The 71,809-nt window shown below is 37.4% G+C and overlaps 4 protein-coding genes across 4 annotated transcripts; 2 read left to right on the forward strand and 2 right to left on the reverse strand.

Annotated features, from left to right (window-relative positions):
- Positions 1-15,180: 15,180 nt before the first annotated feature.
- Positions 15,181-16,089, forward strand: LOC147524630 (uncharacterized). The gene is made up of 2 exons (XM_086563605.1): positions 15,181-15,333; positions 15,667-16,089. Exons 1-2 carry the CDS (start codon positions 15,256-15,258, stop codon positions 15,934-15,936), a joined length of 348 nt encoding a protein of 115 aa, XP_086419731.1. The 5' UTR covers positions 15,181-15,255; the 3' UTR covers positions 15,937-16,089.
- A 6,141-nt stretch (positions 16,090-22,230) lies between these two features.
- Positions 22,231-24,215, reverse strand: LOC147524631 (Nucleoside transporter family protein). Its single transcript, XM_086603942.1, has 2 exons — positions 23,612-24,215; positions 22,231-23,191 (listed from the first exon to the last, which is right to left on the reverse strand). The coding sequence occupies exons 1-2, from the start codon at positions 24,114-24,116 to the stop codon at positions 22,416-22,418; spliced, it is 1,281 nt and encodes a 426-aa protein (XP_086460068.1). The 5' UTR covers positions 24,117-24,215; the 3' UTR covers positions 22,231-22,415.
- Positions 24,216-28,204: 3,989 nt separating this feature from the next.
- On the forward strand, positions 28,205-29,937 carry LOC147524632 (uncharacterized). Its single transcript, XM_086575636.1, has 5 exons — positions 28,205-28,229; positions 28,473-28,771; positions 28,844-29,284; positions 29,368-29,569; positions 29,750-29,937. Exons 1-5 carry the CDS (start codon positions 28,205-28,207, stop codon positions 29,935-29,937), a joined length of 1,155 nt encoding a protein of 384 aa, XP_086431762.1.
- Positions 29,938-30,055: 118 nt separating this feature from the next.
- Positions 30,056-47,198, reverse strand: LOC147524633 (uncharacterized). Its single transcript, XM_086575638.1, has 5 exons — positions 47,129-47,198; positions 46,701-47,012; positions 45,866-46,314; positions 30,361-30,443; positions 30,056-30,113 (listed from the first exon to the last, which is right to left on the reverse strand). The coding sequence occupies exons 1-5, from the start codon at positions 47,196-47,198 to the stop codon at positions 30,056-30,058; spliced, it is 972 nt and encodes a 323-aa protein (XP_086431764.1).
- Between the last annotated feature and the right edge of the window lie 24,611 nt (positions 47,199-71,809).

Consider the following 71,809-nt stretch of genomic DNA (forward strand, 5'->3'; position numbering starts at 1 on the left):
TCTTTGTTTCACTTTCATATTGTCTTCGTAGTGTTAGTCTTGTTCTTAAAGTCCCATTTCACCCACCCACCCATGTTTGATTCAATGCGTGGTTGTCCATTTCAGAATTGAAAAATTCGAGCCAGAAATTTACCGAGGCTGGCATGCTTTCTTTCCTTGGCGACCGCCCCATGTGGAGCAACCCACCCTTAAACTACGGAATTCTAAGATACACCGGCGTGACGGCTTACTATCGAGAACGACCAGCGCCCTTAACAAAATTTTTCGGATTTATTGGCGGTTTTGATTGAACTTTGATCTTTCATATTTTTCGGTGTTCTAACCGCTATATACACGAACAAGCGGAAACAAGATGTTATTCATAAGCGAAGCAAGGACGCCAATCAGGTATTCCTTTCTTCCACACCTCGCTCTCTCCTGTTAGAGGTTTATACTAGTATATCGAATTGTTTGGAGTGTTGATGTGTTTAGCTAAGTTTTTAGCCTTGTATGAGATTAAGGTGCGGCGAACAAAAACACGAGCGTAATTACACAACAAACGTCAACAAACAAGTCTATCTAGTATACCACCCACTACACCTCTAGCTACTATTTTCACACACATCGACGACCACAATGCCCGACGAAGAAGAGAGGCCTCTCTCGACTTCTACAAAGGCTTGAGCGATAGCCCTAAATCTTGCATCGTTCTAGCAGACCCAGCGGGGGATTTCCGAATCCCTCCAAATATTTTTAATTTGTTACCCATTTTTCATGGATTAGACCATGAAAAACCTTATCAGGACATGCATAGGATTGAACAAGTCCTAACAACATTCCACCATCCTACGGTTGGTATGGAACAAATTAAATTAAGGGTATTCCCTTTCACCTTAGCCGATAAAGGCGCGTCTTGGTTAAGCGCCCAAGTGCCCAATTCTGTGGACTCGTGGGCTAAACTTGTTGTTTGTGTTTATGGAACATTTTACCCACCCCTAAAGATGGATGAGATGCTTTCCAAGATTCATTTCTTTTCGACAAAATCCTCATGAAACATTTTCAGAGGCTTGGAATCGTTTCACCCGATCTCCTTATAGAGTGTCCACATCATAACTTAGCGAAAGACACGTTAGTCCGTGCCTTTTTCAAAGGACTTCTACACCACCATAAAGAAGTCCTTGACATAATGAATGGGGGTAGTTTCTTAAGCAAAGGAGCCTCGGAGGCTTATAAATTTTAGAGGACCAAACTAAGCAAAATAACAACTGGGGGTGACGATATCCATCCCTCCGCTAGGTCTTCTAATACAGTTAAGGCTGCCGGTATGTTTGAAATTAAACACGATCCTGAGCTAAAAACTCTAATCGAATCACTCACTAAAAAGGTAGAGGCCATTTCGGTTCAACAAAATTCTATTCCCGTCATGAATGTAAATTCAAATCCATGTAGTTTCATTTGGAGCCCCGAAGCATCCGGACTCCCCGTCTATAGCCTATGAACATGCTTGTTCCATTAATAGTGAACCTAGCCCGCGGAGACAAAATCCCAACTTCGGTTGGAGAAATAACCAAAATCTCACACCTCGGGTACAATAACCAATATGTTAGGCCCCACGACGCGGCTTTAACCAAGCCCCACTACGACAAGGGCGAAGGTGGTCGGGAATTTTAATAATTTTAACAACCAAGTGCAACCTCGACAAGGTCAAGCACAAGGTCAAAGTAGTTATAATAATTATAATGCTAGTAGAGGTATCGTTCGGTAAATAATAACTACCAAAATCCACCCATAAATAATTCCGTGAAATTGTTCGGTCCACACCACCCGTGACTACTACACCCACACAACCGGATCCTCTTGACACCTTCATACAAGTGAGCCAAAACTTTTCCAAACCATGGCTCAATCTAAGCAGCGGCTTCACAATCCGTTAATAATTTAACCAAGCGGTGGCTCAAGATAAAGCCCAACCCAAAGCGTGTTTCAGGTGTCACGAAATACCTAATCCTAAAACAACAAATACAGCCTTTGAGGTAACCAATAATACTAGTAACGCGAGTATGGAAATATAGGTGAGCTAAAGGCCATCACCACTCTCCATCTTTGGCGGCAGAGTGGTTGATAACAAAGTAACTATGCCTATAGTTACCCCACCGAGAGAGTCCCTACACCGCTATATTACTAGATACCGAAATAGAAACTGAAGAGCCTACCCACATAGAGGTACCCGGTTCAACACAACCTAAGAAACAGGAAGCCACGATTAAACACCCGGGTAATACCATTGCTAAATATAGACGAAACCACCGTTTCCACAAAAATTAGCCATGTTAACTAGGGATACAAATTACGAGGAGATTAGGGATGTTTTAAGAATCTAACTATAAACCTTCCCTTCCTCGAAGCTATAAAAAGCTACCACACCATGCTAAGTTTCTTAAGAAATTGTGTACTACTAGGTAAGACCAATATACCAAAAGGCGCCTTTTTTAAGAACAATTCCCAACTCTATCGAACATAATGGAATTGTTAAGTACAAGGACCACGGTAGCCCCTCTTGTACAATGCACCTTAGGAGATTCCTATCTGACGACCCGGCGTTATTAGACTTGGGGCTAGTGTAAACTTACTCCCGTTTTATTTGTATAGACAAATAGGTCTAGGCGAGATGCAACCCACTAAAATGGCGTTGCAATTAGTTGATCGGTCTATTAAGTATCCTAAGGGTGTCGCCGAAAATGTTATGGTAAAAATTCAGGATTTTTACTATCCGGCCGATTTTGTCATCCTCGACCGCGAAGTCATTAACGACTCTGTCGATCATCTTAGAGGCGCCCTTTCACGGCAACCGCCAATGTGCTCATTAATTGCGCGATGGTTCAATGTCCATGTCTTTTGGCCATCTTTCTTTGTTGAAGTCAATGTTTTTAAAACAAAGACACGGTTACCCGATTCGATCTATGGATGGAGAGGTTAGCATGATCGAGGCGTTGCTTTCGAGATTATTTCAACAACACATTCTCGATAATCATATGCCCAAATTTCTTTCCTTTGGAAGTTCGGACTCAACATTTCCATCCCTACACTGAGTCGATACACATATTACGGATGAGAATGAGATAGATGACTTTCTCAAAGATGTAGAGGACTATCATAGTAAGCGAGGATATGACCAATCTAGATGAGCAATTCGATGTTTTTTCGAAAGCGGTGATGAATCACCCTATCAAGAACTACTTTTGCACAACATCCACCTCGATTCCCCTCCTTCCACCCTTTCAAAGGAATCTCGAGTTTGCACTCAATCCCGTTGTTTGTTTCTTATGCTTCATATTTTTTAAATCCACCTAGTAAACAAATACTACGAGGAAGGACAAACCACTTGACACCTTCATTTTCAGAATTGAGGCAGGTCCCTACCCACACAATGAATGAGTTTTGTGCTAAAACCACATCCTCATTTTTCCAGTGCTTCTTTCTACAACTTATCCATATCTACCATATTCTTCACAACCATTCACTTTTCCACACTTATTTACTAGAACACCCACTCATTCAAAAAATGAAAAATAAGGTGCATGATAGGTTACATAATAGGGTTATCCGACTTAAGCTTTCATTTCACTAGGTTGAGTCATAGGAAATCTTGGTGCTTGATTGTGTTTGGATATGTTTTCTGTGATATTTATTTATGGAATGATCCACAATTATTTTGGTTGTTGATATATGATAAAGCTGCATGTTCATACATACGTCTAGATAAAGTCTCGAAAGTATCGACTATAAACGACTCAACTTTTGTGGTTGGTGCATTTCCTTTCATTTCCATATATTGGTGAGTGCACCATTAAGGTAACCGGGCCCTCCCTATGGAGTGTGTGGCTATAAGTCTTGGATCCTAAGTCCACGTTTAAACATAATTCACGTTTTCCACTCTTGCATGTTTTCTCGGATTTTTTTTTTGAGTCATGTTTCTCTATGGGGTGAATTATGTCTTTATTGTTTATTGTTTTTACTTTTAAAATTAAAATATATATATATATATATATATATATATATATATATATATATATATATATATATATATATATATATATATTAAAGAATAAGCATAGTAACCTAGGAAGTCTCGGGAATTTGACTTTAAAAGACCCACTGCTAAAAACAAATTTTCTAAGCTTCATTGTAAAAATTTGTTTGGGGGTGGGGTGTTCGTGTTTCCGTACTAAATATTTATGTCCCATTAGAGTTGCTTAGGCCGTTTTATTGTATTACGATACGGGTTGACATAATCCATGAATTTAGAGTTCAATTGTTCGTATAACTTACGTCATGCACGCACTTTGAGGCGTTTCCACTATCTTATATGTCATCCACAGTCGGAATAGAGTGTTTTATGGATCATTGGATTGGAAATTCTCTCCTGATAATTTCCATATCTCATTCGCAAAAATCGGACCGGTAACGAAGCGGCAATTTTGATTTGAAGTTTCGCGCAAAATCGAAAAAAAATCACAAATTTCGATTTTGGGCTTGGGCCCAACCCGCGCCCACCGACCGCGCGACCGCGCCCTTACCTTAGCCAACAGTCGTGATCTTCTTCCTCTATTCCGCCATTAACGCCCAAAAGCTTGAAACAAATAAAAAAAAAATTAAAAAGAAAAACAATTAACCCACGCCCACAATCCAACTCTAACTCCAAATCTTCTCTTAAACCATACCCACACCACCACCACCAATTCAAACCACCAAAAACCACCGAAAAATTAAAAATTCAAAGCTGTCGCGCCACCACACCACCACCACCATCGTTTTTGATCAGTGAGTCGTTCCTCATTACTCCTACACCTTCTACAAACACCAAATCATATTCAAACTTCCAATGGCTCAACAACGCCGAATTTTGCCGAGAAAGCTTTTACCCGCCGACCACTTGGCGCCGCTTTTTACGGTGTGAGATGATCGGTCGAGGCTGGAGTAGCTTGTGGTACTTTCGACTGAAGCCTATTACCACGAGGACTTAGTCCGACGGTTCTACGATACGAGGGAGTTGGAAGGGACGAGGATTTTTGTAGTTGTGGCGAAGAGGCGGAAGGAAGTGATGACTGGGTTGTTGGCTGAGATTCTAGGCATTCCGCCTATAATCCATCTAGATGTCACCCTGCAGGAGTCCCAACATAATGTGGTAGAGCCATTGATGCACGAGACAGTTATTGGAGGTGACTACAATGCGAGATCGCATTGTGTTCGACAGACTTCCCTTAGGACCAACCGGTGGCTCTGACCCGGTGGATTGGTCCGGAACATCTAGGGAAGGGAAGGTCGACAACATCGCCCTGAACGCCTCCACATCTTATGGATACTCCGGGAGCGGAAGAATGACTTCTGCATCTTAGAGTTTTTCCGAGCATGATTAGGGGGGAGGGAGGAGGTCTGTTACCCTCTCCCCTGTGTTGATGACAAAGATCATCTTTGAAGTTGAGAGCGGCTCAGCGCATCGATCGGACATACATCACCCTCCACCGTAACTCTCGCATCTATAAGGAGTGTGTCCAACGGGTTTGGAGATTGGCTGAGGATAGAAGAAAAAGAAGAGGATGGTGGAGCTGAGAATGAAGAGGAGGTCGGGGAAATCGGGATGCCTCGGAGGATGAGGAGGCTTGGCGTGTTTTGACGAGGATGCCTTGGAGAGGTCCGGTCGGATCTGACGCATGGCTGTGATCCATCGTGGCATCGTTAAGCTCAACACTATCGGTGAAGACCTCCGGACTTCGGCAGGCAAAGATGCATCATAACATCGAGCTCCGTACCCGAGAGAGAGGGCGAGAGGTGGGAACGGATGAGGGCGAGCTAGAAGCTTCGGCGCCCGGTTCGAGGCGAGATCGACACGATTCCCACCTCACGGGGACTCTCCTTACGAGGATACACCCTCGAGACACGGCGCCCGTCGCCCGAAAAGGCGAATGGTCTTTGGTCCATCAGATTTCGGGGCAGATCTCCGGACCATGTGCCCTCCATTTACCGGTTCGGAGTAGCTAGGGATAGTATAGTTTTATGTTTTATGTTTTATTTGTAGTTTCATTCTTTGTCATTTATTTTTATGTAAGTTTCTTTCCGTAAGTTGAATTTTGTAGTGAAATGTACTCCGCATGAATTATTTTTAATATAATGGGTTATTTTCATTATGCGTGGTTGTTTAATAGTGACCCCACCTTCCCAACTTGTTTGGGGGTGGTTTTATCTATTCCAGCATGATTTTTATATAACCCTCGTGTTAGAATTTATTACGGAGTCAAGGTGAAAATATGGCTGTTTAGGCATATATATGAATAAGTATCATGGTAGGATGAAATCTAGATTAAATAGGTACATTCTATCATAAAATCAACCTAAAAGATACTGGGTTTGAATTAGAATCAAGGAAATGAGTTGTTTCCGTTTTCGGGTTTGGAAATTTTAGGATTTCCGGAAACTACCGTAATTAGTTTTGGGTAACTTCCCGATCCATTTTAGCAACTTTAAACCTATATAAACTTGATACAATCTATCTTCACAACTCACACTACACCTAAACTCCATCACACACCTTTCACCTCCCCCGCGATTCCCTCGTTTCGCTCATTTTCGAGTTTACGCAACTCCGAGCGCTTTTCGGCTTCCTGAGGCGCTTTTCGCGACTCTGTATATTTTTTGGATTTTTTGTCGAGGCCTTCGCTTCAAGCGAAAGCGATTCGCTCAAACACTGGAAATTTCAATTTTTCTTGAGCGACGGCGCCACGACTTCCGTGGACCGGAAATTTCAGTTTTCGGCGTAGCGTGTAGTATCCGGATCATTCGCAGCTATTCCAAAGCGTAATTTTGAGATGACATCTCCAACATTGATATCGAACAGTCTTTCAAAGATTTGTTCCAAAGCACTACTTATGGTGCTTGGTTTTCACGGGTTTATCACATTCATTGGTTTGGTCGGGAGCCGCTTATGGTAAGATCGATGCACGTTATTCTCCGACTCTAGCATCTTATTTTCACGATAACTGCATTTTCTTTGAAAGACCGGATGGAGAACAAGTGTTCTCCATCAACATTGATAATGAACCAATGGAAATTACGAGGTTCTTGCTAGCATTTGTTCTTGGACTTTGTTATGCCCGGCTGAAATACAAGACCCATGGTGCTATTAGGTAGACAATATGTATGTCTACACTTACGAAGTTTTGCATGAGTCGTATGGCGGGCATTTTTCGATATCGAGGACCAAGGGGAATATAACGTTGCCTTTGGCACTTTGTCCATGAACAGAGGAACTGTTATGTTTTGGATCATGCTAAACATTTTGGGGAATGGCGCTTTTTCTTACGTGAATGATGCCACTTGCAGCGTCTTCCTTGCTCTAGCCACGGGGACGTATGTGTCATGACCTTCCCGAACCTTGATGTCTAGTTTAGCTCGATCCCATAGCATGAGGCATAAGTACCTTCTTATGCTCATTCTAGTTTCTCGTATTATGCTATGTTTCTTTCCTGTTTTTGTACGTTTCCGCGGATTGGATTACGGTCGATTAATCGCATGACGACCCACCAATAATATTATTCGATCTTTCCGTGCAATGACTTGGCAAAGGGTGGAGCATACAACCTCATCCGGTTGCACCCTACACCCCATCCCGACCAAGTGGCTCTTAATAAGTTAGCAATAATAGATGATAAATGGCGGGAAGCCGGCAAATTATCATGGCATGGCAGACGCTTGAAGGAACCTCACTTCTTTATGGAAGAAGAGAATGAGGAAGATGACGAGTAATCGCGGGGGATAAGGTAAGTTTCATTCTAGTTAGTGTCCGCTTATGTCCCAAGCAATTTCATTCTTGTTAACCCCATAATGGGTAGAACTTCGTATAGAGTTGTGTGTCAGTTTTATTTCCTATATTAGCACGTTCTAACCTTGTTTTTCTGAGGATGTTCCCGAATTTCACGCTTCAATGGTATTTTTCCTACCCTTTTTATTTAATTGCTTTGAGGACAAATCATGCTTTTGTTTGGGGGCATAGAAACACGTGTAATTAAGGCATCTGTTAGGATATAGATAGAGTTAATATGCATTTGTTTTCTAGTTAAAATTTTAAAAATTCAAAAATATAAATAAATAAGTTCATGCTATACACTTAGGAATAGTGGTATTGTTTTCCTTCTCTATGCTCTTAACAATCTAGAAGTCTCTCATGAGCTTTTGCATTAGAATAATTGTTAGAAACTTAGGTTAATATGTAGGTAATAATATTTGCATCTATCTATAAATATATTACATGAGTATCTATGATTGTTAGCGATGAAGTTTCTGAAATCTAGGCTAGAGTACTTATTCTACAAATCTGTGAGAATATAGCCTAAAGCCTTATATGAAGCGAAACATTTGAGAAATGACACAAGAGAGAAGTAAAATCGGATAGAGAAATCACACGTCCACTTGCTTGATCACTATGCCATATCCTAAGTGAGAATTTAGGCCCTTTTTGGATCGATATAGCCAAAAATTCAAACCTATGAATTATTTCCCGCTAGTCGCCCCTCTGAGCCTTTCTTTAGCCTTTCATAAACCACAATTCCTTTACCCTGTTACAAAAACAAAAACAAAATAAAAAAAATAAATCAACCTACCCAATTTAGAATAAGTCTGATAATAGAATGAGGAAGAAAGAAGAAGAGAAAAACCTGTGTAAACAAAAGTTAGTTAATTGCTTCAAAAAATAAAGAAAAGAAGTTTCCATCCAAGGAAAAGAAAAATAAAAATAGAAATAAAATAAAAACTCCAAAAATAGAATAAAAGGGAGTCAAAAGCCAAAGAAAAAGAAAAAAAAGAGAAAAGAAAAAGAAAAATATAGCTAAGGATGGAAACAAAGTGTAGAAGCAAAAGTAAATAACAAGGTTTTCTCTAGTTACATAATATGAAGACTCTATTATCTCAGATTTGTCCTTTTTGAATATCCATTTCCTTCCTTCTTAAACCATCTCCTAATCCCCGTAACACCTAATAAAGACCTCTAGCTCAATTAGGAATAAGTTAGTGTGATAGTAAGTGGCAGATGTGTTTGATCGACTCCGGCTTCCTTGTTGTCATTGAGATTGTAAGGTAAAAGTGTGCCCATAGCACTAGAGTGTGAAAACTTGAGTGGAAAAATCAGAGTGTTGTATCTTGACTATTATTGTGAGAACCTACTTAAGGGCGCTATTCCAAGTTTCATAAACGGACCTGCTATTGCATTTCATAGTATTACTCATTGTATATATATTTATTATAGATGATTGATTATTATGCATATATTAGCTTAGGTTTTTGACTTGGTTATTCTTGTTCATAGCTAGTGAGATGTATAGATAGTTTGGAGCATGAATAAGGAAACAATAGTTTTATTTCTTAGTCGTTGTAGTTTAGATGAAGTTTGTGAGTACCTTCACTGGAAAACTCTCACGAGGCTATAACTCATCCACTAGGGAATTCCTAGTGGTTTAAGGCCTTGTTGCATATGGTCAATGCAATCGCTTTTCGCTAAACGAGAAGTAGATAGAACTCCATTTTTGGTCACTTATGTTAATTTCTCATCTTTTCTTGAGGACAAGCAAAATGCTGTTTGGGGGTGGTTTGATAAGAGCCCAAAACTGTAGTTTTAACCCTTTAACATCATACTTTTAGACCAATTATGTGAGTAATAATTAAGAGTTAACGATTCACGTGTTTTATGCATTTCAGGGCTTCAAAGTCCATTATGTGCAGAAATGTGCCACTTTAGCGAGATAAAGGAGCAAAGGTCGGTTACTAAGGAGTCCGTGATTAAAGGCCAAGTTTCGAGGAGACAAATCCTTTCTAAAAGCCCGGTCAAAAGCTGAAAAGTCGACGCGGGCAGAAACAGCACACAAAGTCAGCAGAACTTCCGAAGGACATATCTTCGGACTCAGACCTTGGAATGGGGCCTACCTTATGTCAAAACGACCGACTCGGAAAGAGCTTTCCAATGGTCTAAGCCTTGACCCAATCAGAGGAGCAGAAGTAGACGGAAAATCTGTTGAAGCAAACTGTAGCTGAAGAGGCCTTTCTGGACTGAAAGATTTGGGTTTTGGGCCTGATTCTCTGGCCCAAAACATGGCTCCAAGTCCATGCACGATTTTTGGATCTGAAAGTATAAAAACAAAAGCTTAATTCTTTGTTGATGGTAGATTTTTAGGTTAGAAAATAAAAGTTGCTTAGAATAGAAAGTAGCCATGAAAATAGCTTCTAGATCTAGTTTTTCATGTAGATTAATTAAGTTTAGTTCCATTTCAATTATTGTATTAGATTAAACCTTTGAATCTTGTTCTTCATTTTGATTAGATCAATAAAGTAGTATTTTTATCAATTTCGATTTTGTCATTTCCATTTCTAGATCTAATTTCAATTCCTGTCCTTATTTCATTTGAGTCATTAAATTAGATTTCATTATTGTTTAATTAAGTAAATTTCAATTCTTTTTATCATGTTTAGTTTAAATGTAATCGGAAATGATTGCGTAATGATTCTCGGCTAAACCTCCATTAGAGGGGGTTGAGAAGCCTTGATGAAAGCTTGATTCCGATTAACGTAGATTCGTCGTAATTTCCTTTCCACTCTAGAAACGTTTAGTTCACCATGAGAATGGGTTTAATCGTTCACATGCTAGTTATTAATTGGTAGAAATTCCATGTGTAATTAGGGATTAGGAAGAACCAATTGTTCTGCGAAGCAGTTCAATTCGGATTACGACGATTTGTAGTTAATAGGATTAAGTCGAGTTAAGGTGGAATCAATTCCCCTCTAACTCCTTATCATCGAATCAACATAGCATTCCCTTAGTTATTCCCATCGTCGACTAGTTGCATTTCGTGAGTAGTTGCATCGTAGTCTAGTTGCCTTTTTCGTAAATCTCTCATTAGACTTTAAGTAGAGAGTACAAACACGTGAGAACACAGCATGCGGAAGGACTAGGAGTGGAACGAATCACTCTACTCCACTATATCTCATAGGATTGAGAGTAGAATCTTTGATAAACATAGGCATCATAAATTAGTTTAGTTTTACTTGCGTTTGTAAGTTTCATCACTTTATTTCGTAGGTAAAACTATTCATTTTATCTTTTATCATACCACACTAGCTAGGAGTCGCACTTGAAGTCGCCAACATCGATGGAGAAAAGTCAACAAATTCTAGGTAAGGAAATGTCTAATACAAGTGATCCAAGAGAAACTCCAGCGGTTGACTCCACACCCTAGCATTGTAGTCTTGCAATATGTGGAGTTTGATTTCTCTAGCACGAATTGGACAATTCCAGAATGTGTACATGATAGAAATAGTGCCCTGGAAGTGAAAAAGCTTGTAACCATTTAGGGTCGAGGTCGTGAGGGGAAGCGCCACCTTTGTCCACTCTTCAGCACCAATATGGAATGCCAAAATTCTAGTGTCCCAAAGAGACCAGTGTAGATGTCCTTTTGCTAAAACTCCAGGCTCCATCTAAATGTGTTCAGTGTTGAAGGACAAATATAGGTTTTCCAATCTTCTCCACTTCAAAAATGTTGGAGTTGAAAATTTCAACGAAATGGACAATGACACTTTTGTTTTTATTGTCTCGGCTTCGAACTACAGTATGGTGGTTTGGTTTAGACAATCGGACTATGCTGAATTGTAAATGTTCAATTGAATGGACCGACATGCCTATACACTCTGTCCAGAATTTAATCTTAGGCCTACGCAACATACGCAATTGATGAGTAGTGGGTTTGCATACATAAAATTTGGTGTCTCTAAAATGCTCTTCACACAAACAAATAATACCTTCACTAGAAGATGCCATGATCCGAACACCATTTGGGTAGAAATCCAAATTTGGAGTAGGAATTGGTGGAATGTGAGCGATGTTTGAAAGGAAGGAAGAATACGGTTTGGCAAAGTGTTGTGTCTAAATTACATATCCCATAAATGCTTTGTTCTTCAGAACAAAATCGGTTATGAATGAACTCTCACAATCGAGTGACTCCCAATCATTGGATACCAATTTGGATTTCTGAAGCAATTGAAGTGGATCATGTGCAAGTATCTTTTGGCATAATTCAGGGGGGATGTAGAAGCTCTGGTTGGCGTCTTCTTCTTCTTCTCCAGGAGATAGTGCCATTGTGTAAGAAAAAAAGTTTAAGTCTATCTTAGTAATGAAAAGGTTTTCAGTTAATTGTCTTTGTCTGAGAAAAACGTTTCAGTCTATCTTAGTAATGCAATGCATTGGTAACTAAAAAGGTTTTCAGTTAATTGCCCATCCCACCCAATTCCCATTGTGTGAGGAAAAAGTTTCAGTCTATCTTAGTAATGCATTGGTAACTGAAAAGGTTTTCAGCTTTACTAGGCAATTTAAAAGGTTTTCAGTTATTATTCTGAAATTGGCAATGGAGATGTGCCATTGGTAACTGAAAAGGTTTTCAGTTATTATTTCGAAATTTCAATGTGCAATTTCGACTGTATTTCGATATATAAACACATAAATATCGTGGATACAGTAGGTGCAACACGGTGTACGTGAATACTTTGTATGTGAATGCAAGTTTGTGGGTCAGCTTATATAGTGTCTGGGCCAGCTTATATAGTCTCATTCATAACTTTCTAATTTACACTTATTAACTTTTTAGTAAGCACCTGATTTAAAACACTCAATAAGCTATGAACGGCACTATATAATCTATGAACGACACTATATAAGCTATTAACATCACTATATAAGCTAAGCATGGAACTATATAAGCTGAACAAGACACAATAAGTGTGCTTCAAAATATATTGCAACAACACATATGGGCTCAAAATACCATCAAACTACACATCACAAAACTACACATTCACAATCCCCACTTTACACAGTCCCTACTACACAAAACTACATCTTCACAGTCCCCACTTTACACATCACAGAACTACACATTCACATCACTTACAATGACCTACTGGGGCATTCTTTGAAAACATTCACAGAACTACATATTCACATTCACATCCACGATACAACAAAATCTGCACAATAACATGCGGCTACCACCGTACCAGAACTTCAATCCACCACTAGTAGTGGTTTTCCAATTCCACTCTTCCACATGGGAGCATATAAATTATGGAGCGCTTCTTAGGCATTGGAGGATACCAAATGCCTTGGATGATTTCGAGTCTTCGTCTTATTGTAAGCAAAAAAACATCAAATTCTATCTCCTCCGAAATGCTCATTTCTGAATCCATGTTAGAGTGTTTTCGTTTCATCGACTGTAACAAGTAACAACAAACAATACAACTAATTAATATATACTAACAATAATAAAACTACAACCTGACATTATACAGAACCTCTCCGACACTATAAAGTAAAAACGAAATAGAAATTACCATCAATCTAGCACGAGGTGGTGGGGGATATGGTTGGGGTATAACCTCTGGAAAGGGTGCAGACAAACCAAATTCTTTTAGAGTATCGAACCCCCTTAGAAAGCTAAACGCTGAAATGAAAGCGGGAGAGCGAAGAAACATCACTGTCATAGCCATTTTGATATTTCTGGCCGCACATAATAACTCGACTCTAACAGGATCAGTTTCTTTTCCAAGTCCACCAACATGACTTTTACCTAACATACCATCTGTTAGAATTTGTAACCATCGCAGCTTTTGTATTGTCATAAACTTGTGCTTACTTTCTATCTTCGCAAATCCAACTGAAAACTTTATAGAAAGTATATTTAGGCTCCTAATGTTCTTTTCAATACTATATGTGTACATGCCCAAAACTTCTTCACAATCACATACCATTTCCCAAAGATATTTAGCCATGAAATTGATATTCCACAACCTCAGCAAATCTATTTCCATAACCAGATTGTAGAAGTCTTTATTAACTACTGACTTCGTGTTTAGCTTTAACTTGTATAGCTTGTTCACTAATACAATGAAAATCTCCCACAAATGAGCCAAAGTATCAATATGGCACTTGGGTGACTGGGGATGCCATTTCAAGAAACCCTTAAAAGCAGGACCATTCACAATCGCCACAAGTGCAAACAAACTCTTCCTTACTATCCAGTATTCATCAAAAGTCCCTTCCTCTACATGCCATTTCCACCATTTGTTCGTCTTCTCCCTTCTATGAAAATCCCTCACAGAACTCTCCTGTTCACGAGCCTCATAAAAATCCATTAATATACTGATACTGGTGATTTGAGTATAATGGAATTATAGAGCTTATAAGATACTGGTGATTTGAGTATACTAGTGACAGAATATTCAACACTATAATGGAATTGGGCGGGAAGTGTGGGGATAAGAGTTTCTCCTGCTCTAAGAATAGGTGTTCAAAAGAAACAGAAGGAAATGGAGGGAATATTGGGCGGGAAAGGTAAGGAAAAGAGAGGAAAATGTGCTTCATTGGAGTGCGTGGAAGAGGGAGAAGAAGATTAAGTCCTCTTCTAAAACATACTGTAGACGATGGGTAAAGAGAGAAGAAGATGAGGTCCTAATTTGGAAGAGGGTAAAATAGTATTAATACTAGAGAGAAAGAAGGGCATGATAGGAAGTTCACATTTGTTTGCTGACATCAGCAAGTCAGTCCTACGTTATGTTTCGGTACAAAATATGGGTCAACAATTTCAACGCCCTATTGTGTTATATCTACTAATTTAGGGTCCGATTCATGTATTTTCCAAACAATCTGTGAGTAGACTCCCTTAAAAGAAAAACACTAGCTGTTTAAAGAAGTAAATAAACAAGGTGAATGGAACCCGGATGCAATTCTAAGCTATATAGGTAATAGGTTCTTTGATTTGAGATATAAAGGACCAACACTTTATGTGTCAATTGATTAAGTCTTGCGCCAAAGAGTTGTTAATCTTCCATTAGTACGAAAAAATGAAGGCATCAAAAATGGATATCCTCAATGAGGTATATGTCAAGACAAATAAATGCAAGCATCCACTGCACACATTCCACTTCAGACCCGGACTTCTATTGCCTCAATACTTCCGGTTGGGACTGTGGTCATGTTGCATGGACACATTTAGTTTTCATTACAACCACAAATTGATCACCAATGATGGAAAATCGACACTTGCACGTTCGACACTTGTTGAATGTCTTGGCAACAAACATGCTCTATATAAAGTTGGTGTTTTATCTGTCTCAGGAATCCGACTTAGACTAAAATTTCTGTTGATTTATTATTAACTTCATTTTGATTAGAAATCAAGCAAAGGCAAGATGCAGGCTGTCAAGGAAAAATTGAGTGACATGGCCACTATGAGGAAAGTCAAATCTGATGCAAAAGCCGAAGAGCAGGTATCTATCTGCCTCAAGAAATGCGTACATAGCCTCTTAAAGAGTTGCAACGAACTACTCTACGTACATACCAAAATCTTCTTTGGTTAGAAATTGCTCGGTGCAACCCACAAGAATTATAATATGTCTCTTAGGGACTAGCCGAAACACAATTATGAGCCGTCTCTCCTAATTCGGATTGAGTCTTACGATTAGGCACTCTCCTATATATGGTTGGTGCACTATACCCTATAGCCCTGTATGGTTGGAGTACAGGATTTGATCAAGCCAATCAACAATAATAATAATAATACTAACAATAATAATAGTAGTTTCCTTGTTTTCATAATGCAGGCCGAGAAAGATTTAGCGAAGACTAGAATAGAGGTGGCAAAAGAAATTCGAAAAGCAAAAGAAGCGGAAGCCGGAATGGATTTGCATGTTGCTAAAGCAGGGGAGATAGTCCAAAAGCACATCGAAAAGCACCCTGACGATTTGGTCAATGCTGCTGGTGCTGTTGGTATTCCGAGTTCAAATGAAAACTCTCCGGGAAGCATTGGTAGCACCAACCCCATTGGATCAACTAGTCCAATCAGTGCTCCTACCTCCAACAATCTTCTGTAGATATTGACATATATATTGTTGGGTACATTATAATTTGGGACCTCATTTTAATGATGCTTCCAACTACGTTGTTTTCACTAGTTATCTTTTTTGTTTAGCTTTGTGATTGTTTTTTTTAAATTATAATAATATCTGTCTAACTTTGTGATTGTAGTAGTGTGTTACTATGTTAGTGTCTTAATATGATTGATGCGGATAACAAAGAATCAGTGTCAATCATACCTCGAACTTTTAAAACACAATTGCATGTGTGCTCTATCAGAAAATGACTGCTGAACTAAAGCCTATATAGGAGAAAGTGATATTTCCACAAAGCGTCCTGCTGGTTAATGCATTTTGGGCATGTAGAGTTGCTATAGTGAGAATTGAAGAAGCTTAGGTGGGTTGAGAGCATTTAGTTATTGTTGTACCCAAGTGTTATATGCTATATTGAACGCCTAAACATGTCTATCGTTTACCTGCTACAATGTTGTCTTTCCTTACTATCTTGCACAACATTTGGTTCTATGTGACTGTTCTGTGTTACACAAAGTATTTGAGAAGATCAGCTGTTTATAAGGTCTTTCTTTACTTTCTTTTTCGGAAGTCTATAGACGAGACCTATGAACCTATCCAATGAGACGAGACAACATTATTTCCGAAAAAGAGAACATTTTCTTTAGGCAATTTTACTTTATAGCTTCATAGGTGTCAATTGTCAGATGCATGGTTTGCACGTCACGACATTTTCTTCAAGGTATAGGTGTTGGGGAAAACGATATCAATTGATCCCACTAAGATAGTTTGTACTTGGACAATCTACTACTCTAATAAAAAATATAATCTTTCACTACAACCAATAACCACAATCCTAATCTATAGATATAACTATTACAGACAAACAATAGAAATATAAAGCAAGTAAAACATACCACAATACAAAGATGTACCGTGGTTTGGCCAATGATATCTACTTCTAGAAGAGCTAATCCTTTTATAAGTATGAGAAAGAAGATTACAATCACTCATCTTAAGTCTCTCCACCTTATTAGATCACTTATCTCTCCTTACAAGCTTTTCTCTTTGCAAGGGTTTTCTCTCAATTTTGATTGCTCTCAAAATTGGGTTTCTATTCAAAACTTGGTTTTCCAAAACCTAACTTCTATTTTTATAATAATCTGAAATTTCGGCGCATCTGCGAAATTTCGCGTTACTGTGGAGAAAATCATAACCCGACTTATTCAGGCATGAGCGTGGGCGCGCTCTCAGATAGGCAAATCTAAGCGCACGCGCCCTCTTATTTTCCCAGCTCAAAAAGTCCACTAACTTTGTTTCGTGAGAGGTGGAAAAAAAAAACTATATTCTTTTTCATGGCAAGGGAGCGGGCACACCTTGGGCAAGGCCAATCTAAGCGTGTGTGCGCTCAGACTTCTTCACACGAATAGTACCAGTTTCTCTCATCTTCCTCATGTGAGGGATAACTCCAACAATCTCCCCCTCCCGAACAGTGAGGGTAGATACCTCCATGCATTTCCAAATCAATAGGAGGAGTGTGCTATCATTCCGGCGGTAGCACAACAAACATCAAACTTACCTTTCGGTAAGACTTTAGTCATCATATCCAACTCGTTCTTGTCGGTATGGATCTTCTCAATACACAAATGCTTGTCTTCGAGAACTTCTCTAATCCAATGATAACACACATGTATGTGCTTGAATCTAGAATGAAAACTTGGATTCTTACTCAAATGGATAGCGTTCTGACTGTCACATAGAACTACAAATTGTTTATGGTTTAGCCCTAGTTCATCGAAGAACCTCTTCATCCATAGTATCTCTTTGCAACACTCAGTGGCTGCAATATACTCGAGTTCTGTAGTGGAGAGGGCAACACATTTTTACAACTTAGATTGCTAAGAAACTACTCCCCCTACAAAAGTAACATATAACCGGAAGTGGACTTTATAGAGTCAACATCACTTGCCATGTATGCATCTGTCTTCAAGCAAGGTCTTACTTCCACCAAAACACAAACACGCCTTGGAAGCCCTTGAAATATCTCAATATCCACTTAACACCTTCCCAATGCTCTTTTCCCATATTTGACAGAAAAGGCTTAGAACATTAAAGGCAAAAGCATTATCCGATCTTGTACACACCATTGCATACTTCAAGCTGCCCACTACAGATGCATAATGAATATTTTCCATTTGACTCTGCTCATGCTCACTCTTTGGATACATATCTTTGGTCATGCAAAACTGGCCACCAAGCGGACAACTGACTGGCTTCGCTTGATCCATGTTGAATCTCTTCAACACCTTCTCAATGTAGCTTTCTTGAGAAAGCCACAACTTCCCACTCTTTCTGTCACGAGAGATCCACATACCAAGTATCTGCTTTGTTTAACCCAAATCCTTCATCTCAAAGGACTTACTCAAGTCTTTCTTCAGCTTGGATATCTTGTTGATGTTCTAGCCAACTATGAACATATCATCCACATACAACAAGAGCACTATGAAATCCCCATCTGGAAATTTCTAAATAAACACACAATGATCGGAAGCAGACTTCATGTAGTCATGCTTCACCATAAAAGAATCAAACTTTATGTACCATTGTCTCGGTGCTTGCTTCAACCCATACAAACTATTTATCAGCTTGCATACTAAGTGCTCCTGGCCTTTGACCTCAAACCCCTCTGGCTGGTCCATGTAGACATCTTTTTCAAGGTTTCCATGAAGAAAAGTTGTCTTGACATCTAGTTGCTCAACCTCTAGGTTCATACTTACAGTCAGACTGATAGAAGTCATCTTAACTACAGGAGAGAAAATTTTATCAAAGTCAATACCTTTTTTTTGACCGAATCCCTTCACAACAAGGTGAGCTTTGTGCCTTGGATGTGGATTATTCTCCTTATGCTTGACTTTGTAGATAGATCCACTTATTCTTGAGAACTTTTCTTCCTTTCGGTTTCTCAACTAAGTCATAAGTGTGATTCTTATGAAAAGAATTTATCTCATCATACATGACCTTCATCCACTTCTCTTTGTCTGTACCTTCAAGAGCATCTTGATAGTACATAGGTTCTCTACCATCAGATAGTAAAACATACATATGTGGTGAATGGTTGGAGCTTGTCTCTCTCTATCAGACCTCCTTATCCCATCTCCTTGTGGCTCAGGAGGATGCACTTCATGTTGCTCAGGTGGTGGTTCATGTACTTCATCTACATCTTTTATATCAATAGGTTCTATCCCATCATGAGCTATAGGATCATCATCAGGAGCTTCAAACCCATGATTATCTGCATGCTCAATGCCTTCTGCACGTTCCACGGTAGGAACTTCTAGTTCTAAGTCAACAAGATCATCAATGAAAGCTTCTAGCTTCTCACCATTCTCAAAGTCTGCTATGGTTTGGTCTTCCAAGAACACAACATCTCCACTTCAAATTACCTTTTTGTTTATCGGATCATAAAATTTGTAGCCAAACTTCTCATCCCCATAACCCAGAAAAATACACTGCTTGGCTTTGTCATCAAGCTTGGATCTCTCATCCTTTGGAATATGAACAAATGCCCTGCACTCTAATACCATCAAGTATCCATAATCAACATCTCTGCCTGACTATATTCTCTCTGGATAATCACTATTCAGAGGCTTCGAAGGCGATAGGTTGATCACATATACGGATGTACATATTACTTCTACCCAGTAACTTCTAGGTAACTTAGAGTGAGACAACATGCATCTCATCTTCTCTACAATGGTCCAATTTATCCTCTCGGCTATACCATTGTGTTGCGGAATCTTGGGAATGGTCTGCTCATGACGAACCCCATAACTCTTGCAATACTCTTCAAATGGCCTAATGTACTCACCCCCATTATCTGAGCAAATACACTTCAAAGGCTTCCATGTCTCTCTTTCCACCATGTTATGGAAAGTCTTAAACACGCCAAGTACTTCATCATTGGTCTTCAGACTATATGCCCATGTCTTTCTTGACCCATCATCAATGAAAGTCAAGAAGTATAAAGCTCCCCCATGGGACTTTACTTTCATAGGACCACATAAGTATGTGTGTACTAGCTCAAGGACATTGTCCTTTCTGTGAGAGGGAAATCTTTGGAAAGACACCCTGTGTTACTTTCCAACCAAACAATGAGTACATCTATTTAAAAGTGTACCTTTTCTATTTGGCAATGCCTTTTGCTTGGCAAGAACTTCCATGCCTTTTTCTCCCATATGACACATTCTTTTATACCATAGCTCGGAGGAAGCTTCTTCTTATGCCACATTCAACTCTGCTTTTATACAAACTAGCATGTGTCTTGTAAATTGAGCAAGTTTTATTCCCTTTGGCTACTACAATGGAACCTCTAATCAATTTCCATACCCCGTTACCAAACGAGTTTTGAAAGTTATCATCATCTAACTTCCCATCAGAAATTAGGCTTAGCCGAATGTCAGGGACATGTCTTACATCCTTGAGTGTCAAGGTGTAGCCGACATTGGTTTTTACATGAACATCACCAATGCCTACAATTTTTGAGACTTCATTATTGCCCATCTTTATCTCACCAAAATCACTGGATTTGTAGGTAGTGAAGAAACTTTTTTGGGGTGTGACGTGGTAGGAAGCGCCTGTATCTACCACCCACTCTGTACCCTGGTATGAAGTACTCAAGCATAACTCATCATAGTCTGACATAATTCCTACTTCACCTTCTGAAGCGATGTTTGTGGCATCTCTACCGGTGGTGCTTTCTTTCAACTCTAACTTGTCTTCATGTACGGTACTAGTCTTCTCATCCCTCTATAATTCTATGCATTCATACTTGAAGTGGTCATGGATACCGAAATGATTACACGACAAGTCTTTCTTAGGAGGATTGCTCGCGATCCTAGATTTACGTTTGTCATCACCTTTAGAATGAGATGGTTTTATGCTTTTGCCTCTCTCTTGCTTTTCTGTAACAAGGATCTCTGAGTGATAGGAGCTATTCTGTGTGTCCTTTCTTGTCTTCTCGTAAAGGTCTTATAATGTCTTCCACAGGCTAAAAGCGGTGGTCTCTTGGGATACAAGGCGGATTACATTGTTGTCAATCCGTTGTCTAATGCACCCAATCGCTTTTTCATCAAACGTCTTCCACTCAGTTATGGCAATTGCGTCTGGTTTTACTCTTCTATTCTCAATAGGTTGTGCCAAGTCCTTGCAATAGAGCAAGTCCTCCATCCTGGCTTTCCAAATAGTATAATTACCTCTATTTAGACTAGTTATGCGAGTGTTTACAGAATGGTCCATCTCTACAAGTTAATTCAACTCAAACCTCCTCTCAGAAATTTTATCAAACACCTTCTGGGCAAGATTTGGATAACAACCTTGTTAGGCTTAATCCAACCTGGCTCTGATACCACTTGTTGGGGAAAACGATACCAATTGATCCCCACTAAGATAACTTGTACTTGGACAATCTACTACTCTAATAAAAAAATTTAATCTTTCACTACAACCAACACCACAATCTTAATCTATGGATATAACTATCACAAACAAGCAATATAAATATAAAGCAAGTAAAACATACCACAACACAAAGATGTACTGTGGTTCGTCCAATGATGTCTACTTCTACAAGAGTTAATCATTTTATAAGTATGGGAATGAAGATTATAATCACTCTTATCAAGTCTCTTCACCTTACTAGATCACTCCTCTCTCCTTACAAGTTTTTCTCTTTGCAAAGGTTTTCTCTCAATTTTAATTGTTCTCAAAATTGGGTTTCTATTCAAGATTTGGTTTTCCAAAACCTAACTTCTGTTTTTATAGTAATCTGAAATTTCAGCACGTCTGCGAATTTTTGCATTACTGTGGAGAAAATCAGAACCCAATTTATTCAGGCATGATCGCGCACCCCCTCTTATTTTCCCAGCTCAAAAAGTCCAGTAATTTTGTTTCGTGAGAAGCTGAAAAAAACTTTCTTTTTCACGGCAAGGGCGAAGGCACGCCTTGGGCAAGGCCAATCTGAACGCGTGCGCGCTCAGACTTCTTCACACAAACAGTACCGATTTCTCTCCTCTTCCTTATCTGAGGGATAACTACCAACAGTGGGCGCATGGCCTCCGTCGAGAACCTAGATGCTTTTGAGACATGATTGTGTCCTTTGTTGGCAAATTGAAAGTGTTTGAATAATTGGATGCAATACCAACTGGTCCCTGTAATTTTGGATTCATTCTAGTTAACCCCCCTTTACCACCTCTTATCTTGCCCATGAACGAAAAAATGATCAATTTTCAGTCTGTTACACTGTTATAAGAATCTAATTGGTTTATGTTGATAAAGGAAGAAGACAACATGAATTTCAATTGCTAGTTATCAAGTAGTTAACATGACTAAGTACAATCAGTGTGCATATCCAGATGTTCACCCCTTATCGATCTAAAAAATATGACATCCGCAAATGTCGACAAATAACCTTGGGAGCATCAGAAGGATCAAATCATCCACAACCATCCAAGAACCGAACCTCCCACCAATCCAATACCCAGAGACAGAACCATCACAATTCCAGCGGTTTCTGCTTCGGAAACCGGCACCAATTTAGGAGCAAGTATCATGAGTGCACTTGTCAGATACCCGTTCGTCAATCCAAGAAGACCAGTCAAAAAAGCCACAGGGTACTCTGTTGATCTTAACCATCTTGGTCCATGAAGGCAAGCAGTGAATAGTGGATAAAATAGTAGCCTGGCAATGCAAGACGATGACGCTATAGTACTACTTTTTGGTACATATACAGCAGTGAATGACTTCCCTAGTAAGTCGGTAAAGTTGTATAACGTTATCAGCAGAATTGGATACCAATCGCCGAGTGCCTTGGACTCCACGTTTTCGGATATGTATCCAGGGAAAATAGACAGAGTAACCACGTAGATTATGAAAATTCCCATAGCCGGCCATAGGATTTTTTTGCCTACATTCCAGATTTTTGGTTTTCCAAAGGGATAGTTCACATTATATAAACTGGACGCGGAATTCTGCTGATTATTTGAGTAGTGATTTGTGGTGTGATGGTTCGCAGGGACTATTGGTGCACTCTTGGCTCGGTAATGCTGCATTACGGGCAACCTTTCTAGTATGTTGCAACAAACAATGCACCCAACCATAATAAGAATGCTCACTGCAAAATAAATGTGGGCACTTGTTCGTAGCCCCTGCGTGTTCTGGGGAAGGGATGCCTTTGTTATGATCCTTAAAATCGAGACAAGAACACCTGTATATGGAATTTCAGATAAGATAGTGCACAGATATTATATGAAACCAGTATATGAAGTTTTGACATTTTTAGGATTATGCTCTGAGCCTTCTGAGGTGTTAAGATAGCCAGTGTATGGCCTTGATTCGCCATAAACTTTGAGCGCAAATTATTTAAAACTGTGGAAATTTCATATGTGAAAATTCACTGCGGAATAATATAGGTGAGGAAACCATTTTCTTTTGCATGTGTTCCTCAAGAACTTTATAATTAAAACATATTGCAGCTTTAGACATATTGAACTATCTGTTTTTTAATTTGTTATTTTTTCTTATTTAGTTAATACTGTAATTGAAGTTAAACCCTAATCTATTTCTTCCATCATATCTAAAAAGCATAGATAGGAACAAAGAAAACTAACCCTTAATGTTTGAGTACCTGAAGACGCAGTTCCTGCAAAAACTGCCTGCATATACCGTTTGGGCAGCAAACCAGTGGACCCTATCAAACTTCCTGCTACCAACCCATCAGCCAAACCACATATTACAACACCTGCAACTACCACATTGTACACTCCATCAGGCCTCCATTTGGGATCAGGGTTGTGACGACTAGTCCAGTCCAACAGAGGTGGTGTCATCAAAGAGAAAACAAACATAGCAAGACCCAAGTTCATCCTAAGTCTAAAGCTTGGCACCTTAAACCATCTACCCCAACTCATTATCAGAACAAGGACTGGCAGCGAAGACGTCATATAAGCTACGGAGAAAACCTTATCAATGTGTCGGGACGGATATAGGTAACCAAAATAATCTACTGCCGTGATTAGTACATTCCACGGAAGTAAATTGCCTGCACCAAGCAAAAGATGAATTATGTATGCTATATTATATGTGTCTCTTGGCTCATTTTGATTAATATTAGGACCCTTCCCCTCTTCCATTTCATGTTCAATGTGGTAGTGCAGCTAATGCTATTGCCTTTATAGGCGTTTCAGCGTTCTCAAGATCATCAAGGGTTCAAGGTGGTGATAAAAAGTACAGGGATGGTCCATTTTGGGTTGTGTAATGGTTGTTTTGATGGGATGGAGATAAGAATCAATTAGTGTACTCATAGAAAGAATGCTCTAAGTGGGGACGTTAATGGATGGATGTGTGGTCTCACGGGATTGAGGGGAAGTACATATTCTACTGCTCTACATTCTCTAGCTCTTAGACATTAATGATGTATAACTAGCCGGAATCTTTAGCTGTCTGGCTGTTACTTAACGATCAGTCAATTGTATGGTCTCAGATACTTAAGGGTCGCCATATGGACACCACTGATTTTACCAAGGGCACCAACAGGGTGTCTTTGAATAATAGATTCTCCTATAGAATCTTGGATGGGGGCACTATATTAAAAGCTCAACACATTATTTTCGTCAGATTCTAATTCCTTTGTGTCATGCGATCCTACATGTGGTACCACTGTACCAGAGACATGATATCCATGGATTCCATGGCGTTCGAAATCATAAAAATCTCAAAAATTACCAATACCATCGATTTATTGCTTCCAGAAAACACTAGTACGGTGACAGATTGTCTATTAGCTGTTTGGGCGATCCCAATATTTCATTTGTTACACCACAGGCAGGTCGGCTTTCAACGTACGATTCAACTAGCCTGCGACGGGTTCATCTCTACCATAATCAAACAACTAGTCATTTCTTTGGGGTTAATGATTAATTGTATTGATAAGATAGACTTAAGAATCAATCTGTCTCCTCATACGGAAAATGTTCTATGTAGGGACCTAAATGGATGGATGGTGGTGCGAAGGAAGTACATTTTATTCTACAGCTATCCGTGCGTGATTTACTTATTGTGGGGTTCAATGTATCTAGCAGGAATATTTAACTTCCAAAGTTTCAAATGGTTGTTTTGATGTTGATGACAACATCATAGGAAACTGAACCAATTGACCAGTTAAGCTTAGTGATATTTGTTGCTTCAAAATTCTTTTCTCCCGACTATAAGTTTATTTTGCTTTCTCTTTTGGGTTAACTAGCATTGCCCTCCCACTAGACCAGCCACTTAGAATTTTCCCCAGTAGATAGAAATTAGGGTTGATTTTTAGTGTATTCGGATTCGTATATCCGAATCCGAAAATATATACTCATATCCGAATCCAAATCCGACAAATATTAAAAAATTTATCCAAATCCAAATCCGATTTCCGATATCGGATAATATCCGATCCGAAAATTAATATTAATTAAAATTTTATTTGCTTTGAATAATTTATTTTACCACTATAAAAACTATTATAAATATATATATATTTGTCATTTATTATAATTATTTTGTTATTATAAATTTTATATAATAATTAATTAATTAATTATATATAATAATTATTAATTTTTTAAATCGGATCGGATATTTTTGGATGCAGATATGGCAGTATCCGAATCCGTATCCGAAACCATTTCGGACATAAAAAATTATCCGAATCCGAATCCGATATTCGAAATTTTTGGATAATATCCAATTTTCGAATACGAATTCAAATATTTGGATATCCACTTGCACCCTTAGTGGAGACCCTAATTTCCCATCTAGTAGGGGGAATACTCTCGTTAATAACCCTCCTCTATTTTTATATATACTAGCAACTTTGCGCACGTGTTGTGCCTGTGACATGACCATTACAGGGTAAAGATGCAAAACATAGGACCTCATATTCAGAACAACGTACTTGGCAAATGGTAGTAAATAGTAGATACCAACGGGTTTTCTGAAAAATAAGTTGAGTTCTGCGTCTACTTTCTAGGAGTTTGGACACTGTTAACTGGTCATATAGCCTATACATTTTTTTACTGCTAATTATAGCATGGCATGGACAATTTAAAAGCCAAACTGAGGTAAATACTCTGCAGTCTGCATCATCCAACATTCGCTGTACTTGGATTATGGCCAGAAGTACTAGAATTTGATCCAATGTATTTGATAAAAACTAGTCAGCATAAGTTTTTTTTTCTTTTCTTTTTTTTTGAAATAAAGGGGTTAAGGATGCCCCAACCTTTTTTTAAATCAAGAATGCAAGTACACTTTTCCTTCCTTATCCCCAATACATTGAGTTTTTTTATCCATGGGGGGGATAAAGTACAAAATATCATTACACAAGGACCTATTAACTTTTTATCCATGGGGGGATAAAGTACAAAATATCATTACACAAGGATCTTGTATCGTAAGATTGATACAACCTGCAAAAGTAATGGGGACCTTTTTTAAGGCAACTTGTAGTAATGGTAGTTAAGTTACTTCTGTGATCATGTGCTCTTTTTATTACCTATTTTAGTTAAATCTTTCTTATCTTCCCTCGCTTATCCGAACAAAGTTCAAGTTTATATCCTTTTATGGTAAAATCCTACACTGACTACAGTGTGAGTTCAGAGAAGGAAGGAGAGTTCAAAGGTCATGGCTTCATCCAGTAACCCCATAGAAACAGCAGATAATACAAACCAAATGAGTACTACAAATAGTTCATGGAGTTCGCTGTTTGGCCGATCAGGAGGCCAAGAGTCTAATATAGTTTTCAAGGAGTTCTCTCCTATTATCATCGATGGAGTAGCGCAAGTCCCTAAGGACCTTGTTGAACAAGGTATCAGACAATGGGATGAACATCTGGTGGGGTATTTTGTGGATAAAAGATTGTTTTTCCTCACGGTGAAGGTTGTGCTGGATAAAAGATGGAGTTTGAAGGGTTCCTTTGAAATAACAACTGACAAGGAGATGTTTTATATGAGTTTTACCAGTGCTGAAGATCGGTAAATGGTACTGGAAGGGGGACCGATGTTCATTGCGGGGAGAGTGTTTGTTATAAAGCCATGGTCAGTGGAGGTTGACAGCTATAAAAATGAGGTGATTACTATTGATATGGGTGAAGTTACTGGATGTACCAAAGGAGATGTAGACGTTTGATAGACTGTCATATCTCACCAGTTTGATTGGTGGAACCCCAAAATTTATGGATAAAGCTATAGCAAAGAGGAAAAGGCTATCCTTTGCCCGATTTTGTATTGAATTCCCTGTCAACCATAGTTACAAAGAATCTATTAAGATTAAAGCTGGTACTCGAGAGATTGTCATCCCCCTGGAGTATCCCTGGAAGTCGTTGTCATGTGAAAAGTGTAACCGGTTTGGGCATGATACAACTCAGTGTTGTGTGAGGGTCACTAGAGTGTGGGCAAGAAGGCAGAATGGGCAGACAAATGCATCAAGAGTGCAAAGAGCAGAACCAAATAGGGGAGAGTCTGCAAGTGTTGTAACTGGACAGCAAGGGGAGGGGAACACAAGTGGTCGAAGGGTTGAAAAAGTGGACTTGTCGCTTGCTATTATAACTCAAACAGTAGATGTCAAGAGACAAAATGATGATGGGGAAGGGAGTTCTTTGGAGGAACAGAGAGGCTCAGAGCAGCAACCACAAGAATAGGAATGTCCAACTCAGATCCAACTGGTATCTCCTAGAAGAGTTGAATGTACTTTCCAAGTGGTAACATGCAATCCAGAAGTACTAACAATAGAAGGAGTGCAAGGCCCAATACAAGGCAGAAATGAACATCTTGAGACTGGCCTGTTTACTGTTGAGAGAAACATATTTGAGGAGATGGTTTATTTGGAAGAGGATAATCTATCAGATGCTGAACCAGAACTCTTCATTGATATGATGGCCAACCCTACTCCGTTGAGAATTCCTCCTGTTCCTACTTTGGTGGAAATGGCCACTGTGAATACCCCTGTCCAAACAAGGGCACAGAAGAAAAAAAATGCAGAGTCCCAAACTACACCTGGGAAATGAGGAAGGGGAAGGTCCAAAGGCCATAGAAAGTGACGAGGTCATTAAACAAAAACATTAGAAATGATCAGAGTATGTAGCTAGAATATAAGGGGGTTAAATGACCACAATAAAGTAAGGAATTTGAATAAGTTTATTGTGGAGAATAAGCTGAGTTGTATGGGCATTTTAGAAACAAAGGTAAGGATGGAGAAGTATCCCACTATTGCAGGTATGGTGTGCCCATAATAGGAAATCATACATAATTACTCGAGTGATGTATATGGAAGAATATGATTTACATGGGATAAAAGCATTTTGGATGTACAAAGAGAAGTGGAAGGAGTCTAGTTTATACATTGTAAGGTACACAGTCTACAATATGGGTTCTCATTCTTGTTAACTGTCATCTATGCAAGTAATAAGGGGCATTAAAGGCTCATTTTGTGGGAGGAGTTGAAATTGTTGAGTGCAGGTATTCAGGGACCTTGGAGTGTGATGGAAAATTTTAATAATGTACTGTTCTCACATGAAAGAGCTGGGGATAGAGTTGTTGACCCTAGGGAAACCCTTCCTTTTGCGAGTTCTTTGAATGTGGTAGGATTGTTTGATCATACTGCTACTGGTTCTTTTTACACATGGAACAGTGGTGGAGATAATATAAGGAGGTGGTCTAAGATCGATAGATGTGTGATAAATGTCTCTTGGTCCTCGAATCCTCTAACATTAAAGGTTAAGATTATAACTCAAGGTCTCTTTGACTACTACCCACTGGTTCTTAGTTTCATGGAAATAGGTATAAGACATCCTCCATTTCGATTATGTAATGTGTGGACTCGGATATAGGATTTTGAGCTAATTGTTAGAGAGTGCTGGAGTATGGCTGATCATGGGAGTCCTCCGTTCATGTTAACAAGGAAACTCAAAAGCCTAAAAGGGGTGTTGAAGGGTTGGGCACGAAAGTTCTGTTCTGATACACAAAGACTTGTAACTGCCACAAGGATTGAATTGATGGAGGTTAAAGAAAGGCTCAATCTTACACCTCTTGATCTTACTCTGAGTGCACAAGAATTGACAATAAGGGAAAAACTGTGCAAGTTACTAAATCTGGAGGAAGCAGAATTGTACCATAAAACAGATATAAATTGGCTATGTTTTGGGGATAAGTGTAGTGAGTTTTTCTTCAATGCCTTGAAGGAAAAACAGACTAGAAATCTGGTGTGGAGTATAATTGATGTACATGGAGCCAGAAGGAAAGGAAAAGAACAAGTAGCTGAAGCTTTCCTGGTATATTACAAAGAGCTCTTGGGAGTGTCGTTTGTTGTGCCTATTGTGATGCTAAATGTTTTAGTAGTATTCCTATTAAAGAGGTAGATCCTGACATTAGCCTACAGCTAGTAACCCCTATTTGTGACACGGAGATCAAAGAAGCTCTGTTTGCTATGGAGAATAACAAGGCACCAGGACCTGATGGTTTTAATGCATGTTTTTTCAAGAATAGCTGGGACATTATAGGAGAAGACTTCACGAAAGCCATCAAGTACATTTTTAGCCACAAGCAGATTACAGGAGGTATTAGTGATATATTTCTGAGTCTAATTCCAAAGATGAACAATGCCTCACATGTGAGTTCTTTCCAACCTATTGCATGTTGTAATATTGTTTATAAATGTATTTCCAAAGTATTAACAAACAGGATGAAGAGTTGTATTTCCTCCTTGGTATCTTGCTCCCAATCTACCTTTGTTCCAGGAAGATCAATCCAGGATAATCTTCTGATGGAACATGAACTTCTTAGAGGCTACTCAAGGAAGAATGAGCAGAAAAGATGTGTGATTAAGCTAGACATCCAGAAAGCCTATGATTCTATTTCCTGGCAAGCACTTGAAGCTATTCTACATAAGTTTAAGTTCTCAATTATGTTTATCGAATGGCTCTAGATGTGCTATGCTTCTCTGTTCTTCTCGCTGCCGATAAATGGATCACCTTAATGTTACTTTCAAGGAAAGCGAGAGTTGAGACAGGGTGACCCTATGTCCCCTTATCTGTTTGTGGTTGTTATGGAAAGCTTGAGTGCACTTCTTCTTCAAGGCCTACAATCAAAAAGGATTTCTGCCTACTCAAAGTGTAGAAAGTTAGCCATATCACATCTATGCTTTGTTAATGATGTTTTACTATTTTGTAAAGGTAACATGGAATCCATGATGGCTATCAAGGACATTTTGAACTCTTTCTCAAAGGCTACATGACTTTAACTCAACAATTCCAAGACAACACTCCTAACTAGCAATATGTTCGAAGAGGAAGGGCTAGATCTTGCAACAACTATGAATATCTCTCTTGTTACTCTACCAGTCACTTACCTGGGACTTCTGCTCACAGCAACAAGGTTAGACATATGAGAATGTCTACCACTTATTGAGCAGAACATAGGAAGGATTTCCAACTGGAAAAATAAGGATTTAAACAAAGCAGGAAGAGTGCAACTTGTGAACGCAGTGCTTTCATCTTTTCAAACTTATTGGGCAACAACCTTTGTGCTCCCGAAGAGAGTACTTGATAAGGTAGCGAAGCTATGCAATAGATTCATATGGGCAGGACCAAGTATGGGGAAGAAAATGCACCATGCAAGTCATTTCAAGCTCAGACTTGATAAAGAATATGGAGGGCTGGGTTTGATTGATCCAAGAGTGTGGAATCACGCTGCATATTGTGGATTAGTGGTGAAATTGGCTCAAAAAGTTGAATGCTTATGGGTCAAGTGGTCATGGGAAAATCATATTAGGAAGAAATGGTTTTGGACAATGAAAGCTCCAAAAGACTGCTTATAGGTGTTGAGAGGAATCCTTAAGCATAGGGAAATTGCATGGAACTATGTGAGACATAGTATAGAAAATGATAATGGTACTAGCTTTTGGCATGACCCATGGTGCTCAGGCCCCCTCCTCCTGAATCCGGTTGCAAAGTCTCTCCTTGCGGATGTAGTGCCAGTTGATGCATTAGTTAGTTCAGTGATTGAAAATGGGTCTTGGGCAAGAAGTATCCTGGATTTACCTGAATGTGAAGTTAAGGAGTGGATCATGAATACAGAGATTAACTCTTACATATCTAAAGACCAAGTCATTTGGACCCCATCCAGTTTAGGGGCCGGTTTTTATTGTATCCTCAGCATATGCAACCCTCAAGAATGTGAGAAGCAAGGTAAAATGGTACAAGATTATGTGGGATAAGTTGTCAGTGCCTAAACACTCTTTTACTATTTGGCAATTATTCTTAGGATCTCTTCCAACACAAAATCGATTAATGGCGAAGAAAGTGATTGGGCACTCTAGGTGTTATCTGTGTGATTTGCATGATGAAAGTTCAGCCCACCTTTTCCTTCGACTGTTCATACTTGAAACTTGTGTGGCAAAGTTTCAAAGAGGCGATGGGGTTACCTGGAAGGGTTAGAAAATCGTATGAGGAATAGTATTACATAATGCGCATTTGTAGACCAAACTCTATAATGTCTGAAGTGATAAGGGCATTAAGTTGTGCTGCTGTACAAGCTATCTGGAATGAAAGAAACTAGCGAGTAAAGAGGAAGAGATTCTTGTCTGCAGATTCGGTCAGCATGAAAACTCTAAATAGTATAAGAGTATACTTGGGGAAATCGTTGAAGCTTGTCAGGGAGGGTCTAGCCATTCGCACTGTCCTGACAAAGCTAGGGATCGGGACAACTTTTAAGCAAAGTGCAGACCAATAGATTAAATGGATAAAACTTGAAACCGACATCCCCACTATAAATACTGATGGATCAGTTCAAAATGGGACGGCATGGTATGGGGGTGCTCTAAGGGATCGAAATGGAGATCTGCTTATGGCTTTTTGTGGTAATTCTACGAAATGTTCAGTTCTTCAGCAAGAGTTGCTAGGCATTCTAAAAGGGTTAGAAGGTGTGGCAGCTATGCAAATAGAGAAAGTGTAAGTGCAGTTAAATTCACTAAGATTGATCTAGATACTAAGCAAAAAGGAAGAAGCACCATGGTACTGCAAGAACCTAGTCGCTCAGATTGGGGTTGAACAAGGAAAATTTGTAGAAGTTTAATTCCTCCATGTGTTTAGGGAAGGCAATCAAGTAGCGGATTACTTATCTAGAATGAGTAGTACTTGTAGTACTCATAGTACCGTATGCTGTAACAAATGTATCCATTTTATCTCCCCGATGGATCAAAAAATTAGTGAACTGATCAAAGGGGACAAAGAAGGAAAGATGTACATGAGAAGTTTCCATTAATAAAGGTTGGAGGGTCCCCTAAACCCCTAGGCATTTCAAAAAAAAAAAAAAAAAAAAAAACTTTTGATAGGTAACCAGCCACTTGATTTCCTTCTCTGAAAATATGCTTAAAAATTACTTCATCAAACTTCATTCTCACAGCCCATATTTTTGGCACTAAATTTCTAAAGTACCACGGTGGTTCCTCCTTCTTATTCATAATTTGGATCACTTTCAAAGAATCTGACTGGACTTCAACTCTCTGTACATTCAGTTCTCTCACACCTTCAAGCCCTTTCTGAACCCCCAACAGCTCCTGGTATAAAACTGATAGTTTAGTCGAACTTCCACTGTATGCAAGTAACACCTCTCCATTACAATCCCTGTCACACCCCGAATTTCGACAGAATTCGGAAAAACATTATTTGTTCCCGACTTTTCGATCTCCGAGGTGTGACGTACTCTCAACTCCCAGAAACCCATAAACAGTTTAAATATGCGGATAAATAAAACCAATAAAATTTTAACTTAAACAAAAGTCATCTTCATTACAAAAATTAACAAATGAAAATACAAATAACCTTATCTCAACTGAAATCTATATCACCTCAAAGGAAAACAAGGCCTATCTTGAAATACGACGCTAACGCAAACCACAAGCAGCAACCAATCTTCTTCAACACTAAACCTGTCAATACTTATCAACTATGTTCATTTAATGAACACACCCGATAAGCAAACATGCAAATCGGGTCAGCATTATAAAAATGCTAGTGTGAGTAGCTCTAAAATACAACATATATTTAGACATATACATACACAATCCATAAGGCAGTTAGTTCCTCCACCGAGGCGCCTTAACTTTCCACGACTAATACAACATACTTAAGTTCAATAACTAAGGCAGGTAGTTCCTCCATTGAGGCGCCTTAACTTCCCACTAACCACACAACAAACTATACTCATAATAAATAAGGCATGTAGTTCCTCCATTGAGGCGCCTTAGGTTCTAACTAAACAAATAACCAACCAAGCATATTATATCCGTACCGCATTTCATGCTCAATAACAGAGTGGGTCGTCTCTGCCCAAGTAATTAGTTTGACCCACCCTTCTGCAAAACCATATGCAATCATATATTTAAAGGTATATAATTAACCAACATATTACCATAATTATATTAATTAAGGCTTTATTTGTGTGTCCCTAAAATCACATCGTATCTATGTCTTACCTAATTTTCCTGGCTACCACAATCACTTCCCAACGCCGAACATGTACATCCACATGCCTCCCCTTACATAATGAACCACTTCGTGCGTAACTACCCTGAGCGGGATGCCGCACACCAGGTAACCCTCACACGAAAGCCATTATATAAGTACTGCCACTATTTGGCATAAAATATCGCGCGTCTCGTTCTATTTTGCGAACGGAATAATCAAGCAACTATTCGGCTACGTCAGAAGGGCCATTCAGATTCACTGAAATGCTAGAAGGGCCAATCACATTACTTACGCCCGAAGGCCATTCAGATTCACTAAAACGCTAGAAGGGTCAATCATATCACATACGCCCACACAGGGCAGATCACATGAGTTGTGGTAGTCAGGTTCTAGGATTTTCGTTACGTAATTTATTCAGGTGTCATACATTTATGACTCATAAAAATTCCACTATATCACATGCAGGTCAAATACCTTATTGCACTAAGCCACAATATTTATAAATATCTCAATATATCTCATATCCATTTTCATTCTTTTACGTGCCAATATATTATTGCACTACGCCACACTCCCGTGGAAAATATCCACAAATACTCTACTAGCATCTCACAGATAAAATAATGGAGTGTTTATACATTTATTTCTCCAAAACTATTGCCTTTAATATATATATCCCAACATATTATATAATGTCACAATATCAACGTCAAATCTTAATTAGATAATGACAACCAAAGTTATACAATCTTCCACAGCATTTTAGCATTTGACTTGTCCATACAATTTAATATATAAAAACGTAACACAATTAAACAGTCAACAGTCCACAATCAAAGCCCAATATATATATGCTTTACACACTACTCACGTCAAATCTTAATTAGATAATGACAAACAATGTTATATAATTTTCGACAATATTTTATTACTATATTTGTCCATAATCTTAAATATGAGAAAAACTGGAAAAAAGTCAACATTCCACAGTCAACGGTCCAAGTCAACGGTCAATGGTCAACGGTCAATAGTCAAAGTCAAACTGTCGTTTCCATGTTCGACAGGTTCAGGGTCATAGCCATGGTTCAGGGCAAAGGTCAAAGTTGCATGGCTCATGGGCTCATGACCAAGGTAATGGTTCGGACCCAACTGGCCAAGCCCAAACCTTAGAACCCGAAAGTTTGAACATTTAAAGACCCAATTAGATCTATTTTAAGTTATATGGACCGGCCCCAAAACTAACTTGAAACTGGTCCAAAGAAAAACAATTAGTTTTAGCCCAACCAACTTAACCTAAACTGGTCCGAAACAAAAGATTAATCCGGCCCAATAACTAACTAGTGTTTAGGCCCAAAACTTGAACTGAACTGGCCCACAACTTAACCTAAAACTGGGCCCAAACTAAACCAAATAAACCGGCCCATTGAACTAAACCAAATTGGTCCAAAACTTAATTTGGTTCGGCCCAAAGAAAACCAATTAGAAAAGGCCCAAACAAAATAAGGTTTTTGGCCCAACCAACTTAATCTAAACCGGCCCAAAACAAAACCAAAATAGCCCAAAAACCGAAAACCGGTCCAAGGCCCAGCCGGTCATCTTCTTCCTCCAGCAGGCACCCAAATCGGCCACCACCAGTACCGATCGCCACTCCTCCCAATCTACTCGAAAATGTTCAGGGGAAAAACCCCCAAAACATTAACAAATTGAAAACCTCACCTCCTTAATCCCTCATCTTCATCAAACCTAGATCTCAAAGTTTTCGACCTCCATTAATGGCTTCCACAACCTATCAACAGCCCCCATCCAAATTCCAACATTCAAACATACATTAACAACCCACAAAACAACATAGTAGATCAAACAAAAAAATAAAAACCAAAAATCAAATCCCTCAGTATAATAGTAATGGCGTTTTTACAGGGGAGGAGGTTTGGGGGCTCGCGCCTCCATTGATGCTCCCTTCAAGCTTCAACAACCCACTCCAAACATCCCTAACCAACCTCAAACCAACCAAGCTAACCTCACCACCAAAAGTTCAAACCAAATCAAACGCCATCAACGTCTTCAAGCTTTGACAGAGCTTCGACAGCCCGACATCAACCAACGACCCCAAACAAGATTTAATATCTAAACAGTGTTCAATAAACTACAAACAGTTCCAATCCGTATACCGAACAACTGCTTGTTTTGGCTCGCCGCCATTAACGCTCTTTCGAGCTTCAGCAGTTCAACTAAAATCTAAAACATATCGACAGAACTAAAATTATAAAAACTGGTCGGAAACACTCGACAGTAAAATCGTAAATACTAAACAGACGAAAATCATAGTTTTAGTAGTGGTGAGAGATAAACTCTACTCACCTGGCTTAACAGCTCCACGAATCCTCCTAGTCCGAATGGTCGCGCTCCACCCTCCAGCAAACGAGTTTCTAGCTCGGCCTCTGATAATCATAAAAATGATTAGTTTTCCTATGAAATGAATGATGAAACTCAAAACGTAAGTAAACTAAAACTATCTACATGTCTATTTTTATCAAAGTTTCTACTCTCAATTCTATCGAATATAGTGGAGTAGGAAGTTCGTTCCACTCCTAGTGCTCTAGCATGGAATTGTTTTCTAATTTAATTAGTCGGTCTTAAGTCTATGAGAGTTTTACGAGGGGGAATTATACTACGATGCAATATGAAATTGATTATTTTAATTTAAACTACGAATGCTATGGAAATATGATTGTTTTTTAATCTAGATAAAGGATTAGAGGGGAATTGAATCCACCTCGAATCCAACTTAATAACCTAGCATAGATTGTTGTATCTCGATTCTTACGCGTTCTTACGGCAAGAATTTCGAAGTTCTAATCCTTAGTGTTCGTGGCATTTCTACCAAATACTAACTAGCATGTGAGGGTCGCCCACCCATTCTCATGGCTTAAACACGACCTTCTAGAGTGGAATAGAATCTACAAACAATTCTACACTAACAACTAAGTTTTCATCAAGGCTTCATTAACCCCTCTAATGGAGGTTTTAGCCTTGATTCATCAAACTAACATTTCCCATTGAATCTAAACTAAACATAATGTAAAGAATTGAAATTTACTTAATTAAACAATAATGAAATCTAATTTAATGACTAAAATGAAATAAGAACAAGAATTGAAATTATATCTGGAAATGGAAATGACAAAAATGGAAATTGATAAAAATACTACTTTATTGATCTAATCAAGTGAAGAACAAGATTCAAAGGTTTAATCTAATACAATGAATTGAAACTAATTAAACTAAGTTCTAAAACTAATTAATGGAGGCTAACTAATCTAGGTCTAACTATCTACCATTAACAAAGAGTGAAGCTTTGGTTTTTTATACATTCAGATCCAAAAATCGTGCATGGGCTTGGAGCCATGTTTTGGGTCGAGAATCGTGCCCAAAACCCAATTCTTTTCAAATTCAAAAGGCCTCTTCAGCTGCAGTTGGCTTCAACAGACTTTTCGTCCACTTCTGCTCCTCTGATTGGGTCAAGGCTTAGACCATTGGAAAGCTCTTTCCGATCCGGTCGTTTTGACATAAGGTAGGCCCCATTCCAAGGTCTGAGTCCAAAGATACGGCCTTCGGAAGTTCTGCTGACTTGTGTGCTGTTTCTGCCCGCGTCGACTTTTCAGCTTTTGACCGGGCTTTTAGAAAGGCTTTGTCTTCTCGAAACTTGACCTTTAATCACGGAACTCCTTAGTAACCGACCTTTGCTCCTTTATCTCGCTAAAGTGGCACATTTCTGCACATAATGGACTTTGAAGCCTGAAATGCATAAAAACACGTAATCAGTGTTAACTCTTAATTATTACTCACATAATTGGTCTAAAAGTATGACTATTAAAGGGTTAAAACTACAGTTTTGGGCTCTTATCAAACCACCCCCAAACAGCATTTTGCTTGTCCTCAAGCAAAGATGAGAAATTAGAATAAATGACCAAAATGGAGTTCTATCTACTCGCTTTATTTGAGTCGCGATTACATTGACCATATGCAACAAGGCCTTAAACCACTAGGAATTCCCTAGTGGACGAAGTTATAGTCTCGTGAGAGTTTTCAAATGAAGGTACTCACAAACTTCATCTATACTACAACGACTAAGAAATAAAACTATTGTTTCCTTATTTATGTCTCAATTATCTATACGCCTCACTAGCAATGAATCTGTAATAATCATGTTGAAACTTAAGCTAATATATGCATAATAATCAATCATCTACAATAAACATATATACAATGAGTAATACTATGAAATGCAATAGCAGGTCCGTTTTCAAACTTTGGAATAACGCCCTTAAGTAGGTTCTCACAATAAAGTCAAGACAAAAATCACTCGATTTTTCCACTCAAGTTTTGCTACTCCGATTAGTAAAGTGGGCATACTTTACCTTACAATCTCAATGACACACAAGGAAGCCGAAGTTGATCAAACACATCTGCCACTTACTATCCCACTAACCTATTCCTAATTGAGCTAGAGGTCTTTATTAGGTGTTGCGGGGATTAGAAGATGGTTTAAGAAGGAAGGAAATGGATATTCAAAAGGGACAAGTCTAAGATAATAGAGTCTTCATATTATGTAACTAGAGAAAACCTTGTTATCTACTTTTGCTTCTACACTTTGTTTCCATCCTTAGCCATATATTTTTTTATCTTTTTCTTTGGCTTTTGACTCATTTTATTCTATTTTTTGGAGTTTTTATTTTATTTCTATTTTTATTTTTCTTTTCTTTGGATGAAAACTTCTTTTCTTTATTTTTCAAGAAATTAACTAACTTTTGTTTACTTTGGTTTTTCTCTTCTTCTTTCTTCTTCATTTCATCGGACTTATTAAATTGGGTAGGTTTATTTTAAATTATTATTATTATTATTATTTTTTTATTATTATTATTATTATTATTATTATTTTGTTTTGTTTGTAACAGGGTAAAGGATTTGTGGTTTATGAAAGGGCTGATAAAAGGCTCAGTGGGGTGACTAGCGGAAAATATACTTAGGTCGGAATTTCTAGCTATATCGATCCAAAAAGGGCCTAAATTCTCTCTTAGGACATGGTATAGTGGTCAAGCAAGTGGACGTGTGATTTCTCTATTCGGAATATACTTCTCCCTTGTGTCATTTCTCAAATGTTTCACTCATATAAGGCTTTAGGCTATATTCTCACAGGATTTGTAGAATAAGTACTCTAGCCTAGAATTCAGAAACTTACTGCCTAACAATCATAGATACTCATGTAATATATTTATAGATAGATGCAAAGATTATTACCTACATATTAACCTAAGTTTCTAAAAACTATTCTAATGCAAAAGCTACGTGAGACTTCTAGATTATTAAGAGCATAGAGAAAGAAACAATACCAATATTCCTAAGTGTATAGCATAAACTTTTTATTTTTATTTTTATTTTTATTATTTTTAAGACAAATAATACGTAATATACAACCTAATATGTGCTTAACATTTACATCGTGTTTCTATACGACCCCCAAACAATTTGGGAGAAGGGGGTTCATGAAACAATTCAATAGCACAATTAAATTATGTAACTAACTAATTTTTATAATTTTTAACATTTTATAAATAAAAGTGCGTAATTTACATCCTAAAAGTGTCTAATTTTTGCAAATGTTTCTATCCCACCCCCAAACAATCGAACGCTTTGTCCTCAAAGTGTAAAGAGATAAGGAAAGAATTTACCATAGAAACGTGGCAAAAATTGGCGCACTGTAATGTAAATATTGTAAAGATGATATGATAATATGAAACACAATTAAATCATTACGTGACTAACTAACACAAACTCTAATGGAGTAAAAACATGACAGCTTAGGGTGGCAACAAGATTTGAAATGAATACCAAAAATCGCCACCCCCAAACAAAATTGGAAAACTCTTTTTAAGTTTGAAATTTTTGTTTGGCCTATACTCCAGAAAGTTGGTATTGTACTAAAACTTGGGTCTTTTAAGGTCAGATTCCCGAGACTTGCTAGATTACTATTTTTATAGCTTTAAACTTTTTTACTTTTTATGAATTAGGTTTAATATAAAGGAAAACAATAAGCAGTAAAGACATAATTCACACCATAGAGAAACATGACTCAAAAACCAAGAAAACATGCAAGAGTGGAAAACGTGAATTATGTGAACCGTGGGATCTGAGGATCCGTACTTACAACCACACACTCCATAGGGAGGGCCCGGTTACCTGAATGGTGCATTCACCAATATATGGAAATAAAAGGAAATGCACCAAACACAAAATTTGAGTCGTTTATAGTCAGATACTCGAGACTTTATCTAAATATATGTATGAATATGCAGTTTATTATATATCAATAACCGAAATAGTTATGGATCGCTCCATAAATAAATATCACAGAAAACATATCCAAACACAATCAAGCACCAAGATTTCCTACGACGACCCTAGTGGAATGAAAAATAAGTCGGATAGACCTATAACATAACCGAGCATGCACTTTACATTTCATCTTTGAACGAGAGGGTGTCCTAGTGAATAAGTGTGGAAAAGTGAATGGTTGTGGAAGATATGGTGGGTTGGGATAAGTTTTAGAGGGAAACCATGGAAAAAATGAGGATGTGGGTTTAGCACAAAACTCATTCATGGTGTAGTTAGGGGGACCGCCTCAAGTCCGAAAATGAAGGTGTCAAGTGGTTTATCCTTGGGAAGTATTTGTTTACTAGGTGGATTTAAAAAATCATGAAGCACAGGAGAAACTAAAGGATCGAGTGCAAACTCGAGGTTCCTTTGAAAAGGTGGAGGGTGGGGAATATTGGTGATGGAAGGTGAATGATTCTTAGCTAGAGCTCTCAAGTCCATATCATCAGAAATCTTGATATATGCAAGACATTCCTCAATAGGTGGGTCAAAAGGATCACTGGGATAGAGATTGAAAAATTCATTTTCCGTCATAGCATCAAGGGATGAATGGTTGTTGGCAAGGGGGGACTCACAAAGTGGTAAAGAAGCGGTGCAAAAGAGTTGCAGGAATTCTTCTTTGATTTCGCCTACTACCGTGGAGTCATTGTTAAAGTCGGAATTTCCGGGAAAGGAATTTGTTAATCTGTTTCTCCGAAACATGTTTTTGAAGTAATCTTGAGCTAAGCTCCTCGATCATGCTAACCTCGCCATTTGTAGATGAATCGATATCGCGGTCCTCGTTTTGAAAAAACATTTACCTCAACGTAAAGATGGCCAAAGGACAAGGACATTGAACCATCGCGCAGCTTTATGAGCGTTGGCAGTAGCCAAGAAGGGGCCTCTAAAATGATAGGTACAGAGTCGTTAGTGACTTCGTGGTCGAGGATAACGAAAGTCGGCCGGGTAGTAAAAATTTTGGACTTTAACCAAAGACGTTTTCAACCACACCCCTTAGGATACTTAATAGACCGATCGCCTAATTGCAATGTCATTTTAGTAGGTTGCATCTCCTCTAGACCTATTTGTTTATACAAATAAAACAGGAGTAAGTTAACACTAGCCCCCGTGTCTAGTATATGTCGTCGTGGTGAGAATCTCCTAAGGTGCATTATGCAAGGAGGGAAGACCAGTGGTCCTTGTACTTAACAATTCCATTATCTTTGGATAAAGTTGGGAACCGCTCAGTTAGAAAGGCGCCTTTAGGTATGTTGGTCTTACGCCTAGTAGTGCACAACTCCTTAAGAAACTTAGCGTGGTTAGGTAGCTTTTTATAGCTTCGAGAAAAGGAAGGTTTATCGTTAGATTTTTGAAAATGTTCCTAATCTCCTCAAAGTTAGTATCCCCGGTTAACATGGCTAATTTCGAGGAACGGTGGTTTCGCTTCTATATTTAGCGTATGGCTCGACTTGATGTGTAACCTTGGCTTTTCTCGTTTTTAGGTTGTGGTTTAACCGGTACCTCTACGGTGGTAGGTTCTTCAATTTCTATTTCGTATCTAGTTCGATATCCGGTGTAGGAGTATCTTGATGGGGTAACTATAGGCATAGTTACTTTATTATCAACCACTCTTCAAGAACGGAGAGTGGTGATGGTATTTAGCTGACCTACGGATGTAGTTTCCGTACTAGTATTACCGTCTACCTCAAAGGCTGTGTTTGCTGTTCTAGGGTTGGGTATCGCTTGGGTTGGAAACATGCCTTTTGGTTGGGCTTCCTCTTGGGTTAACTGTTGGTTTAAATTATTAATGGATTGTAGAATGTGTTGGTTAGATTGAGCCATGGTTTGGAAAAGTTGTTGGCTCACTTGTATGAAGGTGTCAAGACGATCCGGTTGTGTGGGTGTAGTAGTCACGGGTGGTGTGGATCGAACTATCTCGTTGATTATTTATGGGCGGATTGTGATAGTTATTATTTACCAGAACGATACCTCTATTAGCATTATAATTATTATAACTACATTGACCTTGTGCTTGACTTTGTCAAGGTTGTGCTTGGTTGATATAATTATTATAATTACCCTGATCATGTCCTTGTTGTGGTGGAGCTTGGTTATAACCGCGGCGCTGGCCTAACATATTGATTATTGTAGACTCGTAGGTGTGGCGTGTTGGTTATTTCTCCAACCGAAGTTGGGATTTTGTCTCCAAGGGCGTTAGGTTCACTATTAATGGAACAAGAATGTTCATAGGCTATAGGACGATTGGGAGTCGGGATGCTCGGGACTCCAAAGAAACTACATGGATTTGAATTTACATTCATGACGGGGATAGACTTTTGTTGTACGTAAATGGCCTCTACCTTTTTGTGAAGGATTCAATTAGAGTTTTAAGCTCGAGGATCTGATTTAACCTCAAACATCTTGGTAGCCTTAAATTGAAGAAGAACTAGCGGAGCGGGAGTAATCGCCACTACCCCCCAATTATTATTACGCTTTAGTTTGATCTTCCAAAATTTATATGCCTCTCGAGGCTCCTTTACTTAGGAAACTACCCCCATTCATTATGTCTAGGACTTCTTTATGGTGGTGTAGAAGTCCTTTGAAAAAGGCATTTAACTAACGGTCTTTTGCTAGGTGATGGTGTGGACACTCTATAAGGAGATCGGTGAAACGATTCCAAGCCCTCGAAAATGATTCATGAGGATTCCGCCGAAAGAAGTGAATCTTGGAAAGCATTTCATCCCGCCTTAGGGGGGGTAAAAATGTTCCATAAACAAATGAACAAGTTTGGCCCACGAAGTCCATTTAAATTAGGCGTTTGGGCGTTAACCAAGACGCGCTTTATCGGCTAAGGTGAAGCGGAAATACCCTCGGTTTAATTTGTTCCGCACCAACCGTAGGATGATGGAATGTTGTAAGGACTTGTTCAATCCTACGCGATGTCTCGATAAGGTTTTTCATGGTCTAAACCATGAAAAACGGGTAACAAATTAAATATATTTGGGGGATGCGGAAATCCCCAATTCGGTCCGCTAGAACGATGCAAGATTTAGGGCTATCGCCAAAGCTTTGTAGAAGTCGGAGAGAGGAGTCTCTTTCTTCACCCATTATGTCGTATGGTTGGTGGGATAGTAGTTAGAGGTGTTGTGATTGGTATACTCGATATGTTTGTTTGTTGACGGTTAATTACGCTCGGTGTTTTTCTCCAACCGGACCTTTAATCTCATGCAAGTCTAAGTCTAAACAACGAAAACAATCCAAACAATCTTGATATATTAGTATGAACCTCTAACGGAGATGCGAGGTATGGAAGAAAGGAATACCGATAAGCGCCCTTGCTTTTGCTTATGAATAGCATCTTGTTTACGCTGTTGTTCATGTAAATAACAAGTTAGAACAAAAAAAAAACTTAAAAATCGGGTTCAAAACAAACTGTAGAAATCCGCAAAATTTTGCATAGGGGATTGATTGTCGCTATTGCGTAGAGGCGGTCGCTGGCCCTTGTCCGAGAAGTGGCTGGTCGCGCTTTTGGTATGAGGGGGTGGTCGCGCCGAAGTCTTGTAAGTGAGGGCGGTCGCTCGCCAAGTCCGACTATAGCGCAGCAGCGCCCTTATAGGTGCGATCGCCACGTGTAATTCTCGTCCGAATTTTTTCAACTTGAAACGAATAACCACGTATGAATCAAACCAAGGGTGGGTGGGTTTAATGGGACTTAAAAATGACTAATTCTACTATGAAAACAATGCTAAAGTGCAACTAAGATGGCAGCAGCGCCATTTGATAAAAGGTAAATTTAAATAGTCTACCTACGAAATGAACGATGAACTCAAAACGTAAGTAAACTAAAACTATCTACGTGTCTATTTTTATCAAAGTTTCTACTCTCAATTCTATCGAATATAGTGGAGTAGGAAGTTCATTCCACTCCTAGTGCTCTAGCATGGAATTGTTTTCTAATCTAATTAGTCGGTCTTAAGTCTATGAAAGTTTTACGAGGGGGAATTATATTACGATGCAATATGAAATTGATTATTTTAATTTAAACTACGAATGCTATGGAAATATGATTGTTTTTGAATCTAGATAAAGGATTAGAGGGGAATTGAATCCACCTCGAATCCAACTTAATAACCTAGCATAGATTGTTGTATCTCGATTCTTATGTTCTTACGGCAAGAATTTCGAGTTCTAATCCCTAGTGTTCGTGGCATTTCTACCAAATACTAACTAGCATGTGAGGTCGTCCACCCATTCTCATGGCGAAACACGACCTTCTAGAGTGGAATAGAATCTACAAACAATTCTACACTAACAACTAAGTTTTCATCAAGGCTTCATCAACCCCTCTAATGGAGGTTTTAGCCTTGATTCATCATACTAACATTTCCCATTGAATCTAAACTAAACATAATGTAAAGAATTGAAATTTACTTAATTAAACAATAATGAAATATAATTTAATGACTAAAATGAAATAAGAACAAGAATTGAAATTAGATCTGGAAATGGAAATGACAAAAATCGAAATTGATAAAAATACTACTTTATTGATCTAATCAAGTGAAGAACAAGATTCAAAGGTTTAATCTAATACAATGAATTGAAACTAATTAAACTAAGTTCTAAAACTAATTAATGGAGGCTAACTAATATAGGTCTAACTATCTACCATTAACAAAGAGTGAAGCTTTGGTTTTTTATACATTCAGATCCAAAAATCGTGCATGGGCTTGGAGCCATGTTTTGGGCCAGAGAATCAGGCCCAAAACCCAATTCTTTCAGTCCAAAAAGGCCTCTTCAGTTGCAGTTGGCTTCAACAGACTTTTCGTCCACTTCTGCTCCTCTGATTGGGTAAAGGCTTGGACCATTGGAAAGCTCTTTCCGAGCCGGTCGTTTTGACATAAGGTAGGCCCCATTCCGAGGTCTGAGTCCAAAGATACGGCCTTCGGAAGTTCTACGACTTTGTGTGTCAATTTTACGCCCGCCGACTTTTCAGCTTTTGACCGGGCTTTTAGAAAGGCTTTGTCTTCTCGAAACTTGACCTTTAATCACGGAACTCCTTAGTAACCGACCTTTGCTCCTTTATCTCGCTAAAGTGGCACATTTCTGCACATAATGGACTTTGAAGCTTGAAATACATAAAAACACGTAATCAGTGTTAACTCTTAATTATTACTCACATAATTGGTCTAAAAGTATGACTGTTAAAGGGTTAAAACTACAATTTTGGCCTCTTATCAGCCTCCATTTTTATTATTATTTTTTATTATTCTCTAAAAACCCTATTCTCTATAACAATGTGATTATATACTTGGGTTTGAAACCCAAGCCCAATACAGACTCTGGCCCAAAAATCAGCCCCGCATATCCCAAATCCAATCCAGTCGAGTTTTAAATAAATAATTTAATTAATAAATAAAATACGAATTTTAAATACGGGTGTTACAATCCCACAAAGCTCCTCCAAAACCTGCTCTCTCACCTTGAAGAGACCCATCAAAATTAAGAGTAGGAATTTCCTTTTTTTGATTTCTGCCATTGAACCCACTGCTCATCCTTTTGTTTGAACTTGGCTCCAATTCCCGATTTCAGCAACAGTGCTCTCAGAACTACATCCTCTTTCACTATTTCCATCATCTTCCCCAAATAGAGCTTCATTCTATTAAGTGCTTGTAAACTGACTGGGTTAGGTGTTATGTACCGTTGCGTCTTTAATCTTCAGTTTCTCTCATTCCAAATAGCTTGTACTGCCGCACATATCAGAGTCCTTATTACTTCAGATGTCGTTGTATTTGCTCTACAGATATGCCTGAGCTGGTACCACTCTGCATGCAAACTTCGAGCTAGTTATGATAAACCCATAGCTTTTTTAACACCTTGCCACACTAGTTTCGAGTAAGGACAACTGAAGAATAAGTGGGCTGAGCTCTCCTTATGAGAATAGCATAAGCAACATCTAGATTGTTTAATCACCTTCTTTGCCTTTAGTCTATTTTGTGTAGGAAGGGCCCCTGAAAATAATTGCCACATTGTGAAGGAATGTTTAGGGACCGAGAGGTTTCCCCACACAATGATGTACCACTTGACATTACTTCGCACATTCTTGAAAGCTGCATAAGTAGAGGAAATTGAGAAATCTCCAGAGCTTGTCGGAGTCCAAATAACCTGATCTAAATTTATGTAGGAATTAATTTCAGTTCCCATGATCCATTTCTTTACTTCACTGTCAGGTAGATCTGTAATACTCCTCGACCAGTAGCCATTCGAGATCACTGCAGCTACTTTTGCATCCTGAGTGACTGTGTCATCTAGCAGAGTTTTAGCTTGCTCATTTAGAAAGAGAGGTCCAGAGCACCAGGGGTCATGCCAGAAGCTTGTCTCATTTCCATTTGCAATGATGTACCTCACATACTTCCATGAAACTTAACGATGATTCAAGATCACTCTCAGACCCAGGAGCAGTCCTGAGGTATCTTCATTATCCAAAAAAGTTTGTACTTAATGTGATGTTTCATGACCATTTAACCTACAAGTTCTCTGATCTCTATGCAAACTTGAATACTAGTCCACAGTACGCTGCTTGATTCCAGAATTTTGGGTCAATCAGCCTAAGGCCTCCTTGTTCTTTATCTATCCTGAGAGTTGCGTGACTCGAGTGGTGCATCTTCTTGGCCATGTTTGGTCATGCCCAGATAAATCTATTGCATATCTTTCCCACCTTTTCCAATAATACTTTAGGCAAAAACAAATGTCTTAGCTCAGTATGTTTGAAAAGAGAACGGGACAGACTTCACTAGTTGTACTCTACCTGCTCTATTCAAATCTTTATTCTTCCAATTTGAGATATGACTTGTGATCTTTTCAATAAGAGGCAGGTAGCCTCTTATACCCAGTCTTGATGTAATAAGGGGAAGGCCTAGGTAGGTGACTGGTGGAGTGATAATTGAGAAGTTCATTTCAACTGCTAATTCTAAACCTTCCTCTTTAGTCATGCTTCCTGTTAAGATAGTGGTCTTATCATTGCTCAAGTGAAGGCCCGTTACATGAGAGAAGGATGCTAAGATGTCTTTGATTGCTAGGATAGACTCTATGTTTCCTTTGCAAAAGAGAAGAACATCATCTACAAAGCAGAGGTGAGAGATGGTCAGCTTTTTACATTTTGAGTGAGCTTGTATCATATTTGACTGAAGCACTTGTTAAAGCAGCGAGTTCAAGACTTCCATAAAGAGCACAAACAGATAAGGTAAGATTGGATCACCTTGTCGTAGACCTCGTTTCCCTTGAAAGTAACCTTCCGGTGTCCCATTTACCATCACACAGAAATAAGGAGATGCATAACACATGTACATCCATTCAATGAAAACTCGGGGGAACTTGAATTTCTATAGAATAACTTTAAGTTCTTGCCATGAGACTGAATCATAAGCTTTCTTGATGTCAAGCTTAATAGCACATCTTTTCTGCCCTTTCTTCCTTGTGTATCCTCTGAGAAGTTCACGAGCAAGAAGAAGGTTGTCCTGAATAGATCTCCTAGGAATGAATGCAGATTGAGAGCTAGAGATCAAATATGGAATGCATGTCTTTTTCCTGTTTGTTAGTACTTTTTATACACATTTGTATATGATATTACAGAAAGCAATGGGTCTAAAAGCACTAACATTTAAAGCATTTTTCATTTTATGAATAAGACAAAGGAGAGTGGAGTTGATACCTCCAGTCAACTGCTTATGCGTGAATATATGCTTTATAGCTTTAACAAAGTCCTCACCAATAGTAGCCCAACACTTCTTAAAGAAACAAGCATTAAACCTATCAGGTCCCAGTGACTTATTGTCCTCTATACCAAATAAGGCCTTCTTTATCTCTTTTTCACTGATTGGGGACTCTAAGAACTAGCTTGAAGCATTGCTAACCTCCATAACATTCAATCTGTTTAGAAAATCTGTCTCACATGAAGCACTAAAAGGCACCCCGAGCAAGTTTGTATAATAATTCAAGAAAGCTTCTGCTACTGGTTCCTTTCCTTCTCTTTTGATTCCTTGTATATCTATGACCTCCTATATTTGGCTTCTTTTCTTTTTTTTCCTTGAATGAATTAAAGAAGAAATTATTGCATTTATCCCCAAAAGCCATCCAATCAATATATGATTTCTGGAAAATGTCAGCCTCCTCCAATTTGAGCAAATCACACAACTCTTCAGCTTGAATTGATTCCAATTTCTAGAGTTGAATTTGAGCACTGAGAGAACAATCTAGAGGGTTCTATAACATTCTTGCTTGAATTGATTCTAATTCAGCTCTTGTATCTGTAACTAGCCTATGAGTATCATGACAAAAAGGCTCGTGCCCACCCTTTCAAAACTCCCTTCAAACTCTTCAGTTTTCTAGCTAACCTAAAAGGTGGACTTCCATGATCTGTTATGTCCCAACAAACATTCAGTGTAGCCTCAAAATCTTGGTGAATCATCCAAAAGTTATAGAAACGAAATGGGGGATGACTTATGAATGTATAGAGAAAAGTCATAACTAGAGGACAGTGATCTGAGATTCCTTGAGTTAGGAATTCCACCTTTGTAGCCAACCTTATAGAAGCCCATGCAGCATTTACTAGACATCTGTCTATTTTTTACCATTTTCTTACATTATCCCCTCCACTATTCCATATATAAAAACATCCTGAAGCAGAGTGATCAAAGAGTTCAGCTACATTCAAACAATTTGCAAAAGGGAGTGTTTCCCTAGGATGCACAGCCGTATCACCAATTCTTTCATGAGAGAATAACTTATTGTTAAAATCTCCCATTACACGCCATGGTCCTTACAAACTAGCACTTAGGATCTTCAATTCCTCCCACATGACCAGTCTTTCATTTCTATGGTTGCTAGCATATACAATGGTAACAAAAAAGGAGAGGCCATATTGCAAGGTGCAACTTTACAATAGCTGAATTGACTTCCTTCCACCTCCTTATGCACATCCAAATAACTCCTATCCCAAGAAAACCATATTCTGCCATACTCGTTGCTTGAATAATTATGTTCCACTGCCCATGAAGGGCAAACCATCTATGATATACTACTAAATATCTCCATCTTTACCTTTGTTTCTAGTAACCCCTTACAACTTATATTATTCTTTGAAATAAACTTATTTATCACTGTTGCCTTTATACTACCATTCAATCCCTTTACATTCCAACTGCATACTTTAATCATTTGGAATGTTTAGTGGTTTTTCCTCTTTCCGCTTCCTTTGGGTCTTCCCCTGCATCTCTTTTCCAAATTTTGTTTGCTAGGCTGTGTGCTGTTTCTTTTGGGCTTTAGTCTGTACTGTGGAACTTTCTACAGTTACTCTAGCAGGAGCTGGAGTGGGTTATTTATTTCCAAATAATTCTGGCTTTGCATCAGATAAGTCATCATCTTACAAGTCAGCTAATTCCTCAAAAATATTTCTCTTAGCCTGGAACACTTCAGTATCTGGATGAGACGACCTAATTTGTTGCAGTGGAGTTTGCACAACCACTTGCAAAAGCTCTTCAGCTCCTTGGTTTGCTTCAGAGTACATGTATTCTACTTGATAAGAGCCCAGAACTGTAGTTTAAACCCTTTAATAGTATTTCTATTTAGTCAATTATGTTATTAATAATATAGGTTTATCACTAATTACGTGCTTTTGAGTATTTCAGGCTTCAGAGTTGAATAAATGTCAATTCGGTACTAATTAGGTGCTAAAATGAGCTAAAGTGATTGCTAGAGAAGTTCCATAAAGAAAACCCAAGTTTAATGGACAAAAAGCACTTAAAAAGCCCAAGTCAACACTGTTAAGTGAAAGTTAACCGGATTAGAGAGCTGAGGAAAAGTCAACGGAACTTCAAAAGCCCATATCTTTGGAATCAAGCCTCGGAATTAGGCCCATTTTATATCAAAATGGCCGGCTTAGAAAGCTATTTCCAATGGTCCAGGTCTTGACTCGATCAAAGTAGTATAAGTTGGTGAAATCACGTGCTACAGTAACACGACCAGAATTGGAAGTCTTGGATTTATTCAATTGGGTTTTGGACTTGATTTATAGGTCCATAACCTAGCCTAAAAGCCCATGCACGGAATTGTAACCTAACCCTCTCCTATATAAAGATGGTTAAGGCTAAAACAAAGATTGACTACTCTCCTCTTAGTTTAATTAAATTAGCTCTCTCTCTTTAGTATAACCTAATTTATGTTTTCTTTAGCCTAGCCACCATTACTTCAATCCAATTCAAGTTATTATTATGTCTTTTTTTTTTTTCTTTAGTTTAATTAATCCAATCATATATAATTATTTAATTGTGTATGTATTTCAATGAGTTTAGTTTATTGAGATTAAAATGCATAAGTAAATTAAATGGGGAATAAATTGCTTAGTATAATTATTTAATTGTGTTACTAGAGATGTAGGTTGTTACTAGGGATGATAAAGGTTGAGGCTTTAGGTTTGAATCATTGTGTGAAAACCTAAATATGATATCTTTTCAATGAATAATTCGATTATTGCATGAAACTAGTTATTAGGTGGATTGATTACTCTTCTCTATAACTTTCTCTCCATCAAAACCTTATTTTTATTAGTTGAGTTAATTTAGATTTATTTGAATCCATAGTATAATTGTAGAATAAAAATCTCTTAACATAACATTACTCTCACAATTGTTTCTTTGTGTTTGATTAATTGGATTCTATTTAGTCTTGGTAGTTTAGGAGTGGAACGAATCCTAACTCTCTATATTGTATAATGAATTAAGAATAAGAATATTGATCTAAACACTTGTTTATGTGATTGATTATTTGTGTTTATGCATAGATAGTTAGTTTAACATAAATTTGTGGTTATCAAATGGCGATGTTGCCATCTTAAACTCATTTAGGACAAGAATTCAATTAGTTGAATCCAAGGGGCAATCCCCCATTCTCAACCCACCCACCCTTTTGATTTTTCTTTCTTTTTTCTCATATTTTTGGTACTGTTCACTGTTGTAGACACAGGGGCGCACGCTCTCCATTTTGCCTTGTTCAGAGCGTGCCCGCCCTCCCTTGTATCTGCGGAATCACAGTGAAGAATACTGCGGTAAAGGTATTTTTAAATTTTCAAAAATTTTGAAACTTTTCAGGTATAATATTTAAGGTGATATTGATTTACTGGAATGTTTTTGGAATTTTCCTAATTGTTTTACCTTGTTAACTAATACCATCTTTATAGTACTGCATTTCAGCTTTCAAATAGTAAGTTTTGGGAAAAACTGATGAGTAAGGTTACTTAGGAAGTTCTAAAAATTCTAAAATTGTTACAGGAGTATCTATCATAAGTAAGGAGTTTGCAGTAAAACTTTGACAAGTTTTATATTTGTTTTGATCACCTAACTAGTGGATTGTTTCTAGTGTGTTTCTGCAGTTTTGCAACACTTAATTTCTGGAACAATAGCCAATAAGGAGAATTTGTAGAACTCCAATTGCTCTAAAATTATTACAGAAATACGCATGATCTGTCAGGAGTCTCCAGTAAAAGTTTGGAGATTTTATGCTCTGTTTTGATTGGTTAACGATTCGGTTGTTTGTATTGTATCCGAAAACTATTTCACAAACTTTGCAGGGCAGTCGAAGGACTTTTATAGCTCCGATTGTTTTGAAATTTTACAAGATACTTACTGGATGTCTTAGCAAACTACTGTAAAAATTTCAAATTTTTTGGAGCACGCACCCGCACCCTAGATAGCCTATTTCCAAGCGCACCCCGCGCTCAACCGCTTGGACATTGTGTCAAGCAAGAGCGCGCCCCGCACCCTCCATAGGCAATTCTTGAGCGCGCCCTGCCCTCAAGTGCCTAGACTTCGAGTCAAGCAAGAGTGCGCCCCGTGCCCTTTATAGGCCAAATCCAAGTGCGCCCGCGCCCTCTTCTGAATAACCCCGATTTCCCAAGTTAGTTCAAACTTTCGTTTGTTCAAGTTATTCAGTGTTTCTATCTTCTTGAATACACTGAGATCGAGTATACAAGAGGTTATTCAAATGCGTAGTAAGGAGGCATTCAAGTACTCCTTCTTTCACTTCTCGTTTCTTCTATCCAAGGAGTTTAATTCTAGTATAATCAGGCTTGTTTTTCGTAGACATAAATACCACACGCCTATCTAGAATTTTACACACTACACCTGCATCAATGGCTAAAGAGTAAGAGACTCCTCTCTCTGATTTTTATAAAGCCCTAAACGATGGCCCTAAGTCGTGCATCATTCTTGCAGACCTAGTGGGGGATTTTCGAATTCCCCCTAATATATTTAACTTGTTACCGGTTTTTCATGGTTTAGACCACGAGAAGCCTTACCAACATATGCGTAGGGTAGAACAAGTTCTCACTACATTCCATCATCCTAGCGTAAGTTCGGATCAAGTTAAACTTAGGGTGTTTCTATTCATCCTAGCCAACAAGGCGGCATCTTGGTTAACTACCCAAACGCCAAACTCTGTGGACTCATGGGCTAATCTTGTTCAATTGTTCATGGAACAATTTTACCCACCCCTGAAGACAGATGAAATGCTTCAAAAGATTCATTTCTTCCGCCAAAATCCTCATGAATCCTTTTCAGAGGCCTGGAATAGTTTCACTAATCTTCTCATTGAATGCCCGCATCATAATCTTGCGAAAGACACGCTTGTTGGTGCCTTCTTCAAGGGGCTTTTATATCGTCATAAGGAGGTTTTAGATATCATGACTAGGGGTAGTTTTCTTAGTAAAGGAGCCTTGGAGGCTTATAAATTCTTAGAAGATCAATCTAAGAGGAACAACAATTGGGGAGGTAATGACTTTTCTCGCTCCACTCCTTCTTCTGAGGTTAAACCTGATACCGAGCTTAAAACTCTTATCGATGCCCTCACTAAAAAGGTAGATGTCTACTTTTTCAACAACAACCTACTCCAGTCATGAACATTAAATCTACTCGTTGTAATGTCTGTTTTAGTCTTGAGCATTCCGACTTCTTTTGTCCTATTATCTATGCACAACCACCACCACAACCATCAAACTTCAACCAGTTAACTCAACCTCAAGGACAAGGAAACTTAGGTGACCAGAATAGAGGTTTAGTGCCCATGACCCAAAACTATCAACATTAAGACATGAACGCTCAACAAGCCTTAATTACAGTTCAACCATCTACAGACAAATTAGTAGTGACCTTGTTGGAAAAACAAAATCAAATTATGCAACAAAACTCCAACTTGATGAAAGATCAGCATGATAAAAACTCTAAAATGATGCAACAAACGATGCAAATGATGCAGTCTTTGTGCCAAAAGGTTATTGACATATCTCCTAACCAAATTAATAACCAAACACTCGGAATAAACAATATTCAATGTAATGGTAATATAACCCCAGGGGACCTACATGCAGTCACTACCCTTCGTTCAGGGAGAGTAGTTGATAACAAAGTGACTATGCCTGCAAATCACTCGCAAACAGATGCTGAAAATGAAACCATATCGAATACTATCATAGAAACTGAAGACCCTACAACTGTAGAAGTTCCAGTATGGACACCTAGATGGAAAACGGCTAAAGATAAAGCAAAGACTAATAATATTGTTGATCTTTGTGCTAAATATAGAGATAAACCATCGTATCCCCAGAAACTAGTTATGTCTAAAAAGGATGAGAATTTTGATGAGATTAGGGAAGTATTTAAAAATCTGGCTATAAACCTACCTTTTCTAGATGCTATAAAAAGTTTACCTAGACACGCTAAGTTTCTAAAAGAGTTGTGCACCAAGAAGAGGAAAACCAAACTACCCAACGAAGCCTTCTTAACTTAACAATATCCTTCCTTATCTGAACATAATGGAATCATTAAGTACAAGGACCCTGGTCATCTTACTGTACAATGCACCTTGGGAGATTACTTCATAACAATTGCTCTATTAGACGGGGGGGCGAGTGTTAACTTACTCTCTTTTTATTTATATAAACAACTAGGTCTAACAAACCTTCAACCAACCAAAATGACTTTGTAGTTAGCCGATCGTTCTATTAAGTATCCCAAGGGTGTAGTTAAAAATGTTCTCGTTAAAGTTCAGGATTTTTACTACCCAGCCGACTTCATTATTCTTGACACAAAACCTGCTCATGATTCCATTCCCATCATCTTAGGGCGTCCTTTCTTGGCAACTGTCAATGCCCAAATACATTGCCGGGATGGCTCAATGACTCTTTCTTTTGGAAATTTTTCTATGGGAGTTAACATGTTTAGACTTAAGTAGGGACAACTAGTTTTGCTTGTAGAAGGAGAGGTGAAGTCCATTGAGAATTTTGTATCTCACATTAGTGCGGCCAACGTTTTCGTCCCCACACTAGTAGATACCCCTCTTATGGAAGAAGACAAAGATCACAATTTCTACTCCCTAGACGTAGATAACATCGAGGAAGATTTCCTTTTGCAACCCTTCTTTGCCACCTCGCGAGTCCCCTCCTATTGACATCCATTCATCTCTTAGCGCCATGACCGAAAAATAATTTTTCACCCTCTATCCCAGTGATTCTTCTTACCCACCTATTGAAGAATGTCTTGAATATCTCAAGGCCTCTGATGATATAGAACTAAGAACACTAGTTGAGCACCATTCACCCACCTCCCATCCTCATGTCACTTATGAACCTTCCATCACGAATATTCCTCGCCTTCTACTTTTTCAAAGAACCATTGAGTTTGTACTTGACCTTCTTATTTCTCCTATGTTTCATAACTTTCTAAACCCATCTGGTGAAGAAGTAACACCCAAGGACAAGCCACCTGACACTTTTTCATTTTTTCCATTCCTTCCTTCTCAAAATTATCCACATCCCACGTATCTTCCACAACTAGCCATTTTCTCACGTTCATTCACTTGGCCTCATTTTCGTAGGAGGAAAAAGAAGAAATGTATGCTCGATTAGGTTCTATATCCATCAGAATTCCTTCCCATTCCACTAAGCCACGTCATAAAAAGTCTTGGTGCTTGATTATGTTTGATGGTGCATTCCGTGTTAACTATTTATGGAAAGATCTACAATTATTTAGATTATTGATATATGGCAAACTGCATGTTAATACAAATATATCACACTAAATCTAGGGAATCTGACTTTAAAAGACCCAAGTTTTTATATAATACCACCTTTCTGGAGTATAGGCCAAACAAAAAATTTCAAACTTAAAAAGAGTTTTCCAATTTTGTTTGGGGGTGGCGTATTTTGGTATTTCATTTCAAAAAGTTTTGCCACCCATTGCCTGTCATGTTTACTCCAATTTAGTTAGTACGTAACAGTTTAATTGTGTTTCATATTATCATATCATCTTTATAATATTTCTATTACAGGTACTGCCAATTTTTGCCACGTTTCTATGGTAAATTATTTCCTTATCTCTTTACACTTTGAGAACAAAGTGTTCAATTGTTTGGGGGTGGAATAGAAACATTTGCAAAAATTAGACACTTTTAGGATGTGAATTATGCACTTTTCTTTATAACATATTAAAAATCATAAATATTGTTTATACTAGGCACTTAGTGATAATGAAATTGTTCCATTCTCCATGATGATATTAGTCAAGAAATCTCACGTAGTACTTAAATTAGGATTTAATTTTTGATGCTTAGATTAATATATAGGTAATAGTCATTGCATCTTTTCATGAACATCTTGCATGAGTATCTTTAATTGTACTTGACAGTATTTTTCTGAGACCTAGGTTAGAGTACTTAATACATATTCTATGAGCATCTAGCCTAAAAACCTCATAAGAGTGAAATATCTTAGTGATGACACAAGAGAGAAGTAAATTCCAAGTAGAGAAATCACACATCCACTTGCTTGGTCACCACACCATATCCTAAGCGAGAATTTAGGCCCTCTTTGGATCGATATAGCCAGAAATTCACACCTATATGAAATTTATTATCCGCTAGTCGCCCCACTAAACCTTTCATTAGCCTTTTCACAAACCACAAATCCTTTACCCAAAAAAACAAAATAAAAAATAAAATCAACCTACCTATTTGGATAAGTATGAGAAATAGGATGAGTGAAGAAAAGAGAAGAGAAAAACCTGTGTAAACAAAAATTAGTTAGTTGCTTCAGAAAAGAAAAAGAAAAGAAGTTTCCATCCAAAGAAAAGAAAAATAAAATAAAAACTCCAAAAATAGAATAAAATTAGTCAAAAAGCCAAAATAAAAAGGCTAAGGATGGAAACAAAGTGTAGAAGCAAAAGAACAAGGTTTTCTTTACTTATATAATATGAAGACCCTATTTTCTCAAACTTGTCTTTTTGAATATCTAGTTTCTTCCTTCTTTAACCAACACCTATGCCCCGTATCACCTAATAAAGACCTCAAGCTCAATTAGGAATAGGTTGGTGTGATAGTAAGTGGTAAATGTGTTTGATCGACCTAGGCTTCCTTGGATTGTCATTGAGATTGTGAGGAAACGAGTGCCTACTGCACACTGGAGTTAGCAAACTTGAGTAGAAAAATCAGAGTGTTATGTGTTTTGACACATTCCATGTGAGAACCTACTTAGGCACGCTACCCAAAAGTTTCATAAACGGACCTGCCATTGCATTTCATATCATAGTTCATTGTATAGTTATTTATCTTAAGATGATTTGATTATTATGTATGTATTAGTTTAAGTTTTAGAATGATCATCCTTGTTTAAATACTAGTGAGATGTATAGATTCCGAGATAAAATTAGGGAACAATTACTTTTATTTCTTAGTCGTACGTTATAGTATAAATGAAGTTTGTGAGTACCTTCCCTAGAAAACTCTCACAAGGCTATAACTCGTCCACTAGGGAATTCCTAGTGGTTTAAGGCCTTATTCCATATGGTCAATGCAGTCGCACTCAGTGAAACGAGACTAGTTAAAAATACATTTTTGGCCACTTATTTTAATTTCACATATTTGCTTGAGGACAAGCAAAATGCTGTTTGGAGGTGGTTTGATAAGAACCTAAAATTGTAGTTTAAACCCTTTAATAGTATTTCTATTTAGCCAATTATGTTATTAATAATATAGGTTTATCACTAATTACGTGCATTTGAGTATTTCAGGCTTCAGAGTTGAATAAATGTCAATTCATTACTAAGTAGGCGCTAAAAGGAGTTAAAGTGGTTGCTAGAGAAGTTCCATGAAGAAAACCCAAGTTTAATGGAGAAAAAGCCCTTCAAAAGCCCAAGTCAAGTGAAAGTCAAACTGGATTAGAGAGATGAAGAAAAGTCAATAGAACTTCAAAAAGCCATATCTTTGGACTCATGCCTTGGAATTAGGCCCATTTTATATCAAAATGGCCGGCTCAGAAAGGTCTTTCCAATGGTCTAGGCCTTGACTCAATCAGAGTAGTATAAATTAGTGAAATCGCGTGCTACAGTAACACGACCAGAATTGGAAGTCTTAGATTTACCCAATTGGGTCCATAACCTATCCTAAAAGCCCATGCACGAAATTGTAACCTAACCCTCTCCTATATAAAGAGGGTTAAGGCTAAAACAAAGATTGGCTACTCCCCTCTTAGTTTAATTAAATTAGTTTTCTCTCTCTCTTTAGTATAACCTAATTTATGTTTTCTTTAGCCTAGCCACCATTACTTCAATCCAATTCAAGTTATTATTATGTCTTCTTTTTCTTTCTTTAGTTTAATTAATCCAATTATATTAGGCTAATCCCCCCCCCCCCATTAGAGGGAGTGATTATGAAGCCTAATGAGCAATAAATTGCTTAGTATAATTATTTAATTGTGTATGTATTTCAATGAGTTTAGTTTATTGTATGACTTCCAAAATAAGCATATAGTAAATTAAACTAGTGATTATTATAATTAAGTTGAGAGATTTGGTTGTAATAATCCTACATGCTAGTAATAATACCTATAGAGATGTAGGTTGTTGCTAGGGATGATAAAGGTTGAGGCTTTAGGATGAATCATTGCGTGAAAACCTAAATATGATATATTTTCAATGAATAATTCGATTCTTGCATGAAACTAGTTATTAGGTGGATTGATTACTCTTCTCTATAACTTTCTCTTCCATCCAAATCCTATTTTTATTAGTTTAGTTAATTTAGATTTATTTGAATCCATAGTATAATCGTAGAATAGAAATCTCTCAACATAACATTACTTTCACCATTGCTTCTTTATGTTTGATTAATTGGATTCTATTTAGTCTTAGTAGTTTAGGAGTGGAACGAATCCTAACTCTCTATATTGTATAATGAATTGAGAGTAGGAATATTTATCTAACACTTGTTTATATGATTGATTATTTGTGTTTACGCATAGATAGTTAGTTTAACGTAAATTTGTGGTTATCACTACTCTTCCAAAGGAAACCATACTAACATGCCTTTGCGGTACTTCCTCATTTTCTCCCAACTGTGGCCATGCTAGTAGCTGTGTGTGGTGCACACTTCTATAACCGGTGTTGGTAAGTTACCTTATAAACATGATTCACAGGGAATCAATGCAAAACCGAGCAAAAGATAACCTTTTTCATTTTGCGATAGCATCATCTATAAACATTGGTGTTCCACCTACCAAACTCGCTAGATACAACAGTCCATCAAAGGTCCACATCTCCTTTGGTACATCCATCAACTTTACCCATACTGGAGCTGAAGCCACCTTATTTCTGTAGTTATCAACTTCAATAGTCCATGGCTTTACCACAAACACTCTTCCAACAATGAAAATAGGCCCATCTTCTAACACCATTTGACGGTCTTCCGAACTCATGAAACTCATGTAAAACAACTCCTTATCAGTGGTAATATCAAAGGAACCTTTGAGTTTCCACTTTTTTTTCCAGGAAGTCCTTAACTATAGGAAAAGATAGTCTGGAACCTAAAAAATAACCCACCACATATTCATCCCATTGTTGTATTCCTTGTTTCAGTAGATCTTGTGGGAATTCAGCTACTCCATCAACAATTATAGGAGAGAAAGCTTTGAAAGCAACAGTTGCTTCCTGTGACCCATTTCTACTAAAAAGAGCACTCCATGAATTGGTTCGTGTTCCAGAGTTTCTATTTGAAGTTGTCGACTGAGGAGGGGGGTTGCTTGTAGAAACCATATGGGAGGAGATCTAAAAAGGTTTGAGCTTGAGGGAACAGAGAAGCAAAAAACTTACTTTTTTAGGAAATAAAAGCTAAGCAGAAATTTCATAGTGGATTCATAAGAAAACTAATCAAACAATACATATATTATTAATACAAAAGTTGACACATTTTACACAGCTTACACTAAAACAAAAGTTTCCATTGTTTTGCTAAAAATATTACACTACACCAATAGTTACACTAAACAAGTAGTGTAAATCACTCTCTTTGTACACTATGTCTAAACATTACAAAGGCCCAATGAGTTTCCAATGGGTAACCTACAAAAGGATGTCATAAGATACTCTTAATACTAGGCTACTACTCCAATGACTTTCAAAATGAATGTACGCTAGCGAGTCCATAGTCCTATACAACGATTGTCAGATTAAGTGCCATCAACAATAGCAAGAATAGTTTCCCTCTAGTTAGATGGGACTTGAAAATATTGGATTACAAGAACTGATGCCTTTTAAAAGCAACCCTTCTACAATTCCACCATCTATCAATCGATCTAAGCCCTTACTCGAGTCTGATAGAGAGCTCTACCTGAAATATGCCAATGGTTTGAAGAAACTCTAACATAAATAACTGAGAGTACCCGTAACTAAATGAAATCTATTAGATCTATTAAGAAGCAACTAAAATTTTCAACTCAACATAACATTCATGCTAAAAGTCATAGCGAAACTCTAAACTAATCCCTATAAAATCCAGCCTACTTTGCAAGAAAAACCACCACATAAGGAGCTAAATTAATGCTAAAACCATCACAAATCCAATACTTGTGGAAGAAAAAAAATACAATACTCAAGCCATAATAAGTCAGGGCAACTACGTAACTCTGAACATCTAATCTCAATAGAAAGTCTAAAAATATGTAGTGAATTTCATTCTATAGTCAAAACAAACCTTCGACATCCACAAACCTTTGACATCCCTGGTAGTAAATTATGTTGTCGTTCCGGTGATTTTCGACTCCTCCAAACATACTCCCCATGAATATACTTGATGTTTTAATTAGTGCAATATTATATGTGAATGAAACTTGTTTACTTCTCTTGTGGTTCACGCGCAGTGGATACGGCCTGTTGAAAATAAGTAAGTAACACTTGCTTTCTGGCGTTAATTTATTCATGCAAAACATATTTAGTTATCACATAAATATGCTCTTTGCTAAATTAAGATAAGATTAACTCTATCAAAAAATTAATATATGTCTTTTCAAAAAAGGGCTTCATAAACAAATCTCCCAGAAAACAAAACATATTTATTCAAAGCATAAAGTAAACAAAATTTTGCATCCTCAAATCATTAAAAGAACAAATAAAAGAATAACTATAACAATATCGGATAAATATAATTCAATTTTGATTTATTAACACAATACAAAACAATAAAACAATATACCATTAAAGACACATATAAACTGCTAGACTGTGCAATCAAATTTTCCCTTCATACTTGGGTACAAAATAGTTCAAACTAAAAGGCAAGCAAAGACATTTGAGTAACTAATATTAGGAGCAAAGTGTAGTTCTCTAGTTCTAGTAATTGGAACCGAGGTTACCTAGGAAGGTAGGTGGCCGAGATCCTCTTTGTGCGTGGGTTTAACTTGCGATTTTCCCCACACATGCTCAAGAGACTTGGACCCCACCCTCAAATTAGAGGTAGCATGAAAGATGCTTATTTTTCCTCTATCATTTTCTACTTCTCACGTTCACAATAATAATAACTAATTCTAGTGGTTTTGCAAATATGAGATGTCAATGCATTCCCAATATTATGATTTGTTGTATAAGAGTCTAAACAAATAAGGCACCATGTATATGGAATTATGGACTCACCATGCAACATATACAAAAGTTCAACATTTATGCTCACACTCACACGGGTAGGGTACAAACATCCTATTCTCATAAGATTTACTCATGTATCCGAACAATGAGAAATTGACTGCTACCAATGTTAAATTCAACAAGATTACCTCTTTCAAAATTGGAATAAAATATAGTAAGTTCTCCCCACATAGTGAAAACATTATTCCATTATATAAAAAAAAAAAAAAACAAACAAACAAACAAACATTATTCTGAAAATATTTACATTTTTATTTGGATAATAATAAACAACAATTTAGATTTAATTAAAACTAAAATACTGTTATCCATGGGATTTATAACAAATGAAAAATGGAAGTTAAAAAAAATACAGTTGTAATTTGAGACAAAAGAACGCACCTTGAAAAATTGAGAACCACTTGGAGATTATAATGGAGAATATTTACAAAATATTTACAAAAATTGAGAACCACTTGGAGATTATAATGGAGAATATTAGTGCCGTTTTCTCAAAACGGCATGTAGTTTTTTTCCAAGTAAGATTTCACCCCCAATATACAATTCCAAGAATCTCATATAACAATACTCATCATTCCCACTTTCCGAAATATATAACTCACAACATAAATACCACTTACATTCCACTTATTAAATGCACATATGATAACCTAATTAAATATGAGTTTGATACACCTTACCTTTAAGCCAACACGTCATCTTAGGGTAGGATATTTATGTCCAAGCATAAAAAATTAATACATCATACCCTCCTGCAAAACAGAGTTAGACATCACAATAAAATGATTTATCTCAGTCATTCAAATTTCCATTCATAATCAAACCTCATTTAAGATATTTAAGTCTAATTGATACAACTTGGTTCGTCCCGCATATTCGAGAAATACCACTTATCATAATACCTATATCAAGGGTAGTCATTTACATGACATCATTACGTCATAAAGTTTCTGAGTGCATAACCATAGATCTCAGACTATCACAAGTCATTAATATTTTCCTAATAACATATCAAGTTATAGTCATTTTGCAATCACATAAAAGATCACAAGCATTCACTAATATTATTCACAGTCACACTTCACATCCATAACATCACACAAATTCACATATTTTTAGTTCATTAAATTCTACAATGTATCTGGTTTATTAATCACTTATTTACTGACCTCACCTTTAGTTCCTACTCCATGATTTGCACTTCACACATTTGCCAAATCATACATACCCGTGTTCCTCTCTCACACCGAGTACCACTACAAGACATATGTCCCAAGCGGGGATATCACCTCTAGGAACATATTTACATCCTGTAAACTCATAACTTGTGAGTCACAGCCATCTCTAAGATTTCCATACCCATAATCACAGCCTCTTATAGGCATTCAATATCTCAGGTCGTTCATGGCACATTCAATGAATACCTTGGGTCATTCCCGCCGCATTCAAGGAATACTCATCATACACTAACAACTAATTCATGCATGGCACATTCAATAAATACCTTAGGTCATTCCCGCCACATTCAAGGAATACCTATCATAACACTAAGAGGTCAATCATGGCACACTCAATGAATACCTTCCTATCACATGACATCTCAAGTCATAATATATCATTACCAAATCCTAAGGTGTGGAGAGTTCTAAAGGTGTGGTCGACTCGTTGAAGATATTATTATCAGCTCACTTATTATTGTACTAGCATTAATCATGCACAACAATTGATCACAGGTGTAGAAAGTTATTTTCACACATTAACGCAAATCAATCACGCATTTAAATATCATTGAATGCAACATGAATGGTCATCAATCAAATACAATTCAAACAGCTACAATCATGTACACAATTAAATACTCACATTATACACATATAGTTATCACAAAAACTAATATATAATATATAATATAGTGTAGTGGCTGTACTTTTGCTCAAAGCTGCTTACGTATCCAAATATTTCAAGATTGGAATCAAGCTTTCGTAGCTCTTATCAGCCACATAGTCAAAATCAAAGTCCATCAATGCCAATATATATAATTGCATAAAACCATGTCAAATCTTTATTAGATAATTACAAACATGTTTATACCAATTTCGACAACATCCTATTATTGGATTTGTCCACAAAGTTTAATATGTCAACAGTCCGAAAAGTCAACATTCAAAAAGTCAACAGTCAACAAGTCAAAGGTCAACGGTCAACGGGTCAAAGGGTCAAGCCCAATAGTCAACAGTCAACATTTCTAAACTAGTGGTCATCCAAATAGGTCTTAACCCAAACCTATGCTTAAAATAGTTCAACCCATGGTCCTAACCCAACTAACCAAAACAAAACCAAAGCATAGCATGGGCCCAAGCCCAAAAGTCTAAACCAATCTATTTACTCCACCCGACCCACTTGAAAACATAAGAACCAACCCACATAAAATTAAGACTTGCCCAAAGAAACAAAAGCTAAAATTCCGACCCAAGCCCAACTAAAAGAACTAAAGCCCAGCCAATTTAGAGGTCGTCTTCTACCTCCTTCTTCCTCCTTAACAGCCAACATCACTACTGAATTGGCCACCACCAATCTCACTCCAAACACCACCAAAAGGTTCGGTTTTGTTCCCCATCAAAAACCCAACCTTTTGGTATAATCAAAACTCAAATCCCCCACTTCTCTAATACCGCCTCAACGCCATTAACCACCATTCGACGCCTTCACATAGTACTCTAAACAAACCACTAACCTCTACCCATCACTCAACATCAGTTGACAACCCCTTAAACCAACCAAAAAGGTTGGTTCTCACAACCACAACAACTGGCAGTATAAAACATGCGAAAAACTCAATCACTATAATCTAACAATTTTCGACAATATGTAATCATGTGATTAAAGTCAATAATTCGAATTATTATAAGTACACTTTGTTCAATCAAGGTAACGTGACTAATCATGAACAATTTTTCTATTGTTCAATCATCGCGACGGACATATCGCAAAACAAGTTTCTGAGCATGCATAGAACTACATTTAACGAAAGAAAAAATTTATGAGTAGTGACAGAAGTTTGTAAAAATTTAAAAAGACAATAGTAACAAAGAAAATCTATGAGTTCAGTGAAAAGAAAAAATATCTCTACTCACTCGTGATACGCTCCTATTGTCAACAAATCCCCAGCAAGAAACCTCTTTTTTTCCTCTTTGAGTAAAACTCTCTTTTTTTTTTTTTTTTTTTATTATTTTTTTGTCCCTCTGTCAAACACTTTCTCAGTTTGTAAACTCTCCGTGTAAACTCGTATATTTGTTTCCCCTTTTTGAAAACCCCAGAAAATAGGGAATGGGGTTTATCCTCTTTATCCTATCTCTTTCTATTCTTTATTCCTTTTTATTTTTATCTATTATTATTATCTATTATTTTTATTTTTATTGTATTAGTAAATATATAAAAAAAATTGGATGTTATATTGATGATCACAGTGGCAAGTGTAGTGCTCTACTTTCTTAAAAACGTGATACGCTCCTATTGTCAGCAAATCCCCAGCAAGAAACCTCCCTTTTTCCTCTTTGAGTAAAACTATCTTTTTTTTCTTTTTCTTTTTATTTTTTTGTCCCTCTGTCAAACTATTTCTCCATTTGTAAACTCTCGTGTGTAAACTTGTATATTTGTTTCCCTTTTTTGAAAACCCCAGAAAATAGGGAATATAGTTTATCCTCTTTACCCTATCTCTTTCTAATCTTTATCCCTTTTTATTTTTATCTATTATTATTATTATCTATTATTTTTATTTTTAGTATATTAGTAAATATATTAAAAAAAATGGGATGTTATATTGATGATCACAGTGGCAAGTGTAGTGCTATACTTTCTTAACTAATGTCTAAACAACCAAGAATGTCATTTTAGGTTCTAACAATAATCTAAGATACGTGCAAGTTAATTATGGTGTACTCTTAAACAAAGTACCGAGTCTTAACAAAGTATGCATGATTGGAATGTGTCAAATTCGTGTTATTTTTTCCTTTTCTTCAAATGCATTCCCATTGTGCGAATAGACGTTGTCTAATATACTGTCGATCTCAATAAATTTAGAAGGTAAATTAACCTAGTTTTAAAGTACCACTGTTGTTGACTCACTATCAGTTACCTCCAGTAATTTTTTAAGCAACGACTTCTCTGCAAATAGTTGTTCTGTAATATTGTGTTATAAGTTTACAAGATTCTAGTGTACTTTTGTGAAAGTCAGTGTTTCATTTGGAGACAATGGATTTGCAATTTTATATATAGGGACTCTTCTTTATGATTTACTTTGTTTGTTTCTTTCAATGTATATCGTTTTATCCCACAGAAATCTATGTCAGTTTATTGGAATACGACTTTTTAAGCCCAAGTATTTGCAATGCTTTGAAGGAATGTTTTGAACGAATGTTTACTTTTCTTATTCACCGAATTCTCTTTATCCATAGCTATTTAAACAATGGGCATCCTAGGATAATTGTTTGAAGAAGTACCTGAATGAGTTCATATTGGTATTTTACTGAAAACCAATAGATTAATTTCACTTATAGGTACATCACTTTTTCTTCCACCCTGCCATTGTATACTTACAGAATTCTACTTCCTCTATCACAATCTTGGATGCTCAAGGTAAGACACAAGTTAATCTTATTTAGCAAGCTAGCTAGATAATGCTACTTTTTCTTTATATCCTTCTTTATTTGTGCATATTCTTATTACCACCTGTCGAGCTTGCGTTATACTAAACAAAGTGTCATCTATGGTTCTATTGTTAATATATCAAATAAAATGTTTGTAGATTTAGGGGTAGGACTAATTGCAGCATAAAAAACATGTAGTTGTGATATGGTTGGCATTCATTTTCCTTCAAGAGGGAAAAATTGGACAAATGGATATGGACTTCGCATGCCACGTATTGCGATCCTTCATATTTTGTGTTGCTCTAGGCATGCTATGTACATGTCTCTTTCTATGCTATCTAGCAAACTTATCACTACAGGTACCACATTTGTCCAGAGAAATTGGAGGTCATATGATAGCAAAAGTAGAAAATTAATTTGATTTTTATAATTTGAGGTCTTATCTTAACAAACTAACTAACACAAGGTTCACTAGTAATACATATGTAGTAAGTAGCAATTAGTAGGATACATAGTTAAGATTAATTAAGCTTATGATTGATCTTTAAATAATATTTGTCAAAGGTTCATCACCTGCTTCATACGGTAGAACAAAACAATGTATCTAGGTGAACATAGTGGAACCTTTTTAGATACATTAGATATGATCTTCAACATTTTCATTACGGCTTTATTTTAAGCACAACACCTATATGTCCCTTTACTAGCATGCAACAAATATATGTCTCTTTCAAAGTAGTAAGATACAAAAAAGTTGTGTGGTGTCTAGGTTATTTTCTTATCCACTTAGGAAACGGTTTTGTGCTTAGAAGTTGTGTGGTATCTATTTGTCCCTTTCAAAAACACTAACGTTACTACAGTAGCATTTAAGAATCCATTTTTAATATAATCCTTTTCAGAAACACTATTTTTGACGTTCTCTTTTCATTTCCTTGCAGTCTACTACTTTTTATGGCTTTGACCATTTTTTTTTTAAGAATTTTTCCTGCTCATTGATATCTTCTCCTTTATTATATTGTATACATTTTTTCTTTCAGTTTTTCACTACTAATTGTTCATTAAATTTACAATTCCAAATCTTCAATATAGGTCCTTCAAAGGCACAACTACCGTACGTGAATAACAAATAAAGAAGTTCGAGAGCAGGTATCTTCATTTTGTAGAGGTACATCTATCTTCAATATTGGTGTGATATTTTCACTAATTTTTTGTTCCCTTGGGGTTTATAGGTCAAACCAATATGTTTTTTTTTTTTTTTTCCAACTTTTTCTTCGTTGAGCAGATTTTCTTATTAATAGCATTCTTTTAGATATTTTTGCTAATCGTACCCCATAATTAATAGTTATGATATTAAGTGACACCATAACTATTGTACATAAATATAAGGTCATGTGAATTATTTTGTATCTTAAGAAAGTTTCATTATTTATGCGGGTAACTCATGCTAATAGTAATCCGTGTTAAACATTCATGATAACTGCATGACATTATGTATGTCATACAACTTATGCATATGTTCTACTACTAATGTTAATCAATTTCTCTTATGAAAATGTGAATGAAATGTTTGAATACATGTAGCTTCAATTTTTATTGGAGGAGTGAGTACGTAATGTAGTATTTAGCATTGCTTGAGGAGTTATTAGGACCGGGAGGTACTATGAAAATGGTGGAAGGAGTGTAGTAAAATGGTGAGGTGGTTGACTCATGTTGAGGAGTACCAATATGACCAATTGATACAGCAGTTGGGAACTCAAGTCTTGTTTCTAAAAGTGTAATAAAAATATGTGAGATTGGAGAAGGAAGTTGGATAGATAATGGAACAGTAATATGACTGTCCATTGAATGCTGATTACAAAAGTAGGACGTAAAGTGTTATTTCTTTGGTCCTTCCCACTTTGCCAGACCCCGATAGTGCTCCTCATCATCTCCATAAGAGCCTATCCCAATTGGCAAGAGTATTTGTAAATCCCCTAAGGGTCTCCTAACCTTCCAGTGAAATATTAGTGCCTAGCTTGAGTGTTTATTTTTTGGCATTGGTGTTATTTTTGAATGTTCGCCAATGTCTTCCGCCGGGTAAGATCCATTTCGTCTTTGTATGTTATTTCCCAATAACTAAATCCATTCTTCTAATTTAAGTGGGTCCAATAAACTTTAGGCTTTACTAGAATGCCCTTTGAAGAACTCATTTTAAAATTTGCTTGCCTTAGGTGCTCCTTGTACGTGGAATGGACATCCATTTTGTAACTAGCATTATACTACTTGAGTTGTGGTAGGAAGTTGGCTTTATAGTTCTTATTAATCCTGGAGCAAAGGAGCTGACCTGCTATTGCAATTATGTTTGGCAACTAGCTGATTTTATGCATTGAACCATACCAAGTTAGTGACAGCTAATGTGTTGTTAACCAGGGAACAAAATCATTAGCAAAGCCTTTTTTTCCTAGGAATTGTAATATGATGATAAAGAGCATTACTTTTGCAACATTGGAGTTCTCATAGGAGAAGTGCAAATATTTGCATTGTTTTGTTGCGAGTTAGAGATTGAAATCAGGCTCAGAAACCGGTTGGATGCTTTGGTTATAGGAAAAAAGCTCGCTTTGAACTCTTTATTGACTAGAATGGAGCTCAGAAGTTCATACCTTAAGAAAGTGACACGCGTTCCTTATGTGTGTGTAGATGGTATATGGATGATGTAGATAGATGATGGTCGTTGAACAAAATAGAAGCGTATCAAAACCTAATTATCCCTCAATAAGTAAAGGATGAGTAGGGTATCGTTCCACTTTTAAGTGTGTTATATGAAGGACAGGACTGGAAAGGGGGTTTGAGGGATTAAAAACTATGATTGTAGAGATTTTAGATTCTAATGCTAAACTAAACTAAATTAACTAAACTATTAAGAATTTATAAGAGGGGGGATTCAAGAGATTAGAATCCACCAATACTTTTGATCTATGACCTTCTACTTCATGGTTGTTCTTACAAGTAGACTACAATTAGGCAATCGAGCGAGTGCCGATGCCCTATTGGACGAAACATCGTTAACAATTAATTCTACTTAAGGTTGTTCTTATGTTTATGCTATTAATATCTTCTTTCCTTTTATGTAAGCTCGGGCAGCCATTCAATGTATTACCAAGAGCAACATCAATGAGTACTTCCTGATAGAGCGGCCATTCAATGAATCACCACTTAAGGCAAACACAAAGAATACTTTCCTAACTCTAAAGAACTATACTATTAAAAGAAAAGTAAAGAACACTAGCATGATATTAATATTGCAAAACATAAACCTTATTCTATACTTTCATCCCCTGGTGTGGGCAATGGAACTAATAACTAAAAACATAAAGAACTAACCTGATTGAAGAACACCATGAACCAGAAGAATCATTAAACCTTAAGCATTGGCTTCATCTCCTCCCGTGAAGGAGAAGATTAGTCTTCCATATATAAGGAAGAACACGAAGAACGAGAAGAAGAAGAGTCGAAGAACATAAGAGTAGAAAGACTAACTTATTAAGACTCGGTTAGTTAAAACCAAATCTTTTATTATTAATCTCTCTCTGCCTCAAGTTCTGGGGACAAGAATATAAGTGAATTGGCAAATTACATGAGGTACTTAGGTCCTCTATTTATAGGGGTTACAATATGAGTTCTAGAAGCATTCCAAACCGCCATTTGTTTCCTAATACAAATCAACTTCTTTCAGAGTCTAACTTCGTCTCTAAAACTGAGAAGGAATTAGCTACAGTGTTGTTTCATGCATCTGGACGCACGATCCATGTGTCTCAGACACGAGCAATGCGTCTGGACACGTGATCCATGCGTTCCAGACGCGGAAGTCTATTTTGTCTCTTCTGCTCTATCCTTCTATCCTCTTTTGCGGGCTTTGGTCCAAGCAACGAATCCTTTGGCCTTGGGCTTTCAAATAGGCTTTAAAATAGGTCCAAGTCGCATCTTTAATAACTTCAATTCCTTGGCCTTCTCCATGATTGTCCACGGGCTTCCCATGTGATCCTTAATGCTCTGAATTGCTCCGTTTTACCCCTTTTTCTCTAATATTCTACAAAACTCTCTTTTTCACCTGTAGAATCATAAAACATAACTTACAAATACTATTAGTCCACTAAGATGGCTAAACAAGAGGCATAATCAAGGGTTAAATTACACTTTTTGAGCATTTATAAAAAAGCAGTAGAGATAATGTCTTCGAGTTATCTTAGCAATCACACATTCACAGAAAATTTGAAATGGTAACTAAGACAATTACAATCCTTCTTTATTGTGAGGTAGGAAGTTGAATCTTCGTTCTTCTTTTAGGGTTAATAGCTAATTTACGTATGGATTTTGTTAATAAGACTATTGAGGGTAACCAAGGAACACTTTATTAGATTCTTTCTATAATTTATTCTTTTCACAATAGAGTAACAATGACAATAATTTTTCCCCCCAATGAGCCACATGCAATTGTGGACACGCTCCCTAATAACGTTAGCGTTACTGCTACATGGTTGTGAGAGATCCGTTCCTTCTATTACAGTTGATAATACAAATAAATGTTTTCTCACTAATGATATGCATTAGTGGGATGAAATGATAATGTCTGGCAAGATTTCTTTTGTTCAATGCTAAATAAAGGACAAATAATCATTGTTGTTTGGATTATTCTAGCCTCCTACTGGTTTATGTTAATGTTTCATTTCTGCTGAAACAATCAAATGGGTTGATATGCATATGATCTTGCAGACAACAATGACTGTAAGCATTGCACTTCTGGAATTGCTAATGTGTGAATTTGTTCACGGATATATGGCTGGTAAAGAGTTCAGGAGATGGTCTCTCCATGCCCCTTAAAAAGTATATATGTGTAGCTTTAATTATAGTGCACATAGAATCACTGGCAACTCTTTTTCTTAAATACATTATGTACAACTGTACAAGTGACTTTTTGATTGTTTGGGCAAAGCTGTAAAGATTCAGAAATTTAATGTCTTCTTTTTACGATCACATTGGCCAAATTGACTAACTTATCTGTGCTCACTAATGTACGTGTTATCATCTTTTAGAGCAGAGTGTCAAAAAATGACAGGACGAACAGTCATATTAGTCCTGTACTTTTACACCTCCTATGCAACTGTAGCTTCTAAATTTTGATTAATCATTCAATCTTATTAGTGTCCTCAATTCAACTTATTTTGAACCCATACATCGATTGGTTTAATTCTTTTGTGCAGGTCCAAAATAAGAGCCAACAGATGAGCGACAAGGCACTGGTAATATTAGGGTTTTTTCAACTAACTTCTTATGTTCCAATGTCTAAACCATCTTTTTTTTTACATTCCAATTTATATTAAATTTTGTGTCCAAGTGTGCCGCAAGTTTAACATGACTAATTTCAGCACGGTAGATCGTATGAGAAAGCCAAAGGGTGACAAGTATATTTTCTCTTTTCCTCTTTTGTTATATGATTTTTGTTGTTAACATAGTTTACATGCTTGCAATGCCCTATATAAGTTTAGCATATGTAGAGGTGTGAATTTTGTGTCTATGACTTGATGTTGAGTTTGATAGGGAATGTCTGCACTCTTTCTTGGGACAAGAGTTGCTTACTTATCAAGTTTATTGGGTCAACTTGAATCAAGCCTTACGTAGTTCATCTCTCTCTACTTATAGATGTTTGAGCTGACTTTCCTTATTTGCTCTAGGCCGTTGTCAAGTGTAGATCCATATTTTGTGTTATCTTGATAATTTGTCATTACTCCTGATGTTACAAAGTAATTGTCTCCTTGATTGGTGCGTTGACTGAGCTCTAGGATCACAGTAGATCATTTGCTTCCATATATGGCCGTATCTGATGTTTAGGAAGACTTAAGTCTAGGTTGTCAAGTGTAGATCCATATTTTATGCTATCTTGATGATTCGCCATTACTCCTGATGTTACAAAGTAAATGTCTCCTTGATTGGTGCATTGACTGAGCTCCAGGATCACGGTAGATCATTTGCTTCCATATATGGTTGTATCTGATGTTCAGGAAGACCTAAGTCTGGGTCGTTGTTACGTCCTGATGGCTTGGTACAAGCTGGTGATGTATGAGTTGTAAAGATACGACCTGGTGTGTGGACACATGTGCTGTAGTGATATGAATGTAGAACGGATGATACTTACAGCATACCTTTGAAATCCTAAATGCTAACACTTACAAAAGACATGGAACCAAAAATTCCAAGCAGTCAAATAGGAAAAAGTTAAAATA

The sequence above is a fragment of the Coptis chinensis genome, chromosome 1 (assembly GCF_015680905.1).
Source record: "Coptis chinensis isolate HL-2020 chromosome 1, ASM1568090v1, whole genome shotgun sequence".
Taxonomy (NCBI): domain Eukaryota; kingdom Viridiplantae; phylum Streptophyta; class Magnoliopsida; order Ranunculales; family Ranunculaceae; genus Coptis; species Coptis chinensis.

What these genes read in the sequence shown, in the direction of transcription:
- LOC147524630 (XM_086563605.1), top strand. Translation starts at nt 15,256, where the DNA reads ATGCAGGCTGTCAAGGAAAAATTGAGTGACATGGCCACTATGAGGAAA. An exon ending in ATGCAAAAGCCGAAGAGCAG is followed by an intron (nt 15,334 to 15,666) that starts GTATCTATCTGC and finishes TTCATAATGCAG; the next exon opens with GCCGAGAAAGATTTAGCGAA.
- LOC147524631 (XM_086603942.1), bottom strand. Translation starts at nt 24,116, where the DNA reads ATGGAAGAGGGGAAGGGTCCTAATATTAATCAAAATGAGCCAAGAGAC. An exon ending in TGCAGGAACTGCGTCTTCAG is followed by an intron (nt 23,192 to 23,611) that starts GTACTCAAACAT and finishes TTCCATATACAG; the next exon opens with GTGTTCTTGTCTCGATTTTA.
- LOC147524632 (XM_086575636.1), top strand. Translation starts at nt 28,205, where the DNA reads ATGGAGAAGTATCCCACTATTGCAG. An exon ending in TCTTTGACTACTACCCACTG is followed by an intron (nt 28,772 to 28,843) that starts GTTCTTAGTTTC and finishes ACTCGGATATAG; the next exon opens with GATTTTGAGCTAATTGTTAG. An exon ending in AAGTAGCTGAAGCTTTCCTG is followed by an intron (nt 29,285 to 29,367) that starts GTATATTACAAA and finishes CCTATTAAAGAG; the next exon opens with GTAGATCCTGACATTAGCCT.
- LOC147524633 (XM_086575638.1), bottom strand. Translation starts at nt 47,198, where the DNA reads ATGGGACACCGGAAGGTTACTTTCAAGGGAAACGAGGTCTACGACAAG. An exon ending in TAAAGATTTGAATAGAGCAG is followed by an intron (nt 46,315 to 46,700) that starts GTAGAGTACAAC and finishes ATCATCGTTAAG; the next exon opens with TTTCATGGAAGTATGTGAGG. An exon ending in ATAGACTAAAGGCAAAGAAG is followed by an intron (nt 30,444 to 45,865) that starts GTGATTAAACAA and finishes TTATTTTTCCAG; the next exon opens with TTGGAAATCCTTCCTATGTT.